This window comes from Gossypium hirsutum, chromosome A05 (genome assembly GCF_007990345.1).
Source record: "Gossypium hirsutum isolate 1008001.06 chromosome A05, Gossypium_hirsutum_v2.1, whole genome shotgun sequence".
Classification (NCBI taxonomy): domain Eukaryota; kingdom Viridiplantae; phylum Streptophyta; class Magnoliopsida; order Malvales; family Malvaceae; genus Gossypium; species Gossypium hirsutum.
Genome location: NC_053428.1, coordinates 39,737,517 through 39,809,605, shown reverse-complemented (window position 1 = coordinate 39,809,605; position 72,089 = coordinate 39,737,517). Strand labels below are relative to the sequence as shown.

At 31.4% G+C, this 72,089-nt stretch overlaps 3 protein-coding genes and 2 pseudogenes across 3 annotated transcripts; all 5 read left to right on the top strand.

Moving 5' to 3' along the window:
• Nucleotides 1–29,366: 29,366 nt before the first annotated feature.
• Nucleotides 29,367–50,759, top strand: LOC121229112 (putative disease resistance RPP13-like protein 1). Its single transcript, XM_041112389.1, has 2 exons — nucleotides 29,367–30,282; nucleotides 50,154–50,759. The coding sequence occupies exon 1, from the start codon at nucleotides 29,567–29,569 to the stop codon at nucleotides 30,200–30,202; it is 636 nt and encodes a 211-aa protein (XP_040968323.1). The 5' UTR covers nucleotides 29,367–29,566; the 3' UTR covers nucleotides 30,203–30,282; nucleotides 50,154–50,759.
• LOC107957396 (putative disease resistance protein At3g14460) lies at nucleotides 30,209–33,071 on the top strand. The gene is made up of 2 exons (XM_041111956.1): nucleotides 30,209–30,230; nucleotides 30,263–33,071. Exons 1-2 carry the CDS (start codon nucleotides 30,209–30,211, stop codon nucleotides 33,046–33,048), a joined length of 2,808 nt encoding a protein of 935 aa, XP_040967890.1. The 3' UTR covers nucleotides 33,049–33,071.
• On the top strand, nucleotides 39,236–42,465 carry LOC107957398 (putative disease resistance RPP13-like protein 1; annotated as a pseudogene).
• LOC107960600 (putative disease resistance RPP13-like protein 1) lies at nucleotides 47,287–48,286 on the top strand (annotated as a pseudogene).
• LOC121229111 (putative disease resistance protein At3g14460) lies at nucleotides 48,344–50,759 on the top strand. Its single transcript, XM_041112388.1, has one exon. It carries the CDS (start codon nucleotides 48,377–48,379, stop codon nucleotides 50,468–50,470), a length of 2,094 nt encoding a protein of 697 aa, XP_040968322.1. The 5' UTR covers nucleotides 48,344–48,376; the 3' UTR covers nucleotides 50,471–50,759.
• Nucleotides 50,760–72,089: the final 21,330 nt, after the last annotated feature.

Below are 72,089 nucleotides of genomic sequence, written 5' to 3'. Positions count from 1 at the left end.
TCTTGTACAGAATTCAAATGATGTCCTCGTTTGTTTCTATTGAAAATAGACTCATTCAGGATTCTAAAAATATAAATTTAAGCCCCTAATTATTTTTATCCAATTTTTTATAATTTTCCAAAGTCAGAACAGGGGAACTTGAAATCATTCTGACCTTGTCTCACAAAAGTTATTGTATCTGATGATTTACAATTCCATTGCTTACATAATTTCTTTTATAAGAAACTAGACTCAATAAGCTTTAATTTCATATTTTATTCATCCTCTAATTCTATTTCTATAATTTTTAGTGATTTTCAAAGTTAGACTACTGCTGCTGTCTAAAACAGTTTTAGTGCAAAATGTTTATTTCCATTTTGCCCCAAATTTCACAATTCATACAATTCAGTCCTTGCTCAATTAACCCCTCAATTAAGATAATTTTCTCAATTAACACTTTTTCTAGACATTTTAAGTTATTTCATAACTATTGAAATTCAGAATTTCCATATGAAACTTTAACTTCAAACTCTTTTACAATTAGGTCCCAAACATTTACTTTCTATTCAATTCTTTCAATAAAAATCAGCATATAAATAATTTAAAGCTCTAATTCCATGCCAAATCATCATATACTTCCAGCACATATTCATAACAACTTTCAATTTCTTTCATAGAATCAAAAACTAATGAATTCAACAAGTGGACCTAGTTGTAAAAGTCACAAAAACATAAAAATTTTAAGGAGAAAGCAAGAATTAAACTTACATGAAGCTAGAGTATGAAAACCAGCTTGAACCCTCCTCCATTGCTGTTTTTCAGCTGATGAATATGAAGAGAAATGAAGAGAATTCTAGATATTCCAATTTAGTCCCATTTTTATTTAGCCAATTTTGGCAATTTTCCAATTTTGCCCTTATTTCATCCATTTCCTGATTTTTCTCAGCTATTGCCGCCCAAAATATCTCCTTTAGGACTATTGTCACTTTAGGTCCTTCCTCATTTGACAATTGAGCTATTTAATCCTTCTAGGAACTTTTACACCCTTTTCAATTTAGTCCTTTTTATTTAATTAACCACCCAAACGTAAAAATTTTCTAACTAAATTTTAATACTACCCCACCAACACTCCACAAATATTTCTAAAAATATTTATGGCTCGATTTATGAAGTTGAGGTCTCGATACCTCATTCTCGACCCAATTTACCTAATTAATTCTTTTAAATCACCAAATTCACTAATTTAAAAATACTTTTATATTCGCATTTGACTCGTAGGTATTAATTTATTAAATTTTTAACTCACCCGTTGGATTTGGTGATCTCAAATCTCTATTCCCGATACCACTGAAAATTAGACTGTTACACATTTACATATATATAAGTGTAAAAAATAATTTTGTAACGAAACAATATAAATGATATACAAAACAATATACATATATATATGAATAAATAATATACATAAAATACAAATAGCTTAATATAAATAACATATACAAAAATAATAATATAATGTTTGAAGCAAAGAATGTTCATAAAAGAGGATTTTAAAATAAATAAATTATATGATAAAACAAAACGAAAATATACAAAAGGAAATGAAAAAAAAACAGTGAAATCAATAAAATAATTCAAAATAATATATTAAGATAATATGTAAAAAAAATGAATGATGAATAATTCATAAAAATACCAAAAATGTAAACTCAGAAACTTAATTGGAGTAAAAACAAAATCAGAAGGATAATTTACAAATAAATCAAATTGTTAAAACAAAATTGAGGACTGGAATAAAATGCACTCAAATGATCAAGGATTAAAACCGCAAATGTCCCAAATCCAAAACGCTGGGTTCAGGCGAGGACCACATTAAGTTTACGCGCAAAATCTAGGGGCAATTTAAGGAAACAAATGAAATTCAAATAGGGCCAAATTAAAAGTCGGTGCAACATGGAGGGATTAATTGTGAATTATTCCCTTAAATACCAAAACGCGCAGATCCTAGCCATGCATGGGTCGAGTCATCGAGCCATGGCTCCTAAACGGTACCATTTTGAGGCCATTGAAGTTGGCCTAAAACGACGTCGTCTGATGCTCTTTATAAAAAAAATAAACCCTAAAATGAATCACCTAGCCATTTTAAAAAATCAAAACAAAAACCTAATCTTCCTATCTCTCATATTCGGCCGAATCTGACGGTTCTTCGCCCCCAACTGCCATTTCACCACCGTGGTTGGCGGATGGCGTCACACGAGGGCCTAACCCGATTCCCTTTGAAGCCACATCCTCCTAATCCCCATCTAAACTTCGATTTCAACGAAGCAAACAAGGATTCGAAGGCCATTATAAAGATAAGTCCCTCCCCTTTATTTGTTTTACATGCAGTAGATAAATCAAAGAAATAGAAGCAAAATCGAAAGAAAAACGAGATTCCAAAATCACCTTTCTCAAACTGATTTTTAATGGTTCTTGTATTTGTATCCAGTATGCGTAAATGTGAAAAAAGGAAAGGAAAGGAAAAAAGAGTCCCCTCTTAGATTACAATCGGTTTCCTTTTATAACCGAATCAGGAAAAATAAATAAAAAATAAAAAAAGAAAAGAAAAGAAAATCCCCTAGATCCTTCTGCTATTCTCTTTTACTGTCAATTGGTTGTTTGCTGTGGTTTGTTAATCTGTTGCAGGAGGAGCCAACTGGAGGTGGTGGTGCACGTGGAGACCGATTCCATGCGAGGCTGCGGCGCAAACTAGTCCTAGGGTTTCAGCTCCTGGAGCCAAAGTTTGGGCCATCTGGACTGTTTTAGAAGTGGGCTGGGATTTGGGTTATTTAGTAATTGGGCTGGGTTTATTTGTAAAATGCTACAATTTGTATGAGGACTGTTTTTGGACTTTAATTTTAGTTTTTTTATTTTGGTTTATTTTGTTTTTTTGGTTTTTGTGTAAGCCCGGGCGAAATGGGCCCATTACAGTAAAAATATATATATATTTTTATAAAAATATTAATTTACCCTTTGATTTAGTGTATAAGAATTAATTTGTTTATTTTTTTAATAGTAAGGATAAAATTAGAGGTGATCATGGGTCGGGCCGGGTTAGGTTTAGGTTGGTCCCAATTAAAATTTTAGGCCCATTTGCTATGCCCGGGCTCGGCCTGAAAATTGGCCTAAAATTTTTCCCAATCTTCTCCCAAATAAAAATGCTAAAACTTGAGCCCGGCCCAGCCTAACCCGCCCATATTAATTTATATATATATATTAAAAATTCATACATAAAAAATACTAAAAATATTAAAATAAATGTTTTCCAAAAAAATAAATTTTAAAAATATATATATTTAAATAACATTAATATAAGTGCAACTTAACAAATATATGTCTCTAAAATAATAACAAAATTAACAAAAAAATATGAGTTTTACAATATCCAAAAAATAACAACAAAATAGTAATAACATAATAGTGGAATGGTAGAAAAGTAGTGAATAATAAAAAAATAGTAACAAAACAATAAAAAAAGCAATAAAATAGAAAAAAACTGGTTTTTTTTTTGCATATTTGGGCCGGGCTAGGCCAGACTCGAACTAAAAGTCTTACCCGAGGCTTGGGCTGATTTCTAAACAGATCCTATTTTTTTGCTTAACTCTATTTTTTAGGCCTATATTTTCACCCAAGCCTTTTCATTTTTTGGGCAAACCTTTAGGCCGGGCCGAATGAATGAACAAATCTAGATAAAATGTAATTTGATTTTTATTATAAGAATTTTCATGATATTTTTAATCATAAAATGATAATTTTTATTTTAAATTTATCTCAATGTCAATAGTAAACGTTTTGTCTCTATTTTAAACATGGCCTTGGAAGGTAAAAATTTTATAATGCTCTAAAATATTTGATTTACTGATAATATAAAAGTTTATTGCATTTGATAAGTTGGTTTGTATATAGTATCACTTGGTCTTAGATTTGATTATGGATGAAATTATTTGTTTTAGTTTAAAAGTCTGTTTAAAACGTGGGAGGATTTAAGTAAAATTATAAGTTTAAAAAATGAGGTTCTTTTTTTAAACGGATAGGTCTTGAGTAAGCTTTTTTGACTCAACTCAAATTTGTAAAAAAAAGTTGTTTCTATTTGTTCACTGTTTTGCTGCTATTTCGCTATTATATTGTTACTATTTTATTGTTATTATTTGGATATTATATAACTTTTATTTTTTTATTAATTTTAATATTATTTTAAAGGTATTTGCTTGTTAAATTATATCTATTTTAGTGTTATTTAAATATAAATATATTTTTTAATTTATTGGAAACATTTATTTTAATGTTTTTAGTGAATTTAATGTATTATATTTTTTAAATTTATTTTTATATAAAAATAATAATATAAAAAATTAATACGGGTGAACCAAATTAGGTTTAGGTTTAACATTTTAATTCGGGTTAACTTAGATAAAATTTTAAATCCATTTTTCATATTAAACCTAGGCATAAAAACGAATCTAAAATTTTGTTAAGGCGTGGCCTACTATGATCACCTCTAATCTAGGCATTGATGTATTTCTTGACTATTAGTGCTGCTCTTGTTCCTGCACCTCTAATCAAGTATAGATACTACACAATACCATTCTACTTTTTCATGCTTCATTTCTGGACTAATAACAGTCAAAGTCGGCTTTTGATGGGTATTCTATGTGCAATCTTCAATGTCTTTCCACGATGAGAGTGTTCTTGTTTCGGCTTAAGAACATAACCTGGGGTCCAAAGGTTCATTTGGTAGATAGGAAATATCAAAACTTTAATTTGGAGATGCTTTAGCAATAATTTAGAGAGATATGACATCAAATATAGTACACTAATTAAGAGACACATCACATCAATATGGTACAACAATTTAATGACCTCTTGTAAAAATATAATTTTTGACCTACCAAAAAGTACAACTACGACCTTTCTTTTTCTTAATTTAAAGATAATAGTTACTGGTCACAGCTGATTCAACAATTTTGTTTATTTTTCTTCATGGTTCTAATTTTAGTAAACTTTACTTTTTCTAAAAGTTGGGGTTATTTTATTCTACTAGATCCTCAATTTTCAATTTTCATCCGAAAGGGTGATGATTTTAGTTTTTGTCTTTAATTGTATTCAAATTTATTGAGAACTCAAATAACATTGTTAGGAGAGTGTTCGTTATTGAAATTAAGTGACCTAAATTCTTATTTAAATAAAATACGATAAAAAATAAAATAAAAATAAAATTTATATAGAACTAGACTTCTTTTATTTTATTTTAGAACTAGACTTCTTTTATTTTATTTTAGAATAATGTTTTTTTAAACCTTATTAAACTCTATCTATTTTATATTGATTAGGATAAGGTGTTTCAATTCTACTAGAATATGGCTTTACAAGCCTATAAATAGACATAGTCTATTCCTCTTGTATTGATTCAAATTTTCGACATAGTGAATTTTCTTCTCCTCTGTCTGTGGTTTTTTCCCGAAAGGGTTTCCACGTAAAATTTATGTGTTCTTTATTTTATTTTTCACAAATTGTATCAGAACTTCCGGGTTGTTCATCTCAATCATAGTAATGGCGTCTTTGAAGTATGAAATTCCGCTGTTGGATCGCAACACCAGATTTGCGTTGTGGCAAATTAAGATGCAAGCAGTTTTTGCACAAATGGATCTAGAGGATGCCCTGCTAGGGATAGATAAAATGCCTTCGACAATAACAAATGAAGAGAAGAAGTGTAAGGATCAAAAGGCGTTAACACAATTACATCTGCATTTGTCCAACGAAATTTTGTAAGATGTGATGAAAGAGAAGACCGCCGATGCATTATGGAAGAGGCTAGAACAATTATGTATGTCGAAAACTCTAACAAGCAAGTTGCATATGAAGCAACATCTTTATGCTCATCGTTTGGAGAAATGTGCGTCTGTACACGAACATTTAACAGTGTTTAAAGAAATTCTCTCAAACTTGGAGGACATGGAGGTTCAGTATGATAAGGAAGATGTAGGGTTGATTCTACTTTGTCGTTACCCCCGTCTTATTCAACCTTTAGAGACATGATTTTATATAGCCGCGAGTCTCTTACAGTTGATGAGGTTTATGATTTTTTAACCTCGTATGATAAGATGAAGCATATAGTGGTTAAACCCGACTCTAAGGGAGAGGGTCTCATTGTTCGTGGGAGACAAGATTGAAATGCTGATGATGATCGTGGAAGGACACAGGAACGGAATCTTCGCGGTAAATCTAAGGGTAGATCAAAGTCTTCAAACAGAGGTAAAACTTGTAACTTTTGCAAGAAGAAATGGCACATTAAATCTGAGTGCTATAAGCTACAAAATAAGATTAAAAGGGAGGCTGCGAATCAAAAGGGAAAACAACCAGAAAATTCTGGTGAAGCTGATGTTGTAGAAGACTACAACGATGGTGAACTTCTAGTCGCTTCTGTCAATGATTCTAAAGTAAGCGAGGAGTGGATACTTGATTCAGGCTACACCTTCAACATGAGTCCCAATCAGGATTAGTTTACATCTTACGAAACAATGTCTGAAGGTGTTATTTTGATAAGAAATAATGCTTCGTGTAAAATCACAAGTGTTGGAACAATTAAAGTTAAGATGTTTGATGGAGTTGTCAGAATACTTAGTGACGTACGGCATGTTCCAGAATTGAAAAGAAATTTAATTTCGTTAAGTACTCTTAATTCAAAAGGGTACAGATACACAGTTGAAAGTGGGGTTTTAAAGATTTCCAAAGGGTCCCTTGTTGTGATGAAAGAGCAGAGAAAGATTGCCAAGTTATATGTTTTGCAGGGTTCGACTGTTACTGGTGATGCAGTTGTCGCTTCCTCTTCCTTGTCAGATGATGATATTACTAAACTTTGGCATATGCACCTAGGGCATATGAGTGAGAATGGCATGGCAGAATTGAGTAAAAGAGGACTTCTTGATGGGCAAGGAATTTGCAAACTGAATTTCTGTGAGCACTGTGTTTTTGGGAAGCAAAAGAGAGTTCAATTCACTAGAGGAATTCATAATACGAAGGGAACGTTGGAATATATTCATTCTGATCTGTGGGGGCTATCTAGAGTGCCTTCGAGAGGTGGAGCTAATTATATGCTAACCTTTATTGATGATTTTTCCAGAAAAGTTTGGGCGTTCTTCCTGAAGCAGAAAAACGACGTGTTTTCCGCATTTAAGTCCTGGAAAATTATGATTGAAAAACAGACAGAAAAACAGATAAAATACCTCCGCACAGACAATGGCTTAGAGTTCTGTTCTGATGAGTTTAATAGATTGTGCAAGTCAGAAGGGATCATGAGACACTTGATAGCTCGTCATACTCTACAGCAAAACGGCGTTGCAGAACGAATGAACAGAACAATCATGGAGAAGGTTCGATGTATGTTGTCAAATACCAACTTACCTAAGTTATTTTGGGCAGAAGCAGCCTCTACTGTATGTTTTTTGATCAACCGATCTCCATCCGTTGCCATTGAGAAAAAGACTCTACAAGAGGTATAGTCTGGTAATCCTGCTAATTATTCTAATTTAAAGATTTTTGGGTGTCCTACGTATACTCATGTTGATAATGGAAAATTGGAATCGAGATCCATTAAATACGTTTTTCTTGGTTATAAAGCTGGTGTAAAAGGGTATAAGTTATGGTGTCCTAAAAATAGAAAAGTTGTGATTAGCAGAGATGTTGTTTTTGATGAAACTGCTATGCTACCTAACTTATCTCTTAAAGACTCTTCCAATAAAGAAAATCAAAAGCAGGTGGAGCAATAGATTAATACAGAGTTAACTCCTCAAGCCAGAACAAAAATTGAGAATAGAGTTGCTTATTCACCACAATACTTTATCGCCAAAAACAGAACTAGAAGAGAAATTAAACCTCCAAAGAAGTATGCCGAAGCTGATTTAGTTGCTTATGCTTTAAATGTAGCTGAAGATATAGATGCAAACCAAGAGCCATCTAATTATTCTGAGGCGGTTAGCTGTGAAGACTCAGAAAAATGGATGTTTACTATGCAAGAGGAGATGGAATCACTTCACACAAAAAAAAAACATGGGATCTTGTGAAACTTCCTAAAGGTAAGAAGACTGTTCGTTGTAAATGGGTGTTTAAAAAGAAAGAAGGGACTCCAGGAGTTGAAGAACCCAGATATAAAGCAAGGCTTGTTGCAAATGGTTACAGTCAAATTCCAGGAGTGGACTTTACAGATGTGTTCTCTCCAGTTGTGAAGCATAATTTGATTCGAGTTTTGCTTGGTATTGTGGCCATGCATGATTTGGAGCTTGAACAGTTAGATGTAAAAACTGCATTTTTGCATGGAGAACTTGAAGAAGATATTTACATGTAACAACCAGAGGGTTTTACAGTTTCAGAAAAAGAGGACTATGTTTGCTTGCTGAAAAAGTCTCTTTACGGTTTGAAACAGTCACCAAGGCAGTGGTACAAAAGGTTTGATTCCTTTATAACTTCTCATGATTTCAAAAGAAGTAGTTTTGACAGTTGCGTTTACTTTAAGAAAAACAGTGATGGTTCTTTTGTGTATCTACTTCTTTATGTTGATGACATGTTGATAGCAGCAAAAGATAAAGGAGAGATAAGAAAGGTCAAAGCCCAACTAAGTGAAGAATTTGAGATAAAAGATTTGGGACTAGCAAAGATGATACTTGGTATGGAGATTCTCAGAGATAGAAAAGCAAGTAAATTGTACCTAAGTCAGAAGGGGTACACTGAGAAAGTTCTTTGCAGGTTCAATATGCAGAGTGCTAAGCCTGTTAATACTCCTTTAGCAGCCCATTTCAGACTTTCATCGGCTTTGTCTCCACAATCAGATGATGAGATTGAGTACATGTCACATGTTCCATACTCTAGTGCAGTGGGATCTCTCATGTATGCTATGGTTTGTTCACGTCTAGATTTATCATATGCAGTCAGTGCAGTTAGCAGATACATGTCGAATCCCAGTAAAGAACACTGGAAAGCAGTTAGTGGATTCTAAGATACTTACGAGGTACTACTGATGTTTCTTTACAGTTTGGAAGAACTAGAGATGGAGTCATTAGGTATGTTGATGCTGATTTTGCTGGAGACCTTGATAAAAGAAGATCTTTCACAGGTTATGTCATCGGAGGTTGTGTAATCAGTTGGAAAGCCACTTTGCAATCTACAGTCGCTTTGTCTACCACTGAAGCTGAGTACATGGCGATTACTGAGGCTTGTAAAGAAGCTATTTGGTTGAAGGAACTCTTTAGTGAACTCAATGAAGACTTTCAAATCAGCATCGTATTTTGTGACAGTCAGAGTGCCATCTTTCTTACAAAAGATCAAATGTTTCATGAGAGAACAAAACACATTGATGTTCGATATCATTTTGTTCATGATATTATTGCTTGTGGTGATATTGTTGTGAGCAAAATTAGTACTCATGAAAATCCTGTAGATATGATGACTAAGTCACTTCCTATAACCAAGTTTGAGCATTGCTTAGACTTGGTTGGTGTTCATTGTTGAAGTTAAACCCTTAAGGGGTTTTATGGAAGAGGTGGAGAACTTGTTTATTGAAAGTTCGCGATGAAAAACTTGTTCATTGAGAATTTGTGTCAAGGTGGAGATTGTTGGAATTAAGTGACCCAAATTCTTATTTAAATAAAATACGATGGAAAATAAAATAAAAGTAAAATCCATATAGAACTAGACTTCTTTTATTTTATTTTAGAATAAGGTTTAGGATAAGGTGTTTCAATCCTACTTGAATATGGCTTTACAAGCCTATAAATAGACATAGTCTATTCCTCTTGTATTGATTCAAATTTTTGACATAGTGAATTTTCTTCTCCTCTGCCCGTGGTTTTTTCCCGAAAGGGTTTCCACGTAAAATTTGTGTGTTCTTTATTTTATTTTTCACATTCGCATAATAGGACTCTAAGATGTAAAGAAATAGGGGTGAGTGTTTGATCGAATCAAATCAAATGAAAATATTTTGAGTTAATCGAGTTGATGAATCCTATTTTATCATCCTAACTCGATTTGAAATTTTCTCGAATCAAGTCGAGTGAAATGAAATTTAAATTGAATCGAATCGAATATATTTGTTCAAGTTAAATTAAAAAAAATGATTTTAAGTCATTGTCATCATTGTCACCCATCGTAATCAAATTTGTTATTAACTTTTTATTAATTTTTTATATACATTTCTTTGCTTGCTTAGTTACTTCAATTATTTTCTGATTCTTGTCACTATGTATTTTGAAATTAAAAAATATATTAAATGTAAAAGATGTTATTTTTTTAAATAAAAGTTGTTTTAAAGATAAAATGTGAAATTGATACCAACATAAAATTTTAGCACGAATATTTTATAGCACCATTAATAATTCAAATTTAACAAAAATTTATAAAGATTTAATATGATTAAACAATTCAATAATATAAATAATGGAAAATGTGAAATTTAATTTAATAATATAAATAGTAGATATAAATAAAATTATTACTATTTAGATTTAGAAATTTTTTTTGAATGATTTTAATGTTTGATTTGAGGTTAAAGTGTGAGAAGTAAACGTTTAAGGAGAAAATAAAAAGTTTTGGGAGTTGAGAGAGTAAAATTTGGGGGGGGAGGAAATAAATGGGGGAGTAAAATTTTGAGAGGAAAATATTTAAAAAAATAGAGGAGAAATAGGTTTGGGGTAGAAGGAGGTGGAATAGGAAGAGATTAAAAGTTTTTTGTTTTTTTGGGGGGGGGGAGTAAAGAGGTTTGAGAGTTAAGGGTAAAAATATAAAATATTATAACTTGGTATTTGGTTTATTTGAATTATTTAAATTTGAAAACTAAACTTGATTCGAATTCAAAATTCAAAAAAAAATTAAATTGACTCGAATAACTCAATTCATTTAACTCGAAATTCGAATTTATTTTTTGATTTTTTTAAGTCAAATTAAGTTTTATTTACCCCTATAAAAAAAAATAAGCCATTTGAGACAATTTAACTTTTAATACATAAAACTTTTTATAAATATAAAATTCGGACATATTTATGTATTATTGTGTAATACATTAATTTTTGTTTTGGTTTAATTATCATGTCATTTTGTAGTAATGTAAAAAGATAGATGTTGCATGATCATCTGTAAAGCATCAAGTCCCCACTAGTTATTTGGAGAGATATAGGACTATGTATTTGACAAGGAGAGACATAGGACCGCGTATTCGAAAAGGAAAAGGTACAATGTTTTATTTACTACTCTAATTAGAAAGAAGTTATTTTTAATATTTCATTCAAATAAGTTTTCTAGTAAAATAAAATATTAATTATTTTTTATACAAATTGCTTAGAATTTGTAACATCCCAAAATTTAGTTTAGAAGAAATCGTGTTTTGGAACCAAAAGAGGTCATCCCTCGATTTGAGTTTAGACTTTATAAATTTTTGATAAGTAAATTAGTTTGGTTTAGTGGTTAAGTGTTTTGAGTATGTGTGCGAGGTTTTGGATTTGAATCTTGTTTTTGAAAATTTTGTCATTTTGCTTAAATCCTTACCTTTGAATGTTGGTTTATAAGTTAAACGCATCCAATTGATATTAAGAATGAGCTTGCTGGTTCACTGGTTAAATTTTTACATTTGGTTTGGTCTTGTGTTCAAATCCCAACCTGTACATTAGGGAATGTTTTATTTTTGCATTTCGGCGATTGGTAGTTAGTCGGTTGGTTATTTAAAACCTTTCAGAAACCTCTGGTGAAGTTTCTACACCTTTTTGCTCTTTTCTTTTCCTGGCATATTTCTTCTGTCATTCATTCCAGATACTTCGTCCTTCGTTTTGGTTTCTTCCTTTCAAAGTGACCGTTCCTTTTATTATGTTACGTTGCGTCGATTTTATACGAGATCTGACTTTTCTTTCTAGTTCAATTCGTTGGCCGGTAAGTTTGATTTAAAGTTTTGGTGTCAAAAGTTCTTCGACGTAATTGTGATTTTGGAATGTTAGTTTCTAGTGATTTGACTACGAATTAATCATTTTGTTGGGCAATTGCTTGTTGTTTAGGGATGGGAATTCATCCTTGTTTGCTCTTGCATTGAGTCCATATCAGGTGGGTGCCGAAACCCCTCTTTTTCTACGTTTTCAATCGTCAAAAAATGAGACTGTAGATGCCACACGACTAGGGACATGGGCGTGTGTCCATGCTGTGTAACTCACTATTTATGATTTAGAACCATACAAGCAGATGATATGGGCATGTGCTCAGGTCGTGTGAGCCACATGGGCAAGGACATAGGCATCTGTCCAGGTCGTGTGGCATATGAATAGGATCCAAATCTTATTTTCGAGGCCGTGAGTGTTGCCCAACATGAGCATTGACCTCTACAATGTATTTATGATCTGAATTTAATTGTAAGAGGACTATCTGATGCTCTAAGATTGATATATGGATGATATATGCAATATCTAAACGTGTTAGACTGATGATGAACAACTTGTGATCTGTACGTATATCTATTATGTTTGAACCTAAGTGAGTAGGATCCGTCAGAGCGTAATGTGCTATTGACTATGTGTGCGAATTATCAGGTACGATTTGTATTCTGTTAAGTTTGTTGTAAGCCTCTGCGTTGCTCTGTTGATGAAGAATATACGATATCTGAACATGTTAGCCTGATTGTTACTGATTCTGATTTATAACCGTGCATGTGACTTCATGGCAATCTGATATGGTCTGTTGAGGTTTGATAAGTCTGTTTTCCAAAACATGAACTTCCATATTTACTAATTATGTTATTGAGAGATAGCATGATTTACATGCTTATTACTCTGATTATGTAAAAGCATGCCATGACACACTGCATGAGACTTGGGTTGATGTAAAAAGAGGAAGTTCTGGCAGTTTAATGATCTACATTATCTGGAGGTTTATCCACACTTCTGTTCTGACAGTTCGACTGTACTATTATTGCTTGACCACATGTATTCGATCTGATAGTTTTATCTGTAAAATACTAGTGGCACTGTCCACAGTTATCTGTTGGTGTGATCTGGCTGGACGAGTTCTAAGGAACTCTATTTCGGTGTGTAGCAGAGTTGGGTAGGATATTTTTGATAAATCTGCATTCTGATCTGGTTGAAAAATACTGCATCTGCATAAACATATTGCTCTATTCTGTTCTGCTCTTTCTGTTCTGCTATGCTCCATTTTGTTCTGTTCTGCTCTGCTCTATACCATTTGGTTTTGTTCTGCTCTATTCTGTTTTACTTTATTCTATTGTACTACTTTTGATTAAATCACCGTGAGACTCTAGATTTGTCCGTATTGGTTATACAATTGTTCTTAAGTTCTTTGTGTTACTACGATTTATGTAGTATGCTCTGCTTATTTGTATTGAGTCTTGGTTATACGCGGTGGTTGGTAACTCACCCTTTGTCTTGCCTTTATCTATTCAGAAAAAAAATTGGATTTCGGATTGGATGGCGTACGAGAGCTCGGATTGTCTTGCACTGTAATAACTGTGATTTGATCTTTTGGGTTTGTAAATGGTCTTTGGACTTGCCTTGCTTTCTTTTGATAATCTCGTCCGTATCAGTCAATTTCTAAAACGAAACTATAAAATCACCTAAACTGGCAAAAAGAAATTTCTAGTTTTCAAAGTTAAATTTCCGAAAAGAAATAAGTTTTTAATGTGTTGGTGTAGCTCATCCAAGTTCAGCTTAAACTTCCAGGCCGAGCTTGGGGTATTATAGCATTACCCATAGTCTCTCTCCAACCCTTCAATAGAAGGATAAATGTGTTTACACACATTCGAACTCACATCTTTTTATTTGGCAACAACACCGATGCCAACTAATATAAAATGCATCCTTTTAAAATTGAAGTGAAAACCAATAAATAAAATATTATATATTTATCTTTTTTTTCATGGAATATCTTTATCTTTTATTAAGTAAATTATTTCTAGTTTTTATTTAGTATTATTACCATTAACATTAAGGTGTGTATTAAAGTAAAATTATTTAATTGATTTATCTTTATTCTTTAATTTTTTTATTTTTATTTAAAGATATATAAATAAATTGTAATACAATTAAATAAAATAAATTTATAACTTTTCTAATAAAAAAATATTATTTTAAACTTCAACTTACACCAATCAATTATTCAAATTATTCGAATTGTTCAAATTGTAAAATTCATTTTTTTTATTTTTTCGAATTGAATTGAGTTTTGCTCATCCCCAGTGGATGATATTGTTTAATAAATAAATAAGCGATCTACCATGAAATTTTTTTGTAACTATTTTTTTAAAAAAAGATTAATACAATATCTATATTATTAATAAAATTTTTGCTTGAGTTGATGTAACGGGTTAACTGGGTATCAATTTAGGTAGAAAATTATGAAAATGTCTTTCCATAATTAAAATAAATAATAATATTCGAGAGTATTTTAATTTTTTTCATTTTAACAAAAATTAATATATATATTAAGATTTGAATCCACGCCAATTTGATTGCTAAAACCTTAAGTTTACCACTAAACTAAAGTTTTTTTCTTTTTGGTGAGAAGAAAATACAAACAATTAAGCTAAATCAAAATGATTGTCTATAAACAATTGCAACCCATCCTCCTTATTAAAAGCTATTTTGGCCAATCTATTAGCTCTTTTGTTTTCTTCCCTAGTAATGTACTCGATTACCTAGTCCTCTACATTCTTCAGGAAATAATGGATCCGCCTGATAAGCTTGGATAGCTTTAATAGATTCCAAACTATCTGTTTGAATCAACACTTTATTACCTTGCTTCTCTTGCACAAGTATCAAACCATCCAAGATACCTCATAATTCAACTTCAATGATAGAGCTTTTCCCCAATTGATGATTAAAGCCAATGATCCAACCTCCATAGTTATCCCTCAAAATTCCTCCTGCAGTAGCATAACCTGAATCTAATTTAACTGAATCGTCAGTTCGTAATGCATTCACTTGTCTGCCTAGTTAGGCTCTACATTCGCCCTTTGCTTCATGAAAGAATTAGCCTTGGGTAAGGATGCATACTATTTTGCAAAACTATATGACCCTTTAATAATCTCTTCTACACTCTATGGAACTCCTTGAAAAATGAGAAATTTTATAACACCCCTATCCCGTCTTCGTTACTGGATTAGGGTTACGAAGTATTACAGAGCAAACAGAACAATTAACTTCACAATGGAAATAATTACACAAATTAAATTCTAACATATAACAATTGAATTTAATCTTGGCAAAATAAACTTATAGGCCTTAAATTGAGTTTATGGAACCTTAAAAACAATTTGGGACAATCCGGGATCAAATCGAAGTAGAACAGAAAGTTTTGGGAAAACATGAAATTTTGGAAAATAGGGGTCACATGGTTGTGTGGTCAGACCGTGTGACATAGCTCAGATCGTGTGAACATAGCCCAAATTGTATCCCAGTCTGTGTGTCTACTTGAGTGTGTATTCGAAATAGGGTCACATAGCCGTGTCACAGGTCGTGTGCCAAAATGTGTGTGTATTTGAAGTTGGGCCACACGACCGTGTCTCAGGCCGTGTGGAACCTACACCTAAAACAATAAATACATATAAGGATGCCATTTTGAGACTCAGAGTCCTGTTTTGAATGTGATGTTTAGCATATATGTACTTGTACATGGGGTTAGTGTCGGTCAAGGGTATGTGGATGTTTAATTTTTATTTTCCATTTTCATGTATTTGGAGGGCATCAAGTTTTACCACTTCCTCCTCATCTGCATCCTCTAAAAATAAATCCGCCATATTCCCTTCCACGTCCGATATTACTGTAATGACTCAAAATTCACGGGCATCAGAAAACTACATTAACGGGCCTCCGTCTTAGTAAATCGAGTTCGAAAATAATTATTAGAAATATTTATGAGTTTAGCGATGTGTTAAATTAGGTCTAAATTAGGTGAATTTAGTTTAATTTAGAGTAATTAGTAAAAAGGACTAAATTGAATAAGGGGTAAAAGTCTAATTATAGATTAATAGGAATTAATAAGGACCAAATAGGCAATTAAGCCTATATGGGAAGATGAGGCGGCAAAATGGAGTAAAAATCTTAGATTTTTACTAAAACAATGATTATATAAATATTTAATTTAGTTATAAATTTTATTAAATCAATTTAAAATAATTAGATTTTTATATGATAATAAGTATGATTTTGACAAGTGGATGGTGATAAAATAAATAAATAAATAAAAGTAAATAGAATAAAAAGAAATAAAAAGGAAAAAGAAACAAAGGCCAACAAACAAACAGAATAAAAAACAGAGAGCATTCGAAAAACAGGGGAAGAAGAGGAAAAGAAAAGAAAAGGGGAGAATTAGATTTTAAAGCTTCAAGTTTGTTTGATAAGCTAAATTTGGTCCTTTTCTCTTAAATTTGATGTTTTAGAAGTCTTAAAACAAGGTTTTGATGAAATTAATTTGATAGTTGAAAGTTTATAAGCTTTTAAACAAAGTTCATGTTGAAGAGAAAGATGAATTAGGGATTGAATTGAATAGAAGTGAAGTATGAAATAAATATATGAATTTTCAACTAGCAAGAGTTTTATTGGGTTTTTCACACAGGAAAAAAAAACACAGAACTAAGTTATCCGGATGAATATGAAGCTCTTGTTGAAACTAGAGCAATAAAGTAAAAAATCCGGATGAAATATGAAGTTCTTGTTGAGGCCGGAACAACAAAGTAATAATTCCGGATAAAGTATGAAGTAAGTTTGGGAGTTACAACCAAACGAACATTAGGCATAAATTGAGTAGAAATTTAATTAATTATTTAAATTAATGCTGTAATTAATAATGTAATTTGTTATTATTATTTTTAGCTAACAAGGAAAACGAGGCATCGGCATCCAAAGGAAAAGAAAAGATCGTTGAGGAGTAAAATCGTATTCCGGGTTTGTATTACTATAATTCAAATTACTTTTTATTAAATGTTTTATATAAATTCTATATTTAATAAGTGAGTTATAAGGTAAGTATTGATATTTGAGTTGAATGAGATTTGAATTGAATGGTGAATGTGTATGTATAATTGAATTGTAAATTGATTTGAATATGAAAATTGTAATTGAAAAGTGATCTTGGATTGGAAATGAAAGTGAATTGAGAATTGAAATACCCTATTAACTAGTCGGGCTAAGTCGGATATAATTGGCATGGCATAGGATCTGGAAGTGTACGGGATTTGTCGGCTTTACTGATCAGGCACTTTATGTGTCGTATTTCAGGCACCTCGTGTGTCGTATCAGACACCTCGTGTGTCGTTTTAGGCGCTTTATGTGTCGTATACTGATCAGGTACTATGTACCGTTTTAGGCACAATGTGCCGTACTGGTGTGTTTGTGTTAATAGGGTGAACATCTAAAATGAGAAATTTAAAATAAATTGATTGATTATATTATTGAAATATTGAAGGAAATGAGAAAGTTGAATTATGGATTGAAATTGAGATTGAAAATGAAAGACATGAACTTAATGTTTATGTAGTCATAGAAATTGTTTCATGTGATATGTGATGGAAATTGAAGAATAGCTAAAATTTGTATTTTTATTATTAATTAATGAAAGTTTAAGAATGAATTGATATTTTAGAAATTAGACAGTTACATGTTGGTAATTATAATTCTTTATTGCTATTATAATTTGAATTATGGTAATACCACTGAGTATGGAATACTCAGTGTACTGTTGTTTCCGTGCGCAGGTTAATAGGAGTCTAGTGTCTCAATCCAGCATCCGAACGATCCCGACTCCAACAAAAAGATTTTGGTGATGTTTTCTTTCTTAATTGAAAGTGGCCTGTACTAGGTGTTGTATAGATTATATAGATATGCTTATAATGTTGGTTGTAAGAACGGAATACCATATTTTGTTATTAGTTTGATAAAATGGTAAAGGTTATATTATATAATTTGATATTAAGTTGGAATGAAAAATGAATGAAGTTAGTAGTTAATTTTGATTAATATCATGATCGTTTAGTTATTAAATGATTATGATAATGAATTGGTTATGATTTAGGTGTATTTAGGTTTAAATTGTTTTTGATTGTGCCATTGGTTTTGGATTAGTTGGTTTCTGGTTTGAATTTGCAGGGGGTTTTATGTAAAAGTAAGAAGAAATGCTGTCGAAATTTTAGTAAAAAAAAAATACTTGAACAAGACCCGTTCCATTCTACTTTTAATACATGTGTTGGGCTTCAAAAGTCCAATATAGGAACTTAATTCTTAAATTATACTATGAATGTTAAAATAATTGTGAATTATTCGTAAGTTGTCTGATATGTCCAGTAATGCCTCGTAACCCTATTCCGACGACGGTTTGGAGTTAAGGGGTGTTACAATTACTACGCTACACGCCCTAGGAAAGAAGACCAAAACAAAAACAAAAGGAAACCACAAACTAAGCAAAATTTGCTAACAAACAGAGTAAAAATATAAGCATCTGAAATTTATTTAAAATCTTAATTGATTCAAATTTAAACCTTTGTAATAATTTAATCAACTCAATATGATGGTTTATAATTTTGAAACATTTTAATACAAATTCTTACACTTATGTAAACTTTTAATATAAAAAATCTCAATGTAGCTTTTTAAGGTATTGCTTAAAAAATTTATCTCTAATCATGTATTTAAGTCTTAATCTATTAGATTCACTTTTTTAACATACCCTAAAATAGGGATTTACCTATGTTAGAAGCTGAGTTATAGGGAACTTTTGAAGGAGTTAAGCTAGTGTAGGAGAAAGAAGTTAAGAAGATTGTCTTGGAGGTGGACTGAATAGAGGCAGTTAACTTATTGAGTGATAATACTCAAGATCAAAACTTGTTAGAGGGGAGAGTAAAGGATATATTGGAATGGATAGAGAAATTTTGAATGGCACATGTATCAAGATAGAAGAACAAAATAGCAATGGTATGACCAACCTTGCCATGAGAATAAATGTTAAATGGAAAGTCTTTTACAAACCTTGCTGGGCGGTGTATGATATTGTGATGGCCGAGACTCCCAACTCCATGACAAGATAAATTTGATAAATTTTTGTTTTACTTTGATGTTTTTTTAACACAAAAAAAACACATATTTTAAAATCCTAAAAATATTAAATACTTATTTTCTCATTTTTCAAAAAAAAGGGTATTGTTAATTAATAAAATATTATTTTAACAACATAGGAACTAAACAATTAGGTGGCTTCTATAATTAATTAAGAAAATTATTATCAATAACTTATACAAGACACTTGATTTAGACAGTTTAATCATATTTAAAAAAAACAAAATTTAATTTCCATGCATAATTAAAAAAAGACTAGTTATATTTTATATAAAAATATTTAAATTATTTTATTTTATTTTCTAATAAGATTTAAGAAATGCCGATGTAGAAGGAAATAAGTTCGAGTGTGTTGAAGCACATTATCTTCCTATTTATGGGTTAAGAGGTGTTATAGTAATTCTAAATATTGTGTCAAAAAGAGCATATATAATCAAAACCTATAATGAATGAATATTTGTTGTAGATTTAAGTCAAACAAAAACACAATTAATATAATCAATATATTTCCAAAATTTTAATAAAATTAAAAAATACACAAAAGTTTTCCAGATAAACATTTGCTTCCCTCTTTTCTTACAACTGTCTCCGTCCATGGTTTTGGAGTATAAGGGGTTTCAACACCTCACCTCTCTTTGCAATTTGTTGATATGGGATTGTCCCAAGCTCCAATCCATGCCTCCAAACATGCTGCCTCCCTCTCTTTCTCGTTTGTACATTATACAATGTCCTTTGCTGGAGGAACGTTATGAAAAGGAGAAAGGCAAAGATTGGGCCAACATTTCCCACATCCCTGGTCATTGAAATTGGCGGTGAAGTCATCATATAGAAGTGGCAGTGAGTGAGAAAAGAAGAAGTCCAGACGCTGGTACTGCATTCATATTCGGATTGAGATGAAACAAAAAGTGTGATTTGTAAGTTTGGTAGAAGTAGAAGAGGAAGTTATGTTGAATGTGGAATTACAGCATTCCACCACCCTGCTTTTCTGTATGTTTATTTGATTGCAAGTTGTAGTTGATGCATGCATGATTGGCATCCAAATGAATTATGATTGTGAAAAAATTATGGTTGTAACTTAATGTTGGGGTATTTATTGACAATTGCCAGTTGTCATATGGCAGTTGGAAACTGAAATGTATTTAACACCACTATACTCATTTTTTTCTAAATCTTTTTTATATATCAGCAAATTATAAAAATAATTACTTTTGTTTGTCTCAAATTACATTTTAGTTACTTATGTTTGAAATGTTATGTTTTAGTCACTTATGTTATCATTTCGTTAAAGTGACCACTCTACCGATAAGCTTTGTTATCTCCTTAACAGTAATCCTATGTGACAATCCAAATGAATTTTAAATGCCAACTTGAATGCCCTACATGACAATCTAAATTAAATTTATTTAATTAAAAATTTATTTTTATCCCAGCAACTAGACATCCAATTTGGCATTTAAAACCCATTTGGAGTGTCACATAAGACTATCGTTAGGGAGGTAACAGAGTTTAGCAGTAGAGTGACCGCTTCGTAACAAAACAATAAATTTTAAACATAAGTAATTAAAATGTAACTTGAGTCAAATAAAAGTGATTATTTTTATAGTTTACCATTTATATATTTGGATAAGAAAGGCAAAAAGCTTCTTCATTAGAATTTGTAATTGCTAGGAAGCTTTGATGGGAAAAAACATTGGGTTTTACTGATTTTGACTCTTCATTTTTCAATTTTATAAAGATTAATTAACATTCTGTCATTTGATTTCATTAATACTTACCTTATTTGGACTCTTTATTTTTTAAGTGCTTATGTTCAACTACGATACATGTGGAGATATAATTCTTCAGAAAAAAAATAAAAAGCAATTTGACACATTTACTAAGATTTATTTTTCTATAATATGTTAATTATATAAAATTAAAAATATTATATCAAAAATTTTAAATATATATTAGAAATTTTAAATTCATATTTAAAATAAATGTTTAAAAATTATATGAAATTTTGATTTTTTTTAAATTTATGAAATTTCATTTTTATAATATATAAAGGAATAATATTTGATACACTGTTAATAAAATTTGTAGACTCCACAACTAGAATCAGGAGTTAATAAGTGACCTATAAGATTATCGTGAATATTAAAAAAAAACACACATGACAACTTTTAAGATTGTTTATAAAATAAAAAAAATTATTACCAACTATACTCATTTTTTTTTCTAAATTCCTTTATATATTTGGATAACAAAGGTAAAAGCTTCTTCATTGTAACGGCTACGATGTAGTTTGTAGTCGACATGATATATATCATTCGGCCAAAAAACGACTATCTTTTACCAAAATTTGTTGAAAATTTTTGCAGTTAAAGGACCTTTCTTCCGATATCTAATCTATTTTTGCTAGTCTATCTCTAAATGCAAGTTAAAAAAAAAACTGACTTGGTTTTTTATTTTTGGTAGCTTGTTGATTGTATTTCAATGATTCAATTTATTTTTAATAATGGAGGTGTGACACCCCACACTCGATTTGGTCGTCGAATTTAAATGCGAGACACCACATTCGTTATCAGAATAATTCGAACTAACTCGTACTTTAAAATCAACTTGTACACCAACATTTACCCATTCATAGAAAACCATTTGCCTTGATTAAAATTTTTTTTAAGTCATTTAAAATCATTTAGAAACATTTTAAAATGAGTTTTAAGTTTACACAAAAAAAAAAAGAAAAGAAAAAGTTTTAGGCGACTGAAGTTGTTCGGAATTAAATGCCTTAATTAAAAACATGTAGCCTCTTGTACCAAAATAAGTTTGCCAGAACCAAGAAAGAAAATCACCCTTAATGTCTTTTATCTTGACAATAACAAATAATTTTCAAGATTTATGATTTATGGGATTCAAACTTCATGTACCAAACACAATTTATACTTGTCAAAACACATCCAACAATATGACCACTAACATAATCACAGCCTTTCCAAACTCAATCATCACAATAAATTTACGTGAAATTTACAGTAAAAATTAGTAGAGTCAAAAAATTTGGTGCCATCAATATATCATATTACCAAACTCAATAAAAAATTTAATTTTTTTAGTGGAGCCATATAGAATGGCGCTATTTGTATAAATACTAAAAAAATACTATTATTTCTAAAAAACTAGGAACTTTAAAAAAATAATCCTTTTTTGGTGGAGCTAAAGAGTTTTGGTGCCACCACTTTTGTATGTATCAGCGTTTTTTTTTTAACTTTTAAAACTATAAAAAATTATTTTTTGATTGGTGGAGCCATTCTAAATAAAATCACCACTTTATCACCAGTGTTTTTTTTAATTTAAAATTTTTCAAAAATCATATTATATTTGGTGGAGTCATTCTCTTTGACGTGATCAAATTGGTAAATATAACCCCAATGGCAGATCAAACTGAGTTGAAAGAAAAAAATTACTTATATTTTGTTAAAAGATGAATGGGAGAGAGATGTGGATCATTTTTTTTTATGTATTTTTGTTTTTGTTTATTTAGTAAATTTTTTATTTTAAAAGTATGTTTTGTTTAACTATAATCTGATGGAGCTTCGACACTGGTAAATTTAATGATTATTTTCGGGTACCAATTATTTATTCGGTAACAGGTTCAAATTGATTATGTAAGTGTTTTCGTTGGCTGTAGTAGGACGATAACGGGTCTAAATTGGTTATGCAGCCAACAGGTGGATTATTTAGGATTCCTTGGGCTTACGGGATGTTTGAAGGTTTTAAAGAATCCCAAATCGAACTACACGGGTGAGATCATCAATATCAGCAGAATCTGAGCTATAATTTAATAGCACCAATAAAGTCGTTCTTGTTGCTGTTAAACAATTTATTTTTCAATTTGTAAGACATAATGATGTCGGTCTTGAACAAAATCGTTTAATTATGTTTTATTTGTAAAACACAATGTTGTCAGTATTGAACAAAATCATTTAATTTTTTTAGTATTGAGAAAATTGCTCTTGTTGTAAAATTATATATTATAAGTTAAGTGAAACTATTTTAGAATGTTTGAAATATAAAATATTTAAAAAGTTAAAAAAAAACACATTTAAATATATATATATACACACACAATATACTGGTGGTGTCATTCTATATGGCTCCACCAAATAAAATATTTTTTTTTAAAATTTTAAATTTAAAAAAACATTTAAAAAAACCATAGTAATAAAGTGGTGACGTATTTAGAATGACTCCACGAACAAAAAAAAACATTTTTTATAATTCTAAAATTTTAAAAAAAAATTGGCACTATCACATATAAAAGTGGTGATGCCGAACTCTTTGGCTCCAAAAAAAAGAATTACCTTTTAAAGACCCAATTTTTTTAGAAATAGCAGTATGTTCATAATATTTATATTGGTGACGACATTCTACATGACTCCACAAAAAAAAAATGAAGTTTCTATTGGCTTTGCTGCTGTGGCATGTTGGTGGCATCAAACCCTCTGATTCCACCAATTTTTACGGTAGATTTTAGATCATTTATGTGTATAATAAAAAAAGTAGGTTATTTTCGTAAATAATGAAATTTTTAGGGTCATTTTTATAAAAAAAGCTAAGAAAGTATCCAAACTTTAAGAGTAAATTCTTCGTAAGCTCTCCTTATTTATTATTTCCTTTTATTCCCATTCAACACAAAAAATAGAGACCTTTTACTAATTAGTCTAAAAAGTTTTTTTTCTAACAAAAAGTACTTTTGTAAAAAAAGTCGATTCAAATTGAAAATAAATTTTATTTATTTTTTGAAAAATATTTTTTTGTTTAAATTAAGTTCGACATAATATTTAACGTATTAATAATAATTTTCTTTTGTTCATATTATATTTAAAAACTATAAATTTAACTAATAATTATAATTAATAGATAATAAAATTTTTCTAAAACTTTTATAATTATAATTTTGTACAGTATCCGTAAATCAATTAATAATAAAAATAATTATAATTTTATTATAAAATTATAGTTATAAAGGTTTTAAAAAAATCTTATTACGTAGAAAAGTTTAAAATTAAAAATCTTATTATCAATTTTAAATTTTTTAGGATGAATATTTCAAAAGCACACAAGAGGAGAATCTTACTTAAGAGCTCTCATTTTCCTAAAATCTTTTTTTTTTAGTGAAAATATATTTTTGTTGAGCAGTGCATATGGAGAAAGCAATAAAAGTAATAGATGAAAATTTAGAGTAAGATAGAATGTGCCTTCCATTTTAATACTTGATTAATGATATATAAATAATGACTTTCCTTTTAATATTCATTTCTTACTTTTTTCTATTTTAAATTTCTCCCTTTTTTGTTTTTTTTATATATAAAAAATGTTACCAATTAATTAAGCTAATGTTACTTAGCTACTATATTTGAAAAAAACAAAACGCAAAAACTTCTTCATTGTAATACTTACAAAGTAATTTTTAGTTGACATGATATATATCCTTTGTCTTGTCTATTTTTCCTAATCTGTCTTTAAATGTAAGTAAATAGAAAAAAAAACACGTAAACATTTACTCATTCATAGAGAACCATTTTCCTTGATTAAAAACGTTTATAAGTTATCTAAAATCATTTAAAGTATTTTAAAACAAGTTCTAGGTGATTGGGGTTGTTCTGGACCAAATGCGGTGACTGAAGATCAAAATGACTCAAAACAAGGGAGGAGACCTTAACTAGTCTATTTGTATCGCTACAAGTTCCTATTGTCGTTCAATTTTGGATATTGACTTACTTGTACCAATGCATCTGGCCTCTTATATCGAAATAAGTTTGCCGAAACAAAAAAATAAAATAAAAAAAATCCCCCAAAGTCACTTATTTTGACAATACCAATTCATTTTCAAGACATATGGGACTTAAAATTCATGCTCCAAACACTATTTATGCTTGTCAAAACACATCCAACAATATGACCACCAACATGATCACAAACCTTTCTAAATTCAATCATCATGATAAGTTTACTTGGCATGCAAGAAACACATGAAGCGTGTAATAAACATTGTATAAAGGCCATAACATACCATCTTAACCATACATAAATACCGTTACATACATATATACATACTTAGACTACAATTTTGTTAGCATTATAGATACCCTAGCATCTATTTTAAATATAAGTACCACGGCAATAGGTACCACGACGTTTGATTTTTGTTACAAATTCATTTTGTTATCATAGTGCACCCTCAATGTATAGATGGCAATAACATAAGTGCCTCATGTACTATATTTCCTTCTTCTTCTTCTTCTTTTTTTTAATCATTTATAAGCACCTTCAGTGTATCTACATTAACTAATTGTGTTTCAAACATGCAACTACGATCTTTATACCTTAACCTTTATTAACCGATTTCATATTTGGCAACGAAAACGTGTATTACTACAATATACTCACATGACCCAACATACAATTGGAGTTGATGATATGTTATTAACCCAAAAGGGAATTAGAGATAACATTATGTTGTGACCCAATAGGGAATTAGAGAACGATCCTCAACCCAACAAAGAATTAGAGGTAACAGTTTTTTCTTGACCTAATAAGGTGTTAGAGAACTATTCTTGACCTAATAGGAAATTAGAGGTAATAATGTGTTCTCGACCTAGCAAGGAATTAGAGAACTCTAATTGACCTAATAGGGAATTATGGGAGTTAGATGGAGTGCACAAGCACTAATTTACTTTAATATATGCTTACGACCCCTTCAGGAATTAGAGCTAATGATTCGTACTTGAGCCTTACGATAATTAGAGTACTCTATACAATATCGTTTTTAGGGCATTCTCAATATTATTAACATGAATGCATATATCAATCATTCCTTTCATTCCATTCTCACAGTCACATCATATTAATTAAGCACTTCGTGCTCTCAACAAGGTTTTTCCAATTCAATCATGTATATCATGACTTCAAAATATATATGTAACACCCCTCACCCGTCACTATCATCGAATTGGGGTTATGGGAAGTTACGACAATTAATAGAACACTTCAATTAAAAAATTTATTTTTGAAACAGTCAACAATAATTTCATTTAATAAACATTTCATTCAATCATATACAAAACTTAATTCCAGCCTATAAGGCCTTAAAAATTATTTAGAAACAATCAGGGATTAAATCAAATCAAAATATGAAAACAAAGTAAAAACTGGAATCATGGGTCACACGGTTGTGTGAAAGAGACCAGCCTATGTAGTCTCAGACACAATCAGGTGACTTTTTCACACGCCCATGTCCCCAGACTATGTACAAATCAAAATAGGGTCACATAACCATATCGCCAAGCCGTGTAACAAATTGAACCCGTGTGAAAAATCCTGCACTTGGCGATAAAGTTAATCCAAGCTAAAAAGCTCTACTTACTACCCAATGTAGTGGAATTAAAGGTAGTTTTGGAACTTCTTTCCCTTTCAACTTACATGTGTTTTTGTAGATTATGGGATTTTTGTCAAAGAAAACAAAGGATTACAAACAATCATGAATAGCAGTAGCAGCAACAATTACTACTTTACACTGGAAATGACATCAAAATACTAGTTTACAAAGGTTTGCATGTGTTATTCGACTACTAGTGTTCAAATATTTGTTAGAAAGAAAAAAGTAAATGGTGATAAATATACTAAGGAAATAAATAAATATTAGTATTACAAAATTACTAAATGTAATTTGTTTTGTTTAGTCTTTAGTTGATGCATGAAGGATTTTTGTAACCACTATCTATTTTTTAAAATAATTAATACAATAGCTATATTATTAATATAATTTTTGTTTGAGTTAGTATCACGTATCAATCAAATATCAATTTGGGTAGGATTACGTTCGAGGTTATTTTAATCTTTTTATTTTATTAAAAAACCAATATATAAATAGATAGATAGATAGATTTGATTCCATGCTAATTAAATTGGAAAAACTTTAAATTTACCACTTAACTAAAGTTTCATTTTGATATATTTTATAAATTTTTATTTTAATATGCATAATTTATTATCTTCATCAATTGTATATCTATATAATGTTGTTAATTAAGTTGGTATAACAAGTCAACTTGACTCTAACTTACAATTAATGACAAATAATTGTAGTGCATTTAATATTATTTATCTGATATATGTATGGGGTTAAATTTTGTTTTACTCATAATTTAATCTATTTATTAAAATTTTAATATCGTATATATTTTATGTGTTGTTATGATTAATTAGTTTCAAACCATAAGTTTCATTATTTATTATTTATTATTAAATGATATTTTTAAACACATATTTATATTCTAAATATATATACACGTATAATAAGATTTTTAATTTAGAATAATAATACTATTGGTTATGTTATAATATGATATTTTTTTCTTTATGCTTAATTATTTGCAAACAACCAAAAACGTGGTCATAAAAAAAAATAGCAATTACTTCTTGTGTTAGCAAGTATTAAACGATTTTGTGTGTGCTGCAAACACGGCTAAACTATTAGGTATTGTTTGAGAATTGGACTCCGTATTTTAACTTTGAATTTTATGATTTTCTTATTTAGGAGGTTTTTCAGTATTGATGTTTAAACTAGATTAGTTTGATCGGTTAGATTGAAAATTGGCCGAAGTACTGGTTTGAACAAAGGCTTTAAACTAGTTAATCTAGGAATTAATACTAACCGATTGATTGGGTAGTTGAACCGGTTGAATTGAAATAATATTTTTTATATTTTTATTTTTATAAAATTTTATTGATTTATTTAATAGAGTCAGGTAAATCGGTCAAACTGATTATATCGATCAAATTGATTAAACTGGTTAGACTAATAAATTGATAGTTTAATTAGTTCAATCATATAAATCATTTTGTACTTAAATAAGTGGATTTACTTAGGCTTTAATTAAAGTCGAGAGTTTAAACCAATAAAATAGTTTCAGAACATATGTTTAAAATACATAATAAAACATTTAAAAAATATTTAAACCAATAAAAATATTATCAAAAAATTTAAAATATTAAATAATTAAGAATATTGTTAACACATATAATTTAATTACAGAAAATGTTTAATATATTTTAATTTACATTGGCTTTCATTGCTTAGTTTCAGTTCTCATCAACAATTAATTAAAGCAACACATATTTTTTAAATCCTAAAATATTAATTATCTATTTTTCCATTTTAAAAAAACTAATTATTAATTAATATAATATTATTCTAACAAAACAGGGGAATTAAACATTTTACTAATGCTGCCTCCGCTTGTAAAAAGAAAAGTCAAGTTCGCAAGGATTTATCTTTATTGAAATTAAGAGTCTAGTTTGGTCAACAGAAAATGAGTCAAGGTAAAATAAATTATTTTTTCTATAAAATAATTTATCATTTTAAAAAGCATAAGTCATTTCACCGAAAAAAGCTCATCTATAGATAATAAATTTTATTTTTATTTTTAAAAATATTTAAAAATATTATATTTTTCAATATTATTAAACATACATATTTAATTATTTATATTTAGTCATATAATAAATTATTAATATAATAAATATAATTTATTATTTTAATAAATTATTTAATATTTTAATTTTATTTTAATAATAAATTTTAAAAATAATATTTTTAAATAATATTTTTTACATATTATTGGAAATATTCAATATTAATATTTTAATTAGAAATATTTATTACAATTATAAATATATTAATAATAAATATTTTGTAGTATAAAGTTTAAAATATATCATAAGTCTATGTACACTTCACATATTTGTAATTCAGTCTTTATACTTTTATTTTCAAGAATTTAGTCCTATTACTTTTCAATTTTGAAAATTAAGTCTAATTGTTGACATCATTAATTTTTTGTCAATTTTGTTGATGTAACATTTTTAAATAAAAATACTAACTTAGTAGTCATCTAATTAAAAAATGATGTTGTAATAAATCTGAATTTAACATAATATATTTAATATATGCAAAAATAATATAAAATATAAAATTACTGATAAAATTAAATTCAATTAAATAATAATAAAATAATAAAATTTCAAATATATATTTGTTTAATTAAAAATAACTTTTATAAATTATTTTTAAGAAATTTACAAAATAAATATATCTAAACATCAAAAAAATATTAATTTTTTTAAAAAATAAATTATTTTTTGAAAATTATTTTCTGAAAGATATTTTCAATTAAACAAATATAGCTTAAAGTATTTGCAAGTTAAAGCCTTCCCCTTTCATCTTTCGATCCAATCCTTCTACCGTTCCTTGTTTGCAATTTGCTTTGCACTTTCTTTCTTCTGTTTCGAATCCAACTCCTTCATCTTTACAACCTTGTTCTCTTGTGTTCAAGAACTCTTCTTGTCCATTGTTTGCTTTTACTTCCCTTTTCATCTTCCTTTAAGCCTTTCTTTACCAAAAACCCCAAAAGAAAGACATGGCTATGGTGGGAGAAGCTTTTCTCTCTGCTTCCATTGAGGTGCTGCTTGATAGGATTGTTTCTAGGGATGTTCTGAGGCTTATGAAAGGAAAGAAACTTGAAGCTATGCTGCTGAAGAAACTGAAGCCAACCTTGATGTCGGTGAAAGCTGTGTTGGATGATGCTGAAAATAAGCAGATTACCAACTCAAATGTCAAAAGTTGGACTGATGAGCTCAAAGATGCTGTTTATGATGCCGAGGACCTCCTGGACGAGATCTCTACTGAAACTCTTCGGAACAAGATCGAATCCGAATGTCGAACTACTGTTATGAACCAGGTTAGTAGCTTTTTCTCTTCTTTCAATCCTTTCAAAGATGCGATGCAGTCCAAGCTGGAGAATATCCTTGGGAGACTAGACAATCTACTCAATCAAAAACAGATTCTGGGTCTGAAAGAAAACTTTAAAGGAGAAGACGCATTTCAAAGAACGCCTGCAACTTGTTTGGTGGACGAGTCTGATGTTTGCGGCAGAGATGATGAAAAAGAAGAAATCATGAAGTTGTTGGATCCTCAAAATCTGTCTGAAAAACAGATAGATGTGATTCCCATTGTGGGTATGGGGGGCTTGGCAAAACCACCCTTGCCCAATTGATCTACAATGACCCCAGAGTGGATAAGTGGTTTCACCCCAAAGCATGGGTGTGCGTTTCAGAGGAATTTGATGCTTTCAAGGTAACCAAAACCATTCTTGAAGAGATCAAATGTAGATGTGATGGAAACCAGAACTTAAATCAGCTTCAACTTAAACTCAAAGAGCAGCTGTCGGGAAAGAAATATCTAATCATTTTGGATGATGTTTGGAACAAGAATTATGTTCATTGGAAAGAGCTTGCAAGTCCCTTCACTTCTGGGGCCAAGAATAGCAAGATTGTTGTAACAACACGTGATGAAAACCTTGCAGCAATCATGAGGAACGTTCCAACTTATCATTTAGATGTGTTATCTGCTGATGATTGTTCGAAGTTATTTGCAAAGCATGCATTTGATGGTTCAAGCCCCACCAAGCATCCAGATCTAATGGAAATCGGTGAAGCAATTGTTAAAAGATGTGGCGGTCTCCCTTTGGCTGCAAAAACTCTTGGAGGTCTTCTGCGTTGCAAACCAGATGCTGATGAGTGGAACAAAATATTACATAGCAATTTTTGGGACATTTCAAATGATGCTAGTAATATTCTTCCGGCGTTAACATTAAGTTATCAATATCTCCCTTCACATTTAAAGCGATGTTTTGCTTATTGTTCAATTTTCCCTAAAGATTACGAATTCAAGAAAAAAGAACTTATTCAATTATGGATGGCTGAAGGACTTTTAAACCTTTCGAAAGATAATGGAGATCCGGAAGAACTGGGTAACGAGTACTTCAAAGATTTGAGATTGAGGTCCTTTTTTCAACAATCAAAAGGAAAAAAATCTTGTTTTGTCATGCATGATCTAATTAGTGACTTGGCTAAATCTGTCACCGGAGAATTCATCTGCAGATTAGAAGGGAGTGGTGGTTCTTGTGTAATAACTGAAAAGACCCGCCATTTGTCCAATGTCCAAGAAACGTTTGATGTGCGACAAAAATTCCATAGTTTACCTAAAGCAAAAGGTCTGCGTACTTTCATAAACGTGAAGTCTTCTTTCAGGCTGTTTTATGTTAGCAATGTGCTAATACACGATTTGCTGATGAAATCAAGCTTACGAGCGCTTTCTTTGGCTGGGTATGAAAATATCAAAGAATTGCCTAAAGAAATTAGTAACTTGAAGCATCTACAAAATTTGAATCTCTCAGAGACTTCAATCAGAAGGTTGCCAAATTCTGTGTGTACATTGTATAATTTGCAAGCATTGACATTGCATGGATGCAGTGACCTTGTTGAGTTACCGAGAGACATGGGGAGATTGATCAACATGCTTTATCTTGATATTAGGAAAACAAAGTTAACTAGCATGCCGGAAGGAATGGGTAAGTTGAAAGATATTCGAATCTTAACAGATTTTGTTTTAGGTGATGAAACTGGTTCAAGCATTAATGAGTTGGGAAAGCTCAAGCATTTACGTGGAAGACTTGCCATTTCAAAACTGAAAAATGTTGTAAATGCCAGGGATGCCAAAGATGCCAATTTGAAGGATAAGGTTAATCTTAAGGAGTTGAAGTTGACATGGGATGAATATGATGAAATTGATGGTGACTCAACGCATGATAGAGAAGTATTGGAACAACTGGAGCCCAATACAAACTTGGAGCATCTAGTTATCGGAAGTTACAAATGCACGAGATTTCCAGAATGGGTGGGGCATTTTTCCTTCTCAAATATGGTATTTTTGAAGTTGAAAGACTGTAAATTTTGCATATCTTTGCCGTCGCTTGGCCAGTTATCATCTTTGGAATCTCTCTCCATTTCTGGGTTCAGCGGAGTTGTAATGGTTGGTGAGGAGTTCTACACTAATGGACGAGCTTCGACTAAACCATTTGGATCTCTTGAAATCCTAGTGTTTGAGGAAATGGATGGGTGGGAAGAATGGTTATGTGGGAGTGAAGAAGCTTTCTCCCTTCTGCAAGAGCTAAGCATTAGCCATTGTCCGAAGCTAATCAAGTCTCTGCCCAAACACCTCCCCTCTTTAAAGAAACTGGCGATTGAAGACTGTGAGAAGCTTGAATGTTTTCTCCCAAGGACACCAAGCATTTGTGAACTTGAGTTAAAGAAGTGCGATGCATTGCAGTTGGAGCCTTTGCCTTGTTCGCTTCGGGAGTTGAAAATTGAAGGTCTGAATTTGAATGATTCCGTATTGGAACAGATGTTGCAACACTGCACTCATCTCGCCAAGTTAAGTATCTTAGCTTGTACTGATATCAGATCCCTTCCTGAGGATAGTGTGTCTATTACACTGAGAGATCTGTGCATCCACAGGTGCGAAGATTTTGATTTTTCCAAAATCTTCTTGTATACATCCCTTGAATCTATGAAGATAGACGAGATGAAGTGTGGTCAACTGGAATCTTTCCCATTAGGATCGTTTCCTATGGTAAAGCGAGTTCATTTTTCGAAATGTGAAGACTTGAAGTTTATTAGTGCTGCTTTAGAGGCCTCTCACCACCAGCATCTAACATGTCTCGATTCTTTGGATATATTTTTCTGCCAAAATTTGATATCTTTTCAAATTGAAGATGGATTATCTGTCACCAATTTGACCCGACTTTCACTTTGGAATTGCGAAAGTCTAAAGTCATTGCCAGAGCAAATGCACTCTGTCTTTCCATCCCTTGAGGATTTGGAAATATATCATTGTCCAGAAATAGAGAGGGTTCCAAAAGAGGGTTTGCCCTCCAAATTAAAAGATATTTCAATCTCAAGGAGTGATAAACTAATTGAGAGCTTGATTAGGAAAAGGGAATGGAGTTTGCATACACTCCCTTCTCTTACATATTTCTGTGTCTGTGTGGAATATACCTAGGCTATTTTCCAAGCTTTGATCAACCTTAATCTCTTACACACTTACACAAAATCAAAAGCATATAACATGGTATTCATTTAATGATTAAATATTCTCAATTAAACCACAAACATAGCATTTGTATGTCATCATACATGTGTCTCTCATACTCATTTTATCTTGTTTATTATAGTACCACTTATACATTTATACCAAGATTATCATCTTACCAAATATCTTCAGCTTAATCATCAAGCATTCATATTTAAAGCTAGATTATATATATATACATGTCATGATACATATCATTCTCTTTCTGTTTTCTTATAAACACATATCATTTATTTCATTATATTAATATTTTGCATAGTTTCTATGTATTCCACATATATTTATTTTCCTCCTCCTCCTCTTCATTCCACATCCTTAATGTATATAGCATTCTTGTAAGTACGATTTCACAATTTACTAATAAATACTCACATCAAACTGTCCACACGAGTCATAGTCACTTACTTATTTATAATTCGAGCTACAGAGCTTCAAATTAAGATCTGTAAATTTCCCCTAAAACTAGACTCACATATCTTTCCACGATAAAATTTTCATAATTTTTGGTTTAGCCAATTAGTACAGTTTATTCATTAAAATTTCCCCTGTTTCACTTTTTGATAGTTCTGACCTCTCTTCACTAAAAATTAATTATCTCACAGTACAGAACCCTGATAATGTTCTTGTTGATTTATCTTGATAATAGACTCATTAGGGATTTTAAAAATATAAGTTTGAGCCTCTAATTATTTTTCTCCAAATATTTGTGATTTTCCAAAGTCAGAACAGGGGATCACGTAATAATTCTGAACCAATCTCACAAAAACATAAATATCTAAAAATATTGAACTCCTTTACTTGCTCTGTTTCTTTTATATGAAAATAGACTCATTAAGATTTAATTTGATATCTCATTTAGTCTCTGATTCAATTTCTACTATTTTTGGTGATTTTTCAAATTCACATCACTGCTACTATCCAAAACAGTTTTATTGCTAATTCACTCTTTCACACTTTCTTTGTATTAACCTCATTTTAACATACATATCACAAATCATTTTCACCACATTTCATACATCACAAGTTAGGCCCATGATCACAAGGTCACCATAAAATCATCCTCATGTATAACTTACTTGTTTATAACCTTACCACATCCTGGTCACTTAATGAACACATCATTTACATAACCAAGTTCCTGCACTTATTCATCACAAAACTCACAAAGCAATACATAGAGAGTCTCCCGTTGAACACTTCGGATCAATCCTCGATACTTGGTGGTTTCAGCACATAGCTCCACCCATTATATAGTTCGGCTCTCTTGTACACATGGTGAACACTTAGTACCACCCATGTGACCTAGCCAGTTTATCTCGTAGCTCTCTTGTCTACATGGTGTCCTTCACCTGGAACCACGCATGCGACCTAGCTACATATATCCCATAGCTCTCTTGTCTACATGGTGTACACATAGTATCACCCATGTGACCTAGCTACATCATAATGTCTTGTAGCTCTCTTGTACACATGATGTGCACTCAGCACCATATATATGACCTAGCTACATACTATCTGTATCATCCAATCTTTCCGAAGGTTCAACCGGGATTTCTCTCTCTTTTCCAACAATTTCACCAATCAAGTAATTATCCACAAACATATTTCCAATATTATTATAAAATATCATAATACAAGTAATATTGATGTATTACTTACATATAAACTTACATCTCATTTAATATCAAGACAATAACATTAAATTACACATTGCCTAATTAAAAATCATATGAACTTACAATTTCCCATAATATCCATAATCATAGAAATCACATTTATGTATGATAATTCAATGCACTTCATGTACCATAGACATATTTTTAAATCAATCCATAAACTTGGCACCATAATCATTTAATTTAACATAATTCAATTAATTCACTAAATTTAACTTTCAAATATAAATTACAGCATTATTGCTGTATTATTATCATACCAACTTACATACTTTCAACACCTCAGAAATCACAGTAAATATATCAATTTTACATTGAAGCATGCATAAATTAATGCTTACCTCGATACTAAAACGGCCATTTTACCAACTTTCCTAATTTCTGATTTTTCTCTTATTTTAGGTTCAAATCTCATTTTTCGGGATCTAAAATATCATATTTTACTTATTTAATTAATGTACTATTCAAAACAGTCCTTAACTCAAACTTGAGAAAAATTACAATTTTGCCCCTAAACTTTTGCATATTTACACTTTTGCCCCTAGACTCGGGAATTAAACTTCATCCCTTATTCTTATGTTTTATGACATGCTAATCACTTTTCCCTTCTATGGCAACATCAAATTCTCACTCTAACATATACTTATGACTATTAGGTATTTTTACTGATTAAGCCCTTTTACTTGTTTTAACTCAAAACCGAGTAGCACAAGTTGTCTAACATAATTTAAAACCTCATACTATATCATAAAACAACAAAATAAACACATTTCATCTATGGATATTTTTCCAAATATGAACCCTAGCTTAAATTATTGCTAGAATAAGCTTAATCAAATTACCGGGATTCAAAAAACGTAAAGAACTTGAAAAACGGGGTTAGAACGGACTTACTATTGAGCTTGGAAAGCTTGAAAACCCTAGCCATGGCTTCCCCCATGCTAATTTCGGCCTCCATGAAAAAGATGAGTCAATTTTGGCTTTATTTTCCCTTTTTATTTCTTTTAATTACCAAATGACCAAAATGCCCTTCCTTACTAAACTTTCAAAAATTCCATCCATGTCCAATTTTTGTCCATAACTTAGAAATTGGTCAAAATTCTATTTAAGACCTCCTAATTAGTATTTCAAAGCAATTTCATACTAGAAACTTCTAGAATGCAAGTTTTGCAACTTATTCAATTTAGTCCCTAACTTCAAATTGAGCACTTTATGCATAGAATTTCTTCACAAAATTTTCACACAATCATGCAATCATATCATAGACCTCAAAATAATCATAAAATAATCATATAATAATTATTTCTATCTTGGATTTTGTGGTCCCGAAACCTCAGTTCCAACTAGACCCAATTTTGGGCTATTATAGTTCGTTCGTTGATTGTGGTAGAGGTGCTACTACTTCGATCACTGTTATTGTTGTATCCTAGGTGACATCTGGCCAACATTACTCCAAGTACCGTAGGAGCGGCCGAATCTGTCTTAAGGAAACTGTATTTCATAGGCCTAAATATTTCGTAAAATCCCTTTCTTCTTTATTTCAACTATTTATTATGGTTTGTTTGATTTTCGTATTTGATAAATTAATTATAAATCATTCTATTTATATTTTATTTCATATGTTTTTATTTATATTTAATTTATTTTGTTCGCTAATGTGTTTTGTCCAACAACCTTAAGGCAAATCCGTTTAGCAATTTATTAATCCGACACAATACTAAGGCGAAAAAGAAAAAAATATTTTTTTTCAAAAAATCAATTTTTTTTAAAATCTGTTTTTGGATTTTTCCGCCGTTCAACAGATTTCTTTTTCCTCTATTTTTTTCTTTATTTCCAAATGAATATTAAAACTAATAAAATTTGTTTCGAGATTTTTCCCGCTGTTTAATAGATTCTATTCGATTTTTTTCCAAATTAAAAATAGGTAAGATCTATTTTGGGTTTGATTCTCGCCTTTCAACGGATTTTATTCCATAATTTTGACTCTATTTCAAAACATGAAATTAAAGGTAAATAAAATCAGTTTCGGGATTGATTCCTGTCATTTAATGATTTTATTCCAAATTATGTTTTATTTCCAAAATAAGTAACATAAAATCCGTTTCAGGATTGATTCCTGCCGTTCAACGGATTTATTACATTTTTAATTTTGTCTTACCATTATCTCTTGAGCGGCGAAAATGTGCTTATCGTCGAAACGAATTAAAGAGGTTGTCATTCGTGAAAATTTGATCAAAATGAATAATAAATGAAATAATTCAAATAAAAACTATAATATTTTTAAACAAGCATATCTGAAAATTTAGAACAAAACTTAAGAAATTTGAGAGAAGTGAGAGAGTTGGATTTGAGTGAAAAAAATAAAAAATGACCAGGTATTTGTAGGAATAAAATTATCATTGGGCCCTTAATTTTTTTTTTTACTGTTGGCAACCAATATTCAAAAAGTTGTTGGGAAATGACTGTTGGTGAAAAGCGCATCCAGTTGAGTGTGTTTTTTTGTCCTGTTGGCAAGAAAACGCATCAGCTACGCTCTTTCTTGCCACTTGTGAAGAAAGTGCACCTAACTGGACACGCTTTCATACAATTTCTTCAAAAACGACTTATTTTCTCAATTTTCAGACTTAAAAGACTAAATAAAATAACTGACATATTTTCTTAATTTAGCCTTAAAAATAGCATTTAAGGTGAATTTTTATGTTGCTAAATATTAAATAATTTTGTGAGTGCTGTAAAGGGGACTAAAATATTGAGTAGTGTTTGGAAATTAGAATTGGAATTGGAATGGGATTTTGAATTTCAGATTTTTAGCTTTGATTATTTGAGAATTAAAATATTTGAAATTTAAGATTTTGAATTAATTTAAATTTATTGGTTAATAATTTAAATTTAGATTTAAATTGGACTAATTTTAAATTTTAAAAATATTTAGGAGAATTTTGAATATTGTTATTTGAATTGGATTAGATTGATCGGTTAGATTGGGAATCGGCAAGAGTACTAGTTTGGAGAAAGACATTGACTGGTTGACGTAGTAACCAGTAAGGACCGATTGATTGGATAGATGAACCGGTTAAATAAAAAAATAGTTTTTTTATATCTTTATGTTATGAGTTTTTTAATGATTTATCTAATAGAATCGGATAGACCGATCAAACTGATCAAACTAAATGGACTAACAAATTTAGTGGCCTAATTAGGTCAATCATATAATTTTGTTTTGTGCTTAAATAAGTAGACGTACATAGGTATAAATTAAAATTGTAGAAATTATGGTATAAATGAATTTTTTGCATATTTATAATGTATTAAATTAAATGCATGAAGCTTTGTTACTGTTTTCAGACCTAGACCATATCAGTTGGTTAAATTAATTAGACTAAAAATCATTCGGGTACTAGTCTGAAAAAATAGGTCAAACTGGTTGACTAGTGAATCAGTTGAACCAGTCGAATCGCTCGACGATCAAATCGATTTTTATTTATTTTTAAATAATTTTATTTTTAACAATTAATCAATCGAACTGATTTGATCGATCAAATCGGTTGAGCCGAAAACCAATAATCTAATGTTTAGATTTTGAAAGAAGTCTGAAGAATATATAATAAAAGAGAATAAATTATATTAGGATGAATCCTCATCAAAATTTAAAGACAACAAATTATTATTATACACTTATCTATATCTACTATCTTCTCTAATTTAATTTAACTTTAATTAAATTAATTAAAATAATTAATTTTTTAAATTATAAATAAATATATTTTATTCTTTTACAATTTTTAATCATTTTAATTTTTTTTCTAGAAGTTAATAGTTTTTATTTTTTTGCAACATAGACAATGAATATTTTCTTTTTTCCATTTTAAATTGTTTACAATTTCATACTATACTTTTTTTAAAAAAAATTATATCGCATTGAATCTCTAGTAATAAAAATTGTATAAATTTTAAAGTTTGTAAGTTATTTGATTTTTTTATTTTAATTATTTATATTACTTTTAAAAAATATATAGTTGGAGAGTAGATTAAATATGGATGTATATATAATAATTTCATATATTTAAAATTTAATACTGTGACGAAATTTTATTAATGTATAAAATAAATTTTTTTCTTAATTGATGTTATATTTTAAAATTTTTAAAATTTAAAATTTAACTCTTACTAAATTCAAATTACCCAAACTTAAATTAACTTTTTATTTTCTATCAAAACAAAATTTTTTATTTTTAATTCAAACATTTTTTTAACCTAAATCGTGATTTCCAAACATTCCAATAAAATTTTTTAAGGTAGTTGGTTTTTTTTATTGGATGAGCTTATTTTACAAAAGTCGCGTTTGCAAGGATGAGGTTGTTTCATCTTTATTGAAACTAAACTAAAGTATTTGCAAGTTGCTTTGCACTTTCTTCCTTCTGTTTCATATCCAAATCCTTCTTCTTTGCTTCCTTCTTCTCTTTAGTTGAAGCACCCTTCTTTTCCATTTTTGCTATTAGTTTCCTTTTCATCTTCCTTTAAACCTTTCTTTACCAAAAAACCCAAAAGATAAACATGGCAATGGTGGGTGAAGCTTTTCTCTCTGCTTCCATTGATGTGCTGCTTGATAAGATTGTTTCTGGGGATGTTATGAGGCTTATCAAAGGAAAGAAACTTGACACTGCTCGGCTGGAGAAATTGGAGATAATCTTGAAATCGGTGAAAGCGGTGTTGAATGATGCTGAAAATAAGCAGTTTACCGACCCAGATGTCAGTAGCTGGATCGATGAGCTGAAAGATCTTGTTTATGAGGCGGAGGACCTCCTGGACGATATCTCTACTGAAGCTCTTCGAAACAAGGTGGAATCCGAGGATCATCAAAATACTCGTGCTATTGTAAAGCAGGTGTTCACTCGCTTTTTGCCCTCTTCCAATCCTTTCAAAGATAAGGTGGAGGAGATCCTTGGGAGACTAGAAGTTATAGTCAGCCAGAAAGATACGCTGAAATTGGAAGGAAATTCTGGAGCAGAAAAGGCGTATCAGAGATCACGTGAAACTTCTTCTTTGGTGGACGAGTCTGGTGTTTATGGCAGAAATGGTGAAAAAGAAGATATAATGGAGTTGCTGCACCGTCAAAATCTGTATGCAGATAATAAGGTAGATGTGATTCCCATTGTGGGTATGGGCGGGCTTGGCAAAACCACGCTCGCAAAATTGATCTATAATGACCAGAAAGTGGCCGAATGGTTTGAGCTCAAAGCATGGGTGTGTGTTTCGGAAGAATCCGATCCTTCCAAAGTAACTAAAGCCATCCTCCAAGAGCTCCCTGGTGGTTGTGATGATAGTCAGAGCTTAAATCAGCTTCAACTTAAACTCAAAGACAAGTTGTCGGGAAATAAATTTCTATTGGTTTTAGACGATGTTTGGAACGAAAATCCTAATGCCTGGGAAGAGCTCAGAATTCATTTCAGTTTTGGGGCACAAAACAGCAAGATTATTGTAACAACACGTCACGAAAATGTTGCCGCCATTATGAAGACTGGTCAAAGTTATCCTCTACAGACCTTATCAAATGATGACTGTTGGGAGCTATTTGCAAAGCATGCATTCGTTGGTACAAACCCAGGCATGCATCCAGATCTGATGGCAATCGGTAAAGCAATTGTCAAAAGATGTGACGGCCTCCCTTTGGCTGCAAAATCTCTTGGAGGTCTTCTGCGTTGTAATCTAGACGCTGCTAAATGGAACAAAATATTACATAGCAATTTTTGGGACCTATCAACTGATATTCTTCCACACCTATCAACTGATATTCTTCCAGCGTTGAAATTGAGTTATTATTAACTTCCTTCACATTTAAAGCGATGTTTTGCTTATTGTTCAATTTTCCCTAAAGATTAGGAATTTGAGAAGGAAGAATTAATTCAATTATGGATGGCTGAAGGTCTTTTAGAGCTTTCAAATGACAATGGCGATCTGGAAGAACGAGGTGATGACTATTTTGAAGATATGAGATTGAGGTCATTTTTTCAGCAATTGAATGCAAAGGAATCTAGATTTGTCATGCATGATCTAATCAGTGACTTGGCTACATCTGTCGCTGGAAAGTTTATTTACAGATTGGAAGGTAGTAATGGTTCTTGTGAAATAACTAAAAGGACTGGTCATTTATCTAATGTCCAAGAAGAATATGATGTGCGACAAAAATTTCAAAGTTTACCTGAAGCAAAACGTCTGCGTACCTTTCTAAATGTGAAGTCTTCTTCTGGTTGGCCATATGTTAGCAATGTGCTAACGCATGATTTGTTGATGAAATCAAGCTTACGAGTGCTTTCTTTAGCTGGGTATAAAAATATCAATGAATTGCCGAAAGATATTGGTAGTTTGAAGCATCTACGAAATTTGAATCTCTCAAAAACTTCGATCAGAAGGTTGCCAAATTCTCTGTGTACATTGTATAATTTGCAAGCATTGACATTGCATGGATGCAGTGACCTTGTTGAGTTGCCGAGAGACATGGGGAGATTGATCAACATGCTTTATCTTGATATTAGGGGAACAAAGTTAACTAGGATGCCAGAAGGGATGGGTAAGTTGAAAGATATTCGAATCTTAACAGATTTTGTTTTAGGTGATGAAACTGGTTCAAGCATTAATGAGTTGGGAAAGCTCAAGCATTTACGGGGAAGACTTGCCATTTCAAGACTGAAAAATGTTGTATATGCCAGGGATGCCAAAGATGCCAATTTGAAAGATAAGTTTAATCTTAAGGAGTTGAAGTTGACATGGGATGAATATGATGATATTGATGGTGACTCAAAGCATGATAGAGAAGTATTGGAACAATTGGAGCCTAATACAAACTTGAAGCATATACTTATTGAAAGTTACAAAGGCACGAGATTTCCAGAATGGGTGGGGCACTTTTCCTTCTCAAATATGGTATTTTTGAAGTTGCAAGACTGCAAATTTTGCATATCTTTGCCGTCGCTTGGCCAGTTATCATCTTTGAAATCTCTCTCCATTTCTGGATTTAGCGGAGTTGTAATTGTTGGTGAGGAGTTCTACAGTAACGGACAAGCTTCGACTAAACCATTTGGATCTCTTGAAATCCTAGCGTTTGAGGAAATGGCTGGGTGGGAAGAATGGTCGTGTAGGAGTGATGAAGCTTTCTCCCTTTTGGAAGAGCTAAGCATCCGGGATTGTCCGAAGCTAATCAAGTCTATGCCCAAACACCTCCCCTCCTTAAAGAAATTGAATATTGCAAATTGTGAGAAGCTTGAATGTTTTCTCCCTGGGACACCAAGCATTTGTGAACTTGAGTTAGAAAAATGTTATGCATTGCAATTGGAGCCATTGCCTTGTGGGCTTCGAAAGTTGGGCATCGAAGGTTCGAATATGAATGATTCCATATTGGAACAGATGTTGCAACACTCACTCATCTCGACAAGTTAACTATCTCAAATTGTTCTGTATAATATATTTGATTGTAACTTATAGTTGATTGGCATCCAAATGAATTATGGTTGTGGAAAAATGATGGTTTTAACTTAATGTTGGGGTATTTATTGACAATTGCCAGTTGGAAACTGAAATGTATTTAACACGAGTATACTCATTTTTTTATTTTATATATCATTGTAATGCCTACGAAGCTTTGATGGCTTTTACCGATTTTGACTCTTCCTTTTTCAATTTTATGAAGATTAATTAACATTCTGTCCTTTCATTTCATTAATACCAATTTGACACATTTGTAGAGTAGAAATTCAAAAAATACCGAAAGCGTCATATTTTATAGGTCCACCGAAGCGAAAAATCGATATTTAAGGGAGGATATTCTCGTCTAGTTGGATTCGACGATTTTTTGTTTAATTTTTGTCTGAAATTTTGACAATTATATGTTATTGTTAAAAGTTTTGAAGGTTTTTGAGAGTAAAATTTGGAAAAAAAAGTTAATAAGAGAGTAAAATTTTGATGGGCTAGTAGGAATTGAAATTCCTAGAGAGAGAACGCTTCACGTAGGACGATGCATGTCAGAAAAAAAAAACCACTGAAAATGCCTCTAGCAAGACACGTTTTCCTGCCACATCAACTGAAAATATGTCCAGTTGGAGGGGCTTTTAGTGCTTTTATCTGACATGCACTAAAAAAGCGTCCTACGTAGAGCGCTTTCTCTCTAGGAATTTCAACTCCAAACTTTTTGTCACTCAATTATCAGATATCTCGAGGTTCCTAGTATATAGTTTCTGAACCTATCTCAATGTTTGAAAATAATACACTAAAATATTTAATCAAACTGAGTAGTTCAAGTTTCAATTATGATGTGATCGAGTTTTATAATTCGAATAATTAGAGTATACAATTAATGTAAATACGATTCTTATAAACATTGAATTAAATAATTATTAATTTTACATCTAAAAAATTATAAAAATATAGTATATAAAAATTTAAAAAAATTAAAAATATTTTAAAAATAATATAAAAAACAAACCCAAAATGCTAAAATTGAAAAAACCCTAACTCTACTTTAAAAACTTTAAATCCTAACCCTAATTTTTGAAAAACAAAACCCTACCCCTAAAAATGCAACACAAGCAATCGCTTTTAGTTAGAAGTGTTTTCAGCTGATATGTAGAAAATCGCTTTCAAAAGCGTTTTTGTAAAATCAACCTAGTCCTGTAATTTTTTTGAAAAAATAACCTAAATTGATAAATTTTTTTCGACATTTTTCGGAAATTCAATATGGTATGGTTATATCACAATTATTATGTTCTAAAGAAATATTATGATAAAAATCGTGACAACTTAATACATCAATCAATTTTTTTCCTTTTACCTTTTACTTTCTTGACTTTGATGCAAAATTCAAGCATTTTTTTTTTGTTACAAAATGATAGCATAAAGTGATTATATCAAACCCTCAAATTTAATTTGCATAGAAGCATTGCAATCAATCAACAATAAATTAATCACAGAGGATGGTGGCTCCTCAAACCACTGTAGAAGTGCGAGCCCACTTACAGTACCTTTTTGCTATATGATCAACCACTTTGTTCAAAGATTTTGGAATATGACGAATCTTTACTTTTTAATACCAATTTAGTATCGGCATGCCATCTAGCTAAAAGCAACTCGACTAAAAGTGTATTATCACATTCTAATTCAATATGCCTGACTCCTTTATCCCACGCAATGTACAGACTTTACATCATTACCAGAGCTTCAATCCTAAAAATATAAAAGCAATTTTTTATTTTCTTTCACTAAATTATGAAATGAATAATCAATCAACATATAAAAACTAGCTCCAACCTTTCTTTTTCATAATTTAAAGAAAAGTGGGGGCATGATAAAATGGAAATTTTAAAAAATTCTTTTTAACTTTAATTTAATCATATGTAATAAGATTTTAACTCTATATTTGAGTTTTGAGACACAACTTTTTGGTACAGAAATTTCTCAGCACTTCAGACCCATTTCTCTTATTTCCTATGAAATATCTTTCATTAAAAGAGATAATGTTCTGTTGATTTTAGATAAAAATTAAATTACTTTAATTTATTCAATTATATTCGTTTAATTGAATTAAATTAAAAATTTTAAATCAATTTGTAATCACAAATAACTAATCTATTTCATACATGAAAGTATAACTTTAGCACCTATAACTATAGCAATGTTAGCATTTTACTTGTATGATTAAAAGAGGTACTAAATTCGCAATGTATTGATCTAATACAAAATTAATCTTAAATAAAACATGCCATGTCAACATATTGATCATGGATCGAGCTATTCATTTAAGCTTGAACGCTCATTTGAAAATAAGAAAGTTTTGGGATAAAAATATAGGCACGAAAAATAGGTTTAGATAAAAAATAAGATTCATTTTCTAAACGAGTTAGGCCTCCAATAGGATTTTTAATCTGGATCAAGCCTGACCCAAATATATTGTTTTATTGTCATTTCGTTATATATTTCTACTAATTTGTTGTTATTGTTTGGATATTGTATAACTCTTTTTTTTGTTAGTTTTGCTATTATTTTATAGATATTTATTTGCTAAATTGTAACTATCTTAGTATTATTTAAGTAGACTTTTTTTTAATGTATTTTCAATTTGTTAGGAAATATTTATTTAATGTATTTGATGTATTATATATTTAAAATTTATTTTTATATAAAAATCTAAAAAAATTAATATAGGGAAGTTAGGTTGAGTTTAGATTTAACATTTTTAATTTGAGTCGGGCTTGAATAAAATTTTAAGCTCATTCTTTTAGCTAGACTCAAACCTAAAATTTTGCATTAATTCAACATATGATCAGGTCTAAGACACACTACATAATAAGTTATGTGTATTTTAAAATAAAAACTTGGTTTAAATAATTTGAATTTTGACAACTAAATTATAAAGTTGAATTAAAAATTCTTTGAATTTATTATTTTCTTAAATTATTTTAAAAAATTAATCAATTTTTAAAAAAAATATGATTTAGTTTAATTCTAAATAAATTCAAATTAAACTTTAAATGAAAATAAATAAATAAAGCTAATGCTACTTACCAACTATATTGTAAATGAGTTGAATGATAAAACAAGAATAATCATCCAGGAGCAAATGTAGTAATGAAAATTTTATATATGTAATAAAAGTATTTGTATTATAATTATGTTATTTTTTTAATAATATATTTGAAATCTTAATTGATTCCTTTGTAATAATTAAATCAATGCAATATTATCCTCTCAAACATTTTAATTAAATTCTTAAACTTTTGCAAATTTTTAATATAAAAAATCTCAAGCTAGCTTTTTAAGGAACTACTTTAAAAATTATTTCTAATCATATATTTAACTCTGGATTCACTTTTTAATCAAAATCAGATTTTAGTTCTCCTGAACAAACACATATTTTAAAATCCTAAAAATATTAAATATTTAATTTTTTTAAAAAAGCTTATTGTTAATTAATAATATTATTCTAACAAAATAGGGGAACTAAACAATTAAGTCCCTTCTATAATTAATCAATAAATTTATTATTCTCTTAAAAAGAATTTTTCTATGTAGATATTTATGTCTGACTTTAAATTAAATTATACAATTGGTCCCTACTTTTATTTTAATTAATTTAATTTTTTTCTTTTATAATCTTTTAACTTTTTTTTTTCATTCTCTTCTACTTCTCCATTTGTTTTTCTTTTTCTCCATTTCTTTTAACATAATTTTTTTATGTTTTTCATTTGTTAAAATTAGCCTATAAATTTGTCTCACTCAAAAAAATTAAATTATTAAAAAAATAAAAATATAAAAACTAATTTTAACAAATACAAAATATAGAAAAACTTCATTAAATACAAAATAATATTGGAATTTTAATTTAGAGGGTTTGAAACTTTGAATAAACTGATAAGTGATAGGTTTGATTTAGGGATTTTAAAAATTCATTTGGGGAAAAGGGTGGGGTGGGGCAGGGGCAATAAAGTAAAATAGATTTAGGAGAAAGGTAAAATAATAAAAAAATTAAAACAATAAATAATTAAAAAAATTTAAAATATATTAAATTTATTTAAATTATTCGAATTATTAAAATTAACTCATTATTTTAATTCAAAAATCAAAATTGTTTTTCAATACAAATCGTGCTACCAGCTAGTTTCATCTCTATTGAAACCAAAGTATTTGCAAACCCCTTTCATCCAATCGTTCTACTGTTCCTTGTTTACTATTTGCTTTGCAATTTCTTTCTTTGTTTCAAATCCAAATCCAAATCCTTTATCTTTGCAACCTTCTTCTCTTTAGTTGAGCCACTTTTCCTTTCCTTTCTTTGCTATTACTTCCCTTTTCATCTTCCTTTAAACCTTTCCTTCCAAAAAAAAAAACATGGCTATGGTGGGTGAAGCTTTTCTCTCTGCTTCCATTGAGGTGCTGCTTGATAGGATAGTTTCTGGGGATGTTCTGAGGCTTATCAAAGGAAAGAAACTTGAAGCTGTGCTGCTGAAGAAGCTCAAGCCAACCTTGATGTCGGTGAAAGCAGTGCTGGATGATACTGAAAATAAGCAGATTACCAACCCAAATGTCAAAAGTTGGACTGATGAGCTCAAAGATGCTATTTATGATGCCGAGGACCTCCTGGACGAGATCTCTACTGAAGCTCTTTGGAACAAGATCGAATCTGAGTATCAAACTACTGCTATGAAGCAGGTTAGGAGCTTTTTCTCTTCTTTCAATCCTTTCAATGATGGGATGCAGTCAAAGCTGGAGGATATCCTTGGGAGACTAGACAATCTACTCAACCAAAAACAGATTCTGGGTCTGAAAGAAAACTTTAAAGGAGAAAACGCATTTCAAAGAACGCCTGCAACTTGTTTGGTGGACGAGTCTGATGTTTGTGGCAGAGATGATGAAAAAGAAAAAATCATGAAGTTGTTGGATCCTCAAAAATCTGTCTGAAAATCAGATAGATGTGATTCCCATTGTGGGTATGGGCGGGCTTGGCAAAACCACCCTTGCCCAATTGATCTACAATGACCTCAGAGTGGATAAATGGTTTCACCCCAAAGCATGGGTGTGTGTTTCAGAGGAATTTGATGCTTTCAAGTTAACCAAAACCATTCTTGAAGAGATCAAATGTAGGTGTGATGGAAGCCAGAACTTAAATCAGCTTCAACTTGAACTCAAAGAGCAGCTGTCGGGAAAGAAATATCTTGTCATTCTGGATGATGTTTGGAATGAAAACTATGCTGTGTGGGAGCAGCTCAGCATTCCTTTCAAATTTAGGGCTCAAAATAGCAAGATTATTGTAAAATGAAAGTGTTGCCTCCATTATGAAAACTGTTCCGAGTTATCCTCTACAGACCTTATCAAATGATGACTGTTGGAAGCTATTTGCAAAACATGCATTCGTTGGTACAAACTCACGCATGCATCCAGATCTGATGGCAATCGGTGAAGCAATTGTCAAAAGGTGTAACGGTCTTCCTTTGGCTGCAAAAACACTTGGAGGTCTCCTTCGCTGTAAACTAGACGCTGACGAATGGAACAAAATATTACATAGCAATTTTTGGGACATACCAAATACTGCAAGTAATATTCTTCCAGCGCTAGCATTAAGTTATCATTATCTTCCTTCACATTTAAAGCGATGTTTTGCTTATTATTCAATTTTTCCTAAAGATTATGAATTCGAAAAGGAAGAACTTGTTCAATTATGGATGGCTGAAGGACTTTTATAGCTTTCGAAAGATAATGGAGATCCGGAAGAACTGGGTAAAGAGTACTTCAAAGATTTGAGATTGAGGTCCTTTTTTCAACAATCAAAAGGAAAGAAATCTTGTTTTGTCATGCATGATCTAATTAGTGACTTGGCTAAATCTGTCACCGAAGAATTCATCTGCAGATTGGAAGGGAGTGGTGGTTCTTGTGTAATGAATGAAAAGACCCGTCATTTGTCCAATGTCCAAGAACCATATGATGTGCGGTAAAAATTTCAAAGTCTACCTAAAGCAAAAGGTCTGCGTACTTTCATAAACGTGAAGTCTTCTTTCTATTGCTTATATGTTAGCAATGTGCTAATGCATGATTTGTTAATGAAATCAAGCTTACGAGCGCTTTCTTTGGCTGGGTATAAAAATATCAATGAATTGCCGGACGATATTGGTAGTTTGAAGCATCTACGAAATTTGAATCTCTCACAAACTTCCATCAAAAGGTTGCCAAACTCTCTTTGTTCATTGTATAATTTGCAAGCATTGACATTGCATGGATGCAATGACCTTGTTGAGTTGCCGAGAGACATGGGGAGATTGATCAACATGCTTTATCTTGATATTAGGGAAACAAAGTTAACTAGGATGCCGGAAGGAATGGGTAAGTTGAAAGATATTCGAATCTTAACAGATTTTGTTTTAGGTGATCAAACTGGTTCAAGCATTAATGAGTTGGGAAAGCTCAAGCATTTACGTGGAAGACTTGCCATTTCAAGACTGAAAAATGTTGTAAATGCCAGGGATGCCAAAGATGCCAATTTGAAGGATAAAGTTAATCTTAAGGAGTTAAAGTTGACATGGGATGAATATGATGAAATTGATGGTGACTCAACGCATGATAGAGAAGTATTGGAACAACTGGAGCCCAATACAAACTTGGAGCATCTAGTCATCGGAAGTTACAAAGGCACAAGATTTCCAGAATGGGTGGGGCATTTTTCCTTCTCAAATATGGTATCTTTGAAGTTGCAAGACTGTAAATTTTGCATATCTTTGCCGCCGCTTGGCCAATTATCATCTTTGAAATCTCTCTCCATTTCTGGGTTCAACGGAGTTGAAATTGTTGATGAGGAGTTCTACAGTAATGGAGAAGCTTTGACTAAACCATTTGGATCACTTGAAATCCTAGTATTTGAGAAAATGGCCGGGTGGGAAGAATGGTTGTGTAGGAGTGATGAAGCTTTCTCCCTTCTGCAAGAGCTACGCATCAGGGATTGTCCGAAGCTAATCAAGTCTCTGCCCAAACACCTCCCCTCTTTAAAGAAATTGAAGATTGCAAATTGTGAGAAGCTTGAATGTCTTCTCCCAAGGACACCAAGCATTTCTGAACTTGAGTTAGAAAAATGTGATGCATTGCAATTGGAGCCATTGCCTTGTGGGCTTCGAAAGTTGGGCATCGAAGGTTCGAATATGAATGATTCCATATTAGAACAGATGTTGCAACACTGCACTTATCTCGACAAGTTAAGAATCTCAAATTGTTCTGATATCAGATCCCTTCCTGAAGGCACTGTGTCTATTACACTGAAAAAACTGAGGATTGACCAGTGCAATGCTTTTGATCATTCCAAAATCTTCTTGTATACATCCCTTGAATCTTTGGAGGTAGGCGGGATGAAGTGTGGTCAACTGGAATCTTTCCCGTTTGGATCGTTTCCTATGGTAAAGCGTGTTGATATTTGGGGATGTGAAGACTTGAAGTTTATTAGTGCTGCTTTAGAGGGCTCTCACCACCAGCATCTAACATGTCTGAATTCTTTGGATATATTGTTTTGGCTAAATTTGATATCTTTTCAAATTGAAGATGGATTATCTGTCACCAATTTGACCCGACTTGCGCTTTGGAGTTGCGAAAGTCTAAAGTCATTGCCAGAGCAAATGCACTCTGTCTTTCCATCCCTTGAGGTTTTGAAAATAATTGATTGTCCAAAAATAGAGAGGGTTCCAAAAGAGGGTTTGCCCTCCAAATTAAAACAAATTACAATCTTTGTGACTGATAAACTAATTGAGAGCTTGATTAGGAAAAGGGAATGGAGTTTGCATACACTCCCTTCTCTTACATACTTTTCTTTGTCATATTCAGGAGTAGAGATGGAGTGTTTTCCAGATGAACATCTGCTTCCCTCTTCTCTTACATCTCTCAGGATCAATGATCTTCCAAATCTAAAGAGTTTGGAGTATAAGGGGTTTCAACACCTCACCTCTCTTTGCGATTTGCAGATCTACAACTGTCCCAAGCTCCAATCCATGCCCCCAAACATGCTCCCTCCCTCTCTTTCTTATTTGGAAATTAGGGATTGTCCTTTGCTGGAGGAACGTTGTGAAAAGGAGAAAGGCAAAGATTGGGCCAACATTTCCCACATCCCTGTCATTCAAATTGGCGGTGAACTCATGATATAGAAGGGGTGGTGAGTGAGAAAAGAAGAAGTCCAGACGCAGGTATTGCATTCATATTTGGATAGAGATGAAAGAAAAAGTGAGATTTGTAAGTTTGGTAGAAGTAGAAGAGGAAGTTATGTTGAAGTTGGAATTACAGAATACCACCACCATGCTAATTCCTGATGGCATCCAAATGATTTACTAAGTGAATTATTTTTTATCATTTTTTCATGGAATATCTTTATCTTTTATTTAGTATTATTACCATTAACATTAAGGTGTGTATTAAAGTAAAATTATTTAATTGATTTATTTTTATTTTTATTTAAAGATATATAAATAAATTGTAATACAATGAGTGACCATTTAAAAGTTTTAATTCAATCAATTAGCTTTTAATCATTAATTCTTTCTATTTTAAAACTACAATAAAAGGAATTTTTTCGAGAACAAGGTAATGTTTCGTATTTTGAAATTCGAAGAATCGTGTCCTACCGTGCTGGGTTGCAATTTCTCGTTTATTCAAAATGATCGAATATTCTTTTGAAATTTCACTCATGTTTTAAAAATTCTTTAAAACGAAGGCAACGTCGAAGTATGGAAATTCGGGGAATCGTGCCCTATCGAGCTGGGTTGCAATTTCTCGTTTGTTCAAATAATCGAATATTCCTTTAGAATTTCACTCATGTTTTCTAAATTCTAAAACAAGACAATGTTTAACGTTTGGGAATTCGAGAAAACGTGCCCTACGTGCTGGGTTTCGATTTACCGTTTGACCAAATAACTGAATATCCTTTTAAAAATTTCAATGCATGAGTTTTGAAAATCATGAGATAATTTTGAGTATCGAAGGTTTGAAATGTCATGTCCTACGTGTTGGATGTGATATTTTACTTCTTCGAAAAAAAGAGAATCTTAATATCCACTTCAAGTTATCCAAACATTCATAAAAAGGGATCATATTTCAAATTTATTTTAAATCTTTTCAATTTTTGACATTAAGACATTAATTAATCAATTAGGTACCAATTTTGGGCGTCACGAGGGTGCAAATCCTTCCTCGCACGTAACCGACTCCCGAACCCGTTTTCTCAAATTTCGTAGACCAAAATCGTTGTTTTAGTAAACCAAAATGTTTTATTAAAATTATCAAACTTCTTGGTGATCCGATCACACTTAAACAAAAAAGATTGGTGGCGACTCCCAATTTTCGTTTATCATTTTCAAAACCAAAGTCTATCCCCGTTTTCAAAAAAATGATTTCGACAATGTTAATTATATAAAATTAAAAATATTATAAAATTTTAAATATATATTAGAAATTTTAAATTCATATTTAAAATAAATATTTAAAAATTATATGAAATTTTGATTTTTTTTTTGAATTTATGAAATTTTATTTTTATAATATATAAAGGAATAATATTTGATATACTGTTAGTAAATTTATAGACTCCACACCAGGATCAGGAGTTAACAAGTGACCTATAGGATTATTGTAAATATTAAAAAAAAAAGACACATGACAATTTTTAAAATTACTTGTAAAATAAAAAAATTATTACCAACTATACTCATTTTTTTTCTAAATTCCTTTATATATTTGGATAACAAAGGTAAAAGCTTCTTCATTGTAACGGCTACTATGTAGTTTGTAGTCGACATGATATATATCCTTCGGCCAAAAAACGACTATCTTTTACCAAAATCTGTTGAAAATTTTTGCAGTTAAAGGACCCTTTCTTCCGATATCTAATCTATTTTTGCTAGTCTATCTCTAAATGCAAGTTAAAAAAAAAATGTCTTGGTTTTTTATTTTTGGTAGCTTGTTGATTGTATTTCAATGATTCAATTTATTTTTAATAATGGAAGTGTGACACCCCACACTCAATCTAGTCGTCAGATCTAAATGCGAGACACCACATTTGTTGCCGAAACAATTCAAACTAACTCGTATTTTAAAATTAACTTGTACACCAACATTTACTCATTCATAGAAAACCATTTTCCTTGATTAAAAATATTTTTAAGTCATTTAAAATCATTTAAAAACATTTAAAATGAGTTTTAAATTTACACAAAAAAAAAGTTTTAGGCTACTGAAGTTGTTCGGAATTAAATGCCTTAATTAAAAACATGTAGCCTCTTGTACCAAAATAAGTTTGCCAGAACCAAGAAAGAAAATCACCATTAATGTCACCTATCTTGACAATAACAAATAATTTTCAAGATTTATGGGATTCAAACTTCATGTTCCAAACACAATTTATACTTGTAAAAACACATCCAACAATATGATCACCAACATAATCACAGCCTTTCCAAACTCAATCATCACAATAAGTTTACGTGAAATTTACAGTAAAAATTGGTAGAATTAAAGAGTTTGCTGCCATCAACATGTCATGTAATGCCCTCACGCCCGAGACCGTCGCCAGAGTTGAGTTTAAGGTGTTACTAAACTTAAATCATTAATTAAACAATTCATATAATTTATTTTAAAATTTCCAGACAAGCTGGCTAACTGCGTCACATTCGCTTAAAAATTCATATCTCGAGTTATGAAACTCGAAATCCAATTCTGTAAATTTTTCCTGAAACTAGAATCATATATCTATCTACTAATTTTTTTCTAAAATTTTTGGTCAGGCCAATTAGTACAGTTTATTAGTTAAAGTATCCCCTGTTTCAGGTTTGACTGCTCTAACCTCTGTGTATTACGAATCAGATATCTCCATGTACAAAGTTTCAATGACTATACCGCTTGTTTCTAATAAAACTAGACTCAATAAGGAATCTGTACATATAAAGCATGACTTCTAATTATCTTTGTACAATTTATGGTGAATTTCCAAAGTCAGAACAGGGGATCCAAAAATCGCTCTAGCCCTGTTTCACAAAAATTTAAACATCTCATAAAATATAGCTCATGTACCTGTTTTGTTCCATACATATGAAAATAAACTCATAACTATTCAATTCCATATTTTATTCATCATCTAATTATATCTCTACTATTTTTAATGATTTTTTAAACTCATGTTACTGCTGCTGTCTGAATCTATTTTATGGTAAATTTTATCTATTTCATGGTTTCCATGGATTAGCTAGCAATTTAGCATACATAACACCAAATATGATCATGATTAGCCATTCCAATGACTAATCATTACCAAGCATTTCCATACCACTCTAACCATATCATAAGACCATATACACAAAATGATTATAATGCTATACATGCCATACTCAAAATATACAAGCCATTATGCCAAGATGATATACGGATAGTGTGAGCGAGCCTCCGGCCGTTCCCGATTTCCGAGCTAGCTTGTCAAAACTACAAGGAATGAAAAGGAGGGAGTAAGCATAAATGCTTAGTAAGTTCACATGCAAATAGCAACTAACACAACTATATAAGCAAACATAAAACATCATTTGCATAATCATCACCGAGACATTCATATCACATTTTCATTTATCATCTTACCATATTATTGTTATATCGAGTTTTCAACCCGAGGGTTAAGTACATACCTGTTCAAAGTATCCATTTCACAACACTTACCAATACGTCCCTTTCATCTTGAGTATTCCTCCATTTGAGTAGAATTTTACCCGTTGAACACATCGGAATATAATTCGGATACATGGAAAGTTTGCACATAAGTGCCACATATGTAGCCAAGCTACCATGTAACCCGCCCATAAGTGAACTCGGACTCAACTCAACGAGTTCGGATGCCCAAATATCCTAGTGACATGTCACTTGTATCTTAATCTATTCCTAAGGTTCAACGGGACCATTTTCCTAATCATGTGGCTCAACCATTTTACTAATATCTCCTTTGCATCGTAAAAAGTACAGTCCCGTTTGCAAGTCTAAGGTTGTTTCATCTTTATTGAAACTAAACTATATATCAATTCTAAACTAATATTTCAATAAAGGAAATTAGATAATTATTTACAATTTTGAAGTTTTATATGTCAAAGGTACTAATAATATTATTGTTGATTATCTTAGCAGGCCTTATGGATAGAGGTAAAAAACCTCTAGAACAAGTCGGGGAATGGACTACTGTCCATAAAAAACCTAACAAAGGAAAGCAGATAAATCCTAATCAAGGATTTACTCCCAATCAGGGATTTACTCCTATATTAATAGGATTCTATCCTAATCAAGGATATTATGTTCCTTATCCAATGGTAAGACAACCAACTGGATCTCCTTCATCATATGCATCAAGAATGGTAAACGAATACCCTTCAAAAAGAATAATTCAATCTCCTTGGTCTCAAGATCCGAATTCAGCATATCAAGCCAGTTATTCTGAAGTTATAAAAGGAGCAGAAAATTTGTTGAAACAACAACAAATTCCAGAAATAAAAGATTTTTATAATCCAGGATTACCAAATGAAATTTATAAATATATTAATGAAATATGGAAAACCCATAGTTTAGAACAAAGAGCAAATTTTAGACGAGCTCTTACAAAGTTTTCACAATTTCTAGTTGAAAAAACAACTAAAGAAAATGAAGCACATGAATTATTATTAAAAGCTGTTTTATACAGAGATTGGCAAGAACTCGAAATAGAGTATACAAATATCAATGAGATAAATAATCTTATTGATATATTTCAATACTTTATTCATAAAGGAACAAATAGTCCCATTATGAATAAAATGTTTAGAAAATGTTTATATAATAAAGCTAGGAAAATACTACCAGCAGAAATTTTTGAAAAAATCAATAAAATTATCTGCAACCAGCAGACTCAATATAAAAAAGTCTTTTCTGAATACTTTTTACAATCATATGTTTATCTAAATGATATAGGGGAAGAAATTCCTACTATAAAATTCAGATTAGATCATGAACCATTTGATATAAACAGTATTGAATGGGGTTTCGTTAAAGAAATTGTAGTACAAAACTTTTCTTTTCACTTATTAAAAGATTTTCCTACTATTATAAAAGCTATATTATCACTTTTAGTATATCAAGATGATTTTTATTACTATTTTTATATCCAAATAAGTAGTCTTATTGGAATTGCTGAAAAAGAGCGATTCTATCAACCATATCAAATATGGATTATTCAACGAATGTTTGATAGTCCTTATTTATCAGCAGCCAAAGAAGATAAAAAAAACACTTGACCAAAACCATTGACAAGTGTTACAATAATCCAAAATATTTTCAAATCCAAGCCGGAATTGATTTAATGTCAACAGCACGACATGTACTTCAAGATCAAACGTACAAACTATCTACCGATGGAAAAAGAATAGTAGCTGATAAAAATAGCATAATTCAAAAATCAAGAGATGAAGAATCCATACAACTGCTAAAGAAAATAGCAGATATGGAAATAGACGATTTCCCTTCAGAAATAATTGAAGAAATCAAGAACACGTGGGAGACTTGGAATTCACCAAGACTATCACCAGAATCTTTACACCTGGATGAAATAGAAACATGGAACCTGGACAACATCCAAGAAGGATAAAGACAAAGACCATGTGGAAAGTCAAGAAGACTTTCAAGCTGATTTTCAAGATTGGCGGTAAACAAAAATTCAAGGCATCCATGTACAAACAAGATATGACAAAGACAACTGACAACATACGTGGAGGCAACAATAAATTCATCCTTATTAGAAACACTGTGCGGGATTGAAGAAAAATCAAACAGAGTTTAGAAATTTTACTATAAATAGCAATGTAAAGAGCCTAAACGGGGCATCGAAAAATAGTTTAGAAATCTTTCCTTTTACTTTCAGTATCCTCTCTGTAAACAACCTTTCCTTGTAAAAATCTTTCCTTTACTTTTAATAAAATATCAATCTTCCACAACCTATATAGCAAGTAATTGGTATCAGAGGCCCCACGAGTTACGGTTCTTGGAGGAATTCATATCATAATACTCATTTGTAAGTTCTTATCTTTAATTTACAATCCAGTTAATTTCGTGGTTGTTTATCTTGAAACCCATATATCTGTTATTTTGTCTAACTTTTGCCTTTTTCAGTCTAGGTAAGAGACAATAGGCCTTTGTGTGTTAAGACAAAATAATATAACAGACGGTTTTAGGTACCAAAGATAAGTAACATGGAAGAGACAGATTGTTTATATAAAGATAAAACCTGCAATCATATTATGCATATAGATTCTAAACAAGAAAATAATATTTCGGCCCTTAGTAAAGGATTTAATAGTTTAATAGATATAACATCCACATATTATAATAAAATATATAATAAAGTCAGTAATATAGAAGAAAAAGTAAATTACATGGGAGATATTAAAGAATTAGATTCGAACAACAAATCTAAAGAAATTTTATCAGAAGTCAATAATAAATTAGGTCAGGTGATTAATAATAATAATATGGAATCAGATATAGATTTAGGTCCATTATATTATGGTAATAGTAATATAATTTTAACTTTATCAGATGAAGAAGAAGAAACTTCTTCAGAAGAGTCATCTTCTACTATTAATAGAAATAAAAAATCTGAAAAACAGAGAAGAAAAAATATTACTCAACAAAAATATGATTTCCAATCTTATAAAGAATTAATAGAACATTGGAAAGTCAAATTTACTAAAAGTACTGATAAAAATGAAAGAATAGAATACTTAAAATTAATAGAAGAACTTTATGAAAAACATAAAAATCTATTTACTCAGTTTAATTATCACTATATGTTAAATTATGATACTACAGAAAGTAGTAATTCTAGTAATTCTGATAATCAAGAAGATTTAAATGTAACTAGTTATAAATCTGATGAAGAAAACACTTCAACAGATGAGGATGAAAATATAGAAGTCCCCGAACCTATGGATACTGATCAAACAGATCCTTATGGTAAAAGAAAATTAGAATCAGATATTCAAAAAGATGATTATCTGAGAGCTTTAAATAAAGACTTTGAAACAGTTGAAAATACAACAAGAATTTTTGGTAATCAAACTGAAAATATAGCTACTAATGAAGTTAAAACTGAATATACAGGCGAATCTTCTAATCAACAACCAAGTCAAACTATACCTATACCACATAGGATAGATGATTTAAATAAAAGAAATGTGGCTCAAGGTGGAATATATTTAGATTTGACTAATATTTCAATATCAGACTATGAAAAAACCATTGATGATTGGGCACAGTCAATGACAATAGTTGTAAACAACAACGGTACTTGGTCAAAAGAAAATTTTTTAAATTATTTTGTAGGAACTTTTCAAGGAGACGTTTTACAATTCTTAAGACGTTGGGAAGAATCAGAAGTAGGAAAAGTCCAAAAAAGACAACTAATTAATCAAATAGGTACTCCTAAAGATCTTTTAAAAGGATTAACAAATATTCTAAAAACAGAATTTTGTGGTTATTTTGATAAAAAAGATCAAGATAGTATAGCAAGTTATACCTTATCAAAAATTAAATTATGTGATATTAGATATCTAGAAGAATTTTCTAAAAAATTTCTTCATGAATATCAAAAATTAAAAAATGAAAATATAGAATTTTGGAAAAACCAATATTTTCATAAACTACCCCCACCATGGGATGAGATATGTATAAAAAAATGTGTCTTATTTAGATAAACATAGTAAAGAATTAGGGATAGCAAAAGAAAATATAGATTCTATAGGAAATAGAATTAATTTTGCAAGAGAAAGAATAACTCTACATTGTCTACAAACTAAAGCGGCTAAACAAGTAAAAAATAAATTAACTTATAGTCATTGTACAAAAATTCTAGAAAATGACTGGGAATTTGGATGTAAAACAACACGTCCTAATACATATAAAAAACATAGAAAGAAAAATAGAAAATATAAATTTATTAGATGGAAACCAAGAAATAAAAAATATACTGGTAATAATAAGAAAAAGAAAAAATTTGTTAGAAGAAAAACTTCTAAAAAATCTAAAAACAGATATATAAATGTTTTATTTGTGATGAAGAAGGCCATATAGCACCAAACTGTCCTAATAAAGGAAAAAGTGCTAAAAAGATGATTAAAAGTCTTGAAGAACAAGATTTAGAAATTTGTTATGAATAGGAAATAAATCCTGAAGAAATATTATATGAGTTAATATTAGAAACGGATTCTGATTTAGATGAAGAAGAATATATATTTATGTTTAATGTAGGAAGTAGTTCTAAAAATCAATTAGAAGAAATTCCTAAGTCTGAACAACAAGACATAAAATTAGGAAATTTGATTGGAGAAGAAAAAGACTTTTCTGATGAAATAATAGAAAAAATAAATAAAAATCACATTTCTAAAGAAGAAATATATAAAATATCTAAGTTTAAAATATGGAGTCAAAGACATATAGAAAAAATTAGTGGCAACACAGTCGCTAAGGATACTAGAGGAGGATTAACAGAAATTCCATTATTTACTAAAGAAAAAATTAAGAGGATTAAAAAGAAATACCCTCAAGTTAGATATATACATTTAGGTATAATTATGATAACAATTAGAGCTTTATTTAGAAAAGGACATGATATACCTATCATAGCAGTCTTATTAGATAAAAGATTTGAAAACCCGATAAAAGCACTTATTGGAGGAATACAGTCTAATTTACATACTGGTGTAATAGGATTTAAGGTTAAATCAAACTATTTTATATCTATTACAGACCCTCTAATAGAAGAGTGTTTATGTTTAAGAATTCAGACAAAAAATTCTGAAATAAGTGACTTAGCAGAAGATCTAGCAATAAGTTGGACTTCTATTAATGAATATACCAACACGACAGAAGTAGAAATTAAAGAAATTAATAATAAAATAATTGAGTTATTTGAACCCAATAAATTTACTACAGAAATACAACCAAAATTACTACATCTAAAAGATCTGTCAATACCAAAAGATTGGATGATTGATAAAATAAGTGGTACTAGTACTTCAAAACCTGTAAGTACTATAGAATATATGTCATCAGGAGATAGACTATATTTTAAAAATAATGCTATAACAAATACAAATGATAATTTAGTTTTACCTTCTAATTCTCAAATAGAAGAAGAAGAAGATAATATTAGTACAAATTCAACAACACCGATAGGTATGAAAATAGTTCAAATACCTATTTCCCTACTGAACCTAGCAGAAATTCTAGAAATACTAGAATGGAAGAAATACAATCTACTACTATTATTCAACAAATGAAAATAGGAAAAAATGATATTATTACATTTTCAAATTTCCAACCTAGGAAATATTATACATATATAGAAATTACACTTCAATTTAGAGACTATAAAACATATTCTTTGCATGCTTTATTAGATACTGGAGCTACCACAAGTAGTTGTAGAGAAAATGCCATTCCTATAGAAAAATGGGAAGTAATGAAATATCCAATTAGAGCTATAGGAATTGATGGAAAAGAAACCATAATTCAATTTAAAGCTAGAAATATACCAATCTACATAAATAATGTAAGATTTGTAATTCCTAAAATATTGTGTTTTCCTGAAATGCATGGAGATATATTATTAGGAAATAATTTCATATATCATCATCTACCGTTTTCTATAGATAGAAATTTAGTAATATTATCAACAGAAAAAACTTCTGTAGAAATACCTTTAATAGAAAACCATAAATTTGTATGTGATAAATGATTTAGACCAATAAGAAAAGAACAAATTAAACAACTAGAAACAAATCATTGGTTGTTTAAAATTCTAGAAAATAATTTTAGTGAAGAACCATTAAAATTATGGGAAAATAGTCCAAGATATTGTGAAATAAAATTAAAGAATCCTAATAAAATAATTAGAATCAAACCTATGATCTATACTAAACAAGATATAGATGAATTTGATATACAAATCAAAGAATTATTGGAAAAAGGATTAATAGAAAAAACTAATAGTCCACACTCAAGTCTAGCTTTTATGGTAAGAAACCATGCTGAAATAAAAAGAGGAAAAGCTAGAATGGTAATTAATTATAAAAGACTAAACCAAAATACTATTTTTGATGGATACTTTATTCCACGGGAAGATGTTTTAATAAATCAAGCTAAACAAGCAAAATATTTCAGTAAATTTGATTGTTAATCAGGATTTTGGCAAATAATGCTAACTGATGAATCTAAACCATTAACAGCCTTTAGTGCACCTAATGGTCATTATCAATGGAGAGTAATGCCATTTGGATTATGTAATGCACCTCAAATCTTCCAAAGATGGATGGATTCTATATTTAATAAATATAAAAAAATTTGTGTAGTTTATATAGACGATATATTAATATTTTCAAAAACACTGGAAAAGCATAGAAAACATTTAAATATTATCTCTCAAGAATTCATAAAACATGAAATTATTTTGAGCCCTAAGAAAATAGAATTAGAAAAAACAGAAATAGAATTTTTAGGTTTAAATCTATCGGCTGATGATCTTAAACTACAAGATCATATTATAGTAAAAATAAAAGAATTTCCAGAAGAAATTAAAAACCAAAAACAACTTCAACAATTTTTAGGTATAATTAATTATGGAAGAAACTTCTTTCCTAATTTATCTGAAAAAATAGGAGACTTATATGAAAAATTAAAAAAGGATAAAACTTTTAGCTGGTCTAAATAAGACTCAGAAATTATTAAAAATATAAAATCAGAAATAAATTATACCCCAAAAGTCTATTTACCAAAACAAGGTGATAGATTAATCTTAGAAACCGATGCATCAGAAAAATATTGGGGATGTATTTAAAAGCTAAAACAGCAAAAAAACGAAGAACTAATATGTGGATATAGTTCTGGAAAATTTAAATCAAATGAAGTTAATTATGCTATATATGAAAAAGAATTGTTAGCTATTAAAAAGGCAATAAAAACCTTTCTCATATATTTAGCATCTGAAAATTTTATTATAAAAACTGACAACCAGGCAGTCAAACAATTTCTGACTAATAATAGTCTAGAAAGTGTACCAAGAAGAATTAGATGGTATTGTAGCGACGTAAAAATTTCGCTTTCGATCGCTAATTGAGGCGATTATTTGAAAATTTAAAAAATCGACTTTCGATTTTATGAAAAAAGGGAGTCGCCACCGATCTTCTTTCTAGGTGTGACCGGACACCTAATAAATCATCCTTTTTTAGAAAAGAAAACTTATTCTTGCACAAAAATGAAGGCCGGATTTAGGTCTACGTCAAAAGCCAGAGTAACGTTGGGTTCGGGAGTCGGTTACGCTCGAGGAAGGTATTAGCACCCTCGCGACGTCCAAAATTGGTATATTATTAAACACGTGTTGTCTTGATTTTCAAAAATACGAATTTAATTTGACATTTAAGTGTGATCCGATTGAAGGAAATGAGAAGTTGTAAGTTTTGGGTTTTTTAGAAGGATATCCCGTTTTTAACACGAGCCGACTAACTTCACCCAACATAGCGATGAAATCAATGACTTAATATTAAAATCGGTACATTGCCTTATTCTTAAAATTAAAATGTAAAAAGTTTCTAAAATGATAGTAAAAAAATCTAAGAATATTATTGTAAAAAATGCGAATAGTGATGTGAATAATATAAAATATTAAAATATCAAAATATTAGAATAATAATAATTAATATTGACAAATAAAAAAATAAAATAGAAATAAAAAGTGTACATAATATATATATTAGAAATAACAATGATGTTTAAAAATAATACTATTAATAATACTACATAAATATGTACATATATAAAAAATAAATACGTGATAATATTAAAAATATGTACATAATATAGTGTAAAAAAATACATACATAATATAATTAAAATATATACATAAGATAACATGTAAAAAATATATATATATAAATAATATAGTATTAAAGATATATACATAAAATAGTATAATATATATATACGTAATATAGAATTTAGAATATACCTAATATATTAAAAGAATATGTATATAATATAATATTAAGAAATATAATAATAACAAAAAAAAGAGAGAGGGAGAGAGTGGGTGATTTTCGGCCACAAGGCCGGCCACCGTCTGGTCCCCAGATCACCGCCGGCCGCCGTCGGCGCCACCGTACACGGTAGCCGGACCTCAAAAAAAACTTTTTCGGTAAAAATAGATAAGCTTTCTCCTTTTATTTTTACTTTCGGATAAAAGAAACAAAATAAGATTGAAAGAAAAAATGATAAGCAAACAAAGAACTTAAAACGATAATAGACAAAGAAACCTCTTTTGCTTTGATCTTTGATTAATCTTCAAAAAAACTATTCTCTCCAAAAACTAGCCTTTACAATAACTCTTCTCCTTGATTACTCTCAAAAAACCTCTCAAAAATTATTTACAATAACTTTCTCCCCCAAAACTTCTTCCTCCTCTAAATACAAAATATGAGAAGGCTTATATAGCCATTTACAAAATATTTTTTATTGTTTATATCTTCATTTGTAGGTACAAGTGGTGGTGGAGCAAGTGTGGCTAGTGGAGTAGGTAGTGGAGCAAGTGTGGCTAATGGAGTTGGTGGTGGAGCAAGTGTAGCTAGTGGAGTTGGTGGTGGCAAAGGCTAGGATTTAGTTGAGAAAAGTTTAGGTTATGGGCTAGGGTTTTTTATTTTGATTTGGGCTTAGGGTTTGGGCCATTGGGGTTTTGATGTAAATTGGGCTTTGAGTAGTAGGATTTTGGGTTTTGGGTTTAATTTTGATGGGTTAGGTAAGGCTAAATTGGGTTTTGATGTAAATGGGTTAAAATTGGCCTACAACAACTGCCCCTCTTTGCTTATTATCGTGTAACGGGAATAAAGCAAAGACACAAAGAAAGGCCAATTTTGTCTGGTCTTACTAAGTATGGATTTCTTTGGTGCTCTTCTCATCCAGGTAGTCTCTTTCCAAACCATTGTATCTTGTTTTCTTGATCCAATCCACTGCATCTTCTGATATATGCCTTGTAGCTTCGATCTACTCCAATGTGACTTCAAAAAGATAAGATTTATAGCTTCAATCTACTCTTCCATCGCTTTAGTCAGATAAAGTTTGTGGTCTTCTCTTCTACAACTTTTAGAAAGGCAAGATCTGATATCCTCGATCAGCTCCACTGCAACTTCAATTAACTTCACTGTAACTTCAGGGATATAAAATCTGTGTCTTTGATTAATTCCAGTCTTTATTCTTTACTCGGCATGTGATCCTGAGCTTAACTCATTTCTCGCAATATGAATTGACTCTTTAAAACTAAACATTAAAAACAGAAATTGAAAATAGCTCAGCACGTGAGCCAAGGCTCAACTCACTTCTCGCAATATGAGTTGATTTTTAAAACAAAATTTGTAAAACAGATTTTGAAAATATCTCGGTATGTGACCCGAGGCTCAACTCACCTCTCGTAATATGAGTTGATTTTTGCAAAGCATAAATTTAAAAAAAATCAATTGAAAATACCTCGGCGTGTGACCTGAGGCTCAACTCACCTCTCGCAATATGAGTTGATTTTTTGACAAACATAAATTGAAAAAAAAGAAATTGAAAATATCTCAGCGTGTCCTGAGGCTGAACTCACCTCTCGCAATATGAGTTGATTTTTTTGGAAAAATAATATTTGAAAAACAGAATTTGAAAATACCTCAGCGTGTGAGTCAAGGCTCAACTCACCACTCGCAATATGAGCTGATTTTTTTTGAAACACAGAAATTGAAGAACAGAAATGGAAAACACCTCAGCGTCTTGAGGTTCAACTCACCTCTCGCAATATGAGCTGATTTTTTTGAAAGACAGAAATTGAAAATACCTCAACGTGTCTTGAGGCTCAACTCACCTCTCGCAATATGAGTTGATTTTTGACAAACAAAAATTGAAATTACCTCAGCGTGTCCTGAGGCTCAACTCACCTATCGCAATATGAGTTGATTTTTTGAAAAACAGAAATTGAAAATACCTCAACGTGTCTTGAGGCTCAACTCACCTCTTGCAATATGAGTTGAGTTTTGATAAACAAAATTGAAATTACCTCAGCGTGTCCTGAGGCTCACCTCATTTCTCGCAATATGAGTTGATTTTTTTTAGAAACATAAATTAAAAAAACGAAAATTGAAAATACCTCAGCGTGTCCTGAGGCTCAACTCACCTCTCGCAATATGAGTTGATTTGAAAAGCAGAATTTGTAAGGCAAAAATTGAAAAACAGAAATTGAAAATACCTCAGCGTGCCCTGAGGCTCAACTCACCTCTCAATATAAGTTGATTTTGAAAAACAGAAATTAAAAGCAGAAATTGAAAAACAGAAATTAAAAATACCTCGGCATGCCCTGAGTCTCAGCTCACCTCTCGCAATATGAGTTGATTTTTGAAAAGCATAAATTGAAATTACCTCAGCGTGTCCTAAGGCTCAACTCACCTCTCGCAATATGAGTTGATTTTTGAAAAGCATAAATTGAAAAAACGGAAATTGAAAATACCTCAGCATGTGACCTGAGGCCCAACTCACCTCTCGCAATATGAGTTGATTTTTTGAAAGACAGAAATAAAAACATCAAAATACCAAAAGATGTCATCTGGTGGAACTCAAGTGTCCTTTCCTTTGATTCAGTACAGCTATCATCGAAACCTCTCGTTCTGCTGAAATACATGTATATGTCATGCATGATGTTATCATGATATGCATATGTTTGCCTTAAATGCCTTTATGCCTACATGATCATGCTATGCGCCTTGGGCTTGCTTGTCATATGTCCATTTTCCGTCATGATTTTTGATGATCTGTGTTCATTGCTTTGACTCTTGACTTTCTCTTCAGGCCCTGTACCCGTCCTCTAGCTTCACGACTAATCTACGTTTCTCAGATATCGCTCTTTTGCCCCTGGTTGAACTTTGTCCTTGCTTTGAGGCTCTTGTACTTATCAAATTCTTATCCGGGTAATGCTTAGCACTTCTTTTGTTTAGAGTATGTCATTTCACTATTTATCATATAAATGAACCACATAATGAGATGCATGAAAATGGTCAGGTAGGGACAAAAGGATACCTCACATTTATTCATTTCAAATGTAGCAAACAAAGAAAGTTAATCAATGATAGTAAAAAAAGTGACATAAAGAGAAAGGGGATCGCATTTCAACAAATACAAATGCTCTAGATATTCAACGCATGAACTCTTCCACGTTCCTCAATCAAGAATCTTTTCGAGCATGGCTTTCTTGCGTAAGAGATTTTGAGTTTTCAGAAATGCTTCAAATACTATAGTCTCTCTGTTTGACCCACCGTTCAAAACGCCTTGCTTTTTAAGCCATTGCTTGCTTTATTAAAACGCCCTTTTGGGTTTTCATCCTAATCTTTTGTGTTAATCAAGACGCCCTTTTCGGGTTTTCACCTTGATCCCTCTCTCTTTTTCTTTTTTCTTTTCTTTTCTCTTTTTTTTTAAGATGCCCTTTTACAGGTTTTCATCTTGATTTTCCTTTTTTTAAGCATAATATTTCTTTACAGCATCTGAATTCACTGGATTCGATAACTCCTTCCCATCCATCTCAGTGAGAATCAAAGCTCCACCCGAGAATGCTTTCTTTACGGCGTATGGTCCTTCCCAATTTGGGGCCCATTTTCCTCGGAAGTCCTTTTGTATTGGGAGAATCTTTCTCAGCACAAGTTCTCCTTCGTGGAATTCTCTTGGCCGTACTTTCTTGTCATGGGCCACGATCATTCTCTTTTGGTACATCTGTCCGTGACAAATTGCCTTTAGACGTTTTTCTTCGATGAGGTTTAATTGATCATATCGAGCTCGAACCCATTCTGCTTCTTCTAGTTTGGATTCCATTAAGACTCGTAGAGAGGGGATCTCAACCTCGATAGGTAGCACAGCTTCCATTCCATATACCAGAGAGAAAAGAGTTGCTCCAGTAGATATCCGCACAGATGTACGATATGCATACAAAGCAAATGGTAGCTTCTCGTGCCAATCTTTATATGTCTCGGTCATTTTCCCAATAATCTTCTTAATATTCTTGTTGGCCACTTCAACAGCTCCATTCATTTTCGGGCGATAGGGTGATGAATTATGATGCTTTATTTGAAATTGTTCACACACCTCCTTCATCATCTTGTTGTTCAAATTAATGGCGTTATCTGAAATGATTCTTTCAGGCAAACCATATCGACAAATGATTTTTTTTTCAAAAACCTGCAAACTGCAGTCTTCGTCATGTTGGCAAACGAAGCGGCTTCTATCCATTTTGTTAAATAATCAATGACTACAAAAATGAATCGGTGTCCATTAGAAGCTTTTGGGGAAATTGGCCCTATAACATTCATGCCCCCACATAGAAAAAGGCCACGGAGAAGTCATGATGTGAAGGGGCGAAGGGGCCGCATGAATTTTATCACCATAAGTTTGACATTTGTGGCATTTTCGTGCAAAACTAATGCAGTCACTTTCCATCATCAGCCAGTAATAACCGAGTCTCATAATCTTCCTGGTCATAGTGAAACCATTGGCATGTGTCCCACAAATTCCCTCATGGACATCTTCAAGTATTTTTCGGGCTTCAACAGCATCTACGCATCTCAAGAGCGCCTGATCTTTTCCTCTCTTGTACAGGATGTCCTCATCAAGAACGAATCCCGCTGCCATTCTTCTGATTGTTCTTTTTTCATTCTCATTTGCTTGTTCGGGGTACTTTTGATTCTTGACGTATTCTAAGATATCATGGAACCATGGCCATCCATCTGGCTCTTTCTCAATGCTGAAACAATGTGCAGGGACTTCATATATGCTCATTTGAAGAGGCATTATTTCTATTTCTCTGTTTGCTTTGAACATTGAAGCCAAAGTGGCCAGGGCATCAGCCAATTGGTTTTCTTCTCGTGAGAAGTAATTAAAAGTTATTTCTTCGAATTCTTTAATCAGCTCTGCCACTAGATCACTGTATTTAACCAATTTCGGATCCCTCACTTCCCAATCTCCACAGATTTGGTAAATCATCAACGCTGAGTCTCCATATACCTTTAAAGTTTTGACGTTTCGTTTAATAGCTGCACGACGTCCCATGATACAGGCCGCATATTCTGCTATGTTATCGATACAGAAGAAATTCAGCCTGGCTGTGAACGGATAATGATTCCCGTCTTGTGAGACTAGGATTGCTCCAATTTCATGCCCCAAGGCATTCGACGCATCATCAAAACTCATCTTCCATGGCTTCTCTTTTGATGACTCGGATTCTTTTTCTGTGATGCACATTAAGTCTTCATTTGGGAAATCGAATCTCAAGGGCTCATATTCTTCTGTCGTTTGAGTCGCTAAGAAATCAGCTATTGCGCTCCCTTTTATCGACTTCTGACTTACATAGGCAATGTCGTATTCTGATAGGAGGATCTGCCATCGTGCCATTCTTCCTGAGAGTGCCGGTGATTCCATCATGTATTTTATTGGGTCCAGCTTTGAAATTAGCCATGTCGTATGATACAACATATATTGCCTGAGTCTCTGAGCTACCCAAATTAGAGCGCAACAGTATTTTTCAATGGACGGATACTTTGCCTCATATTCAGTGAACTTTTTGTTGAGGTAATAGATCGTCTTTTCTTTCTTTCCTGACTCGTCGTGTTGCCCCAGTACGCAACCCATTGAATTTTCAAACACAATCAAATACAATATCAATGGTCTTCTCAGAGTTGGCGGTACTAGCACTGTAGGATTAGAAAAATATTGTTTTATCTTATCAAAGGTCACCTGGCATTCCTTATTCCATTCTCCCGGGTTATGTTTTCGAAGAAGCTGAAAAATTGGGTCGCATTAGTTGGTAAGTTGAGTGATGAATCGGGCGATGTAGTTTAATCTCCCTAAAAATCCTCTGACTTCTTTTTGTGTGCGCGGGCGTGGTAACTCTTGAATGACTTTTATTTTATCTGGATCAACCTCGATACCTCTTTCACTAACAATGAAGCCTAACAACTTTCCCGAGGTAGCCCCAAACGTACATTTGGCTGGATTAAGTTTTAGCTGAAACTTTCTCAGCCTTCCGAACAACTTCTTGAGGTTCACTAGATGCTCTTCTTCCCCTTGGGATTTAGCAATCATATCGTCGACGTAGACCTCTATTTCTTTATGCATCATGTCATGGAATAACGTCACCATAGCCCTCTGATATGTTGCCCCAGCATTCTTTAACCCGAATGGCATCATCTTGTAACAGAATGTTCCCCACATTGTTACGAAGATAGTTTTCTCCATATCCTCATGGGTCATCTTAATCTGATTATACCTCGAGAATCCATCCATGAAAGAAAACAATGAATGTTTTACTGTGTTGTCCACCAACGTATCAATGTGTGGTAAGGGAAAATTATCTTTAGGACTTGCTCGATTCAGGTCACGGTAATCCATGCACATTCGTACTTTGCCGTCTTTCTTTGGTACCGGGACTATGTTAGCCACCCATTCTGGGTATTTGGAAGCTTGTAAGAAACCCGCAACAAATTATTTTTTGACCTCTTCTTTTATCTTTAACAGCATCTCAGGTCTCATCCGTTTTAGCTTTTGCTAAATGGGTTTGCATTCTGGTTTCAGTGGGAGTCTATGGACTGCTACATCTTCATCCAATCTTGGCATGTCTTGATATGACCATGCAAATACATCTTTGTACTCGCGGAGTAAAGCAATCAAATTATGCTTGGTGTCCTCTGAAATAGAGGTCCCAATTTTCACTTCTTGCTTCTTTTCTTCAGTTCCCAAGTTTATTGTTTCAACAGATTCTTGATGAGGCAAAATCTGTTTATCCTCTTGTTCCACCATTCTTAGCAAGTCAGGAGACGAGACATAGTCTTCAGCATTTTCTTCGGTTTTGAATTCTCTTAAAGAAACAGCCTTCTCAAAATCGATTTCAGGACTCGTAACGGGTTTGTTCATGCCATTGATATCTGAGCACCTAAAATTTGAATGGAAAAGGAAACTATAGAGGAGCATCAAAGTATTGGGACCAACAAGCATAATATTATGACATGATGTGAGATATATGCAATGACTGGCTGAGAAAAGAGGGAAAAATTATGAAGTTAATGAGAATGAAAAGACCATGACAAAATGCATCTCATTAATGTTCACTTAAATGATAAAGAGCAAATCATAAGCTCTAGCAAAAAAATCCCTACTATTACTTAGGGATACACAAAAAGAAGAGTGTTAACATTGAGTATTACTCTGGAGAAGACTTAGAAACTTCAAGGAGATCCACAGCAGTCCAATTGTTCAAAACGAATCCAGGAGGATAAGGGCGTATCATTGAAACATTTTTAATTGCATCATTTCCTTTGTCAATGACATTTATACTGATATTCTGAAGACCCCTTTCAATTAATACCAGCGTGCTTCTTAGATTATCTTGCCCGGGGTATATCATTCCTGCAAATGTAAATGTTTTTAACAAAGGAGGGTACGTTATAGGCTCCCATTCTAATTCTCGGCCTAAGGATCTTACAATCCGCCTTTTCGATCTTTCTGTAATTGTTTTCTTCTATGTTGCATGTCTAGCTGGAACCCCAAACCGTATCGGGCCTTGTGGTACACTGGCTTTAGAGCCCTGACTATTCCTTGCAGATACCTTCCCAAACCTTTCCTTACTCGGGCTCCTTTTCCTTTGACCAAAGCAGTCATCATCTCCATCTTTTTAGCCATTTGATCCCTTTGCTCGAACGATTCCTCTCGAGATCTCACCATTAAGTCTCTTGTCTCTTGCTGTGACTTAGCCAGTTGTTCTTGTAATTCCCTTTGGACTCTTTCCATTCTTTCGATTCTTTCATTGAACTCAGCCTCAATTGTTCTAGCTTGTCGACGCGTTCTATACGAATGGCGTGATTCCAGATTTGAAGTGTTGTGACTGTGAATTATATGATTCTAACCTTAGCGAATGATCATGGGATAGATATATGCAATGAACGAATGAGTGCATAAATGAATGTCAATCATGAAATATATGCAAGAAATGGGTGTTGATTTCAAGATAGCCCCTATTTAGGCATTTCATTCATCAAAGAGTCTATTACACAATGCTTCGGTCACTCGTATAATTGACTCCTCCATTAGAAACCCGTTTTTGGCAACCATTCTCTAATCAACATATTCCTAACAAGATGCCTATAATACATGATGAAAATAAAGCAAAGACGAACAACCTTGGTTTGTAGTCAAATATAGGCAAAAAAATCATGGAAAATTTATCAAATTACGCTACCCGATCTAGTTTATTAAACCAACCCAATCCCTTTGCATACAAAGTGAAAGTGCAAAACGTAAGAGGCGTTTTTTCCGTGTACTTATTTTGGTGACTATGGAACAAGCGGAGGTTCGGTATGGCTCTAGTTAGGGGGCTTGTACGGTTCACTATATGCGGTTTTGGTTCTAGATAGGTACTCGAATTGTTCGTACTATCGTCTACTAAGACTAGTACGAAGTCTCAGTCATGGCCCATCATAGGCTTACGAGATCAATTCGAGGGATTACATTTACTTATGCCTATGCGGAGGGACAAGTTAACTCACAAAAGCATAAGTCATATGTAACCCGAAAGTATTCACTAGCCTGTGCGGAGGGACGAGTTAACTCGCGAAGGCGTAGTGTTTACTTTCACTTAAACGGACGAGGCCCGGGTAGAGAGCTCATGTTATGCAAAGATGCTCGTGCACGGTGTGTGGGGAGAAACTCACAAACCTTTATGTTTTATTTAAAAAACTAAACCAAAACAAAAATCACAAAAATTTAAAGCTGAAAAACAACTGGATAAAATAAGTTAGAATATATACAACACGATGCAAATGCATGATTTTTTTGAAAACAAAAAATTTGAGGATCACGACTAAATGTTAATTTGAACAAGGAACTTTGAAAATTTTGACAACGCAAGTTTAATTCGACTCGACTCTCAAAAAGGGTCCCCAGTGGAGTCGCCAGCTGTAGCGACGTAAAAATTTCAGCTTAGCTTGGTCGCTAATTGAGGCGATTATTTGAAAATTTAAAAAATTGACTTTCGATTTTATTAAAAAAGGGAGTCGCCACCGATCTTCTTTCTAGGTGTGACCGGGCACCTAATAAATCATCCTTTTTTAGAAAAGAAAACTTATTCTTGCACAAAAATGAAGGCCGGATTTAGGTCTACGTCAAAAGCCAGAGTAACGTTGGGTTCGGGAGTCGGTTACGCTCGAGGAAGGTATTAGCACCCTCACGACGCCCAAAATTGGTATATTATTAAACACGTGTTGTCTTGATTTTCAAAAATACGAATTCAATTTGACATTTAAGTGTGATCCGATTGAAGGAAATGAGAAGTTGTAAGTTTTGGGTTTTTAGAAGGATATCCCGTTTTTAACACGAGCCGACTAACTTCACCCAACATAGCGATGAAATCAATGACTTAATGTTAAAATCGGTACATTGCCTTATTCTTAAAATTAAAATGTAAAAAGTTTCTAAAATGATAGTAAAAAAAATCTAAGAATATTATTGTAAAAAATGCGAATAGTGATGTGAATAATATAAAATATTAAAATATCAAAATATTAGAATAATAATAATTAATATTGACAAATAAAAAATAAAATAGAAATAAAAAAGTGTACATAATATATATATTAGAAATAACAATGATGTTTAAAAATAATACTATTAATA

Bases quoted from the DNA above. Each gene is read 5' to 3' on its own strand.
- LOC121229112 (XM_041112389.1), top strand. From the start codon at position 29,567: ATGGCTATGGTGGGAGAAGCTTTTCTCTCTGCTTCCATTGAGGTGCTG.
- LOC107957396 (XM_041111956.1), top strand. From the start codon at position 30,209: ATGACCCCAGAGTGGATAAGTG. The intron at 30,231-30,262 runs GTTTCACCCCAA...TGTGCGTTTCAG, and splicing joins GACCCCAGAGTGGATAAGTG to AGGAATTTGATGCTTTCAAG.
- LOC121229111 (XM_041112388.1), top strand. From the start codon at position 48,377: ATGCATGATTTGTTAATGAAATCAAGCTTACGAGCGCTTTCTTTGGCT.